At 41.1% G+C, this 60,948-nt stretch overlaps 2 protein-coding genes across 7 annotated transcripts; both read left to right on the plus strand.

Annotated features, from left to right (window-relative positions):
* The first annotated feature begins 9,283 nt into the window (after positions 1–9,283).
* On the plus strand, positions 9,284–36,770 carry LOC309703802 (uncharacterized protein). 6 transcript variants are annotated; one of them, XM_082528714.1, is made up of 12 exons: positions 9,284–9,323; positions 9,797–9,919; positions 28,968–29,155; positions 29,315–29,455; positions 30,337–30,475; positions 30,578–30,758; positions 30,889–31,030; positions 31,574–31,717; positions 32,165–32,253; positions 35,488–35,542; positions 35,705–35,726; positions 36,047–36,770. In XM_082528714.1, exons 2-11 carry the CDS (start codon positions 9,839–9,841, stop codon positions 35,706–35,708), a joined length of 1,164 nt encoding a protein of 387 aa, XP_082384840.1. In that variant the 5' UTR covers positions 9,284–9,323; positions 9,797–9,838; the 3' UTR covers positions 35,709–35,726; positions 36,047–36,770. The 6 variants fall into 6 exon arrangements, with proteins under 6 accessions (XP_082384840.1, XP_082384839.1, XP_082384842.1 ...); XM_082528715.1 differs by lacking the exons at positions 9,284–9,323; positions 9,797–9,919 and adding exons at positions 28,358–28,564; positions 28,748–28,881; XM_082528712.1 differs by lacking the exons at positions 9,284–9,323; positions 9,797–9,919 and adding exons at positions 28,358–28,520; positions 28,748–28,881.
* A 5,495-nt stretch (positions 36,771–42,265) lies between these two features.
* LOC309703793 (uncharacterized protein) lies at positions 42,266–57,701 on the plus strand. The gene is made up of 14 exons (XM_082528698.1): positions 42,266–42,326; positions 42,499–42,651; positions 42,738–42,913; positions 43,118–43,285; positions 46,222–46,354; positions 46,445–46,625; positions 47,562–47,703; positions 47,940–48,083; positions 53,201–53,344; positions 55,342–55,400; positions 55,503–56,447; positions 56,590–56,635; positions 56,724–56,750; positions 56,896–57,701. The coding sequence occupies exons 2-13, from the start codon at positions 42,514–42,516 to the stop codon at positions 56,725–56,727; spliced, it is 2,280 nt and encodes a 759-aa protein (XP_082384824.1). The 5' UTR covers positions 42,266–42,326; positions 42,499–42,513; the 3' UTR covers positions 56,728–56,750; positions 56,896–57,701.
* The last annotated feature ends 3,247 nt before the right edge of the window (positions 57,702–60,948 follow it).

A 60,948-nucleotide genomic window follows, 5' to 3' on the forward strand; every position in this document is an offset into this window, starting at 1 on the left:
CATACAATTGATTGTCCCAAAAATCAGAACAGAATTGGGGAAAAGGGCTTTTAAATACGCTGCCCCTGCTTCCTGGAATAATCTGCAGAAGGAACTGAAATTAGCAGAATTGGTTACCTTGGGAGAGTTTAAGTCTGTCTTAAAGGAACGAGAGAACAGTTCTTTTACTCAGTGTGATTGTTTTTAATGTACTCTTAATTTGATCTGTTATTGTATATTTTACACATGTTTGTATGGGATATTGTATTTGTTTTAAATGTTATATACCTATGTGGTATGTGACTTTTGTTGCTATGATGCCAGGTCTCTCTTGGAAATGAGATTTTTAATCTCAATGAGATTTTTTACCTGGATAAATAAAGGATTAATAAATGGGTCTGAGTGGGACAGCTTCCTTGTGGATTTTAGGAAGTCCGTAAATGCAGGGTATGGCATCCCCTGGGTAAAGGCGGTGATATGTAAGGCGGTCAATAATTTTGTCCTTTTCAAAGTCTTGAAGGCAAGCTATAACTTTCTTTTTGTAGCTGCTTGTGGGGTCTCGCTTTGAGGCTACTCTCCTCAGTGACAACAATACCTACGAGTCCCAATAGGGCTTTGGAGTTGACGTCACGCCGCAATGCATTGTGGGAGCGCAGCTCCATTTTCGGGGTCTACGAATCAAAACAAACACACTGTGTTGGAACGACGACGACAAGAAACATGCTTAAAAGCAGCTCAAAAGAAAACGGACGGTATAGAGACCGATTGCGTCCAGAGGCGAAGCAGCGGTACTTGAAAAAGAATAGAGTGCATCGCAAATCTGGACCCATTTGAAATACGGCAGTGGAGTAAAGACCCAGACGACACCGCCACTGTCCTACCCCGATATCTTCACGTATCTTGTTTGTGGAGTAAGCGCTTACACAGCGAACCAGTTTTGTAATTACAAGTCACTGAAGGTGCACATCCAATTTACAAATGGCTGGGTGCAAGATTTGGCTATTTTCAAGCCGCCAAACTCTGAGTACGTCGTCATTCATACCAAAGCTGGAGTCAGCTGAGTGCATCGAGTGAAATAGCCATTTTCCACCCCCCACCATAATTAATGTTATACATTTATCATTGAACTGCTAAAATATCGTTATCATATTATATGCCCATAATTGTAAAGTAGATGCAAATTAACACATTGATAATCGGGCAAATTATTAACGCCAATTTGTGTCCTTCCTGTCTCATTTCATTTATTGTCTTTACATCAATCAATCAAGTCACTCCATTCGATGTTTGATCGCAAATTCTATAACTTCCGAGACCACCAACGATGATATTATTCAGCTATAAAGTGTGATGTGAACATATTTAGAACTTACCGGAATGAAAATGTCTTGAGCACACCAACTGATATCTGGAGACGTAACAGAACTTGATATCAGCTCGTCTCACGGCTTCTATCCAGGCTAGACGCCTTCGTTTGGTAATATCCGATACATGAGCTCCTTCATGTTGCTTCCAGGTTGGGAAAGCATAAAAGACAATCCAAACTTATTCCCGTGCTGGTCGTAAGGCAAGGCAAGGCAAGGCAAATTTATTTGTATAGCACAATTCAACAACAAGGTGATTCAAAGTGCTTTACAGAGACATTAGAAACAAAAACAAATAAAAAGCATGATTTAAAATTGATTAAAACAAGCAAACAAACTAACTAACTAAACACACACATTTCACACCTGTTCGCGCGATCTGAACCCTTATCGTAAGGGGAGCTACCAGTCCTTCTGTGGACGAGCTACTTTCTATTTTAAATTCCCTGAATTTAAAATACTCTCTAGACCCAGTCTAGACCCAGTTGGGGAGCTACCCAGAGCTCTAATCCCACACCTGTTCGCGTGATCTGAACCCTTATCGTAAGGGGAGCTACCAGTCCTTCTGTGGACGAGCTACTTTCTATTTTAAATTCCCTGAATTTAAAATACTCTCTAGACCCAGTCTAGACCCAGTTGGGGAGCTACCCAGAGCTCTAAACCCACTTAACAAACAAACAAACAAACAAACAAACAAAACAGTATATAAAATCAAAACAGATAAAATCAGAACAGTAGATAAAATCAGTAGTTAATGTAAGTTTTGAAATTTAAGCTTAACAAACAAACAAAACAGTATATAAAATCAAAACAGATAAAATCAGAAATAGATAAGATCAGTAGTTAGTGTAAGTTTTGAAATTTAAGCTTAAAAGTGTGGATTTGGTGCTTTATTCAAATGCAGCTGAGAATAGGTGAGTCTTCAACCTGGATTTAAATAAACTGAGTGTTTCAGCTGATCTGAGGCTTTCTGGGAGTTTGTTCCAGATATAAGGAGCATAAAAGCTGAATGCAGCTTCTCCGTGTCTGGTTCTGACTCTGGGAACTGATAAAAGACCGGATCCAGATGACCTGAGGGATCTGGAAGGTTCATACTGGGTCAGGAGGTCACTGATGTATTTTGGACCTAAACCATTCAGAGCTTTATAGGCCAGCATCAGAACTTTAAAGTCTATCCTCTGACGGACAGGCAGCCAGTGTAAAGACCTCAGAGCTGGACTGATGTGGTCCACTTTTTTGGTCTTAGTGAGGACTCGAGCAGCAGAGTTCTGAATGAGCTGTAGTTGTCTGACTGATTTTTTAGGTAGACCTGTAAAGATGCTGTTACAGTAATCAAGCCTACTAAAAATGAATGCATGGACTAGTTTTTCCAGGTCCTGTTGAGACATCAGATCTTTTATCCTTGAAATATTCTTGAGGTGATAGTAAGCTGACTTTGTTATTGTCTTAATGTGTTTTTCTAAGTTTAGGTCTGCATCCATCACTACACCCAAATTTCTCGCCTGGTTTGTGGTTTTTAGATGTATAGATTGAAGTTCTCTGGTGACCTGTAATCGTTTTTCTTTGGCGCCAAAGACTATTACTTCAGTTTTGTTTTTGTTTAGTTGGAGAAAATTGTGGCACAACCAGTCATTAATTTCCTCAATGCATTTACCAAGAGCCTGTACAGGGCCTCGGTCTCCTGGTGACATTGTGATATATATTTGTGTGTCATCTGCATAGCTGTGGTAGTTTATTTTGTTGTTCTTTATAATCTGTGCCAGTGGGAGCATGTAAATGTTAAACAGAGGGGGTCCCAAGATGGAACCTTGGGGAACTCCACATGTGATACTTGTCTGCTCGGATGTGAAGTTACCTATTGATACAAAGTATTTCCTGTTTTCTAAGTATGTTTTAAACCAGTTTAGTACAGTTCCTGAAAGACCTGCCCAGTTCTCCAGTCGTTTGAGTAATATGTTGTGGTCAACTGTATCAAATGCTGCACTGAGATCCAGTAAAACTAGGACTGACATTTTTCCACTGTCTGTGTTCAGACATATGTCATTAAACACTTTGGTCAGAGCAGTTTCAGTGCTGTGGTTCTGTCTAAAACCTGACTGGAAGGCATCGTAGCAGTTATTCTGTTTTAAGAAGTAATTGAGCTGTTGAGAAACTGCTTTTTCAATGATCTTACTTAAAAATGGGAGATTTGAGATCGGCCTGTAGTTTTTCATTTGTGTCTTGTCAAGATTGTCCTTTTTCAGTATAGGTTTGATTACAGCAGTTTTTAGTGGTTCTGGAAACACACCTGATATTAAAGAAAAGTTGACGATCTGTAACAGGTCTGACTCTAAAGTCTTTGAGACCTTTTTGAAAAAACTTGTTGGCAGGACATCTAAACAGCAAGAGGAGGAGTTCAGTTGACCTAAGATGTCCTCCAGGTCTTTGCTGTTAATAGGGTGAAACTTTTTCATGGTGTTTAAACAGTTTTTCGGTGGACACAGTACATATCCTGGATCTGCTGTTGATGTACCAATTGCTTGTCTAATCTTTTGGATTTTTTCAGTGAAGAATTTGGCAAAGTCATTGCAGGCCATGGTTGAATGAAGTTCAGCTGCCACTGGCACAGGAGGGTTTGTTAGCCTGTCAACTGTAGAAAATAAGACCCGAGCATTATGGCTGTTTTTAGTGATGATGTCAGAGAAGTAGGACCTTCTTGCACTCCTCAGTTGTAAATTATAATTGTGAAGTTTCTCTTTATAGATGTCATAGTGAACCTGGAGGTTTGTTTTTCTCCATCTGCGCTCAGCTTTTCTACACTCTCTTTTTTCATTTTTCACTAGTGTGGAGTTTCTCCATGGAGACTTTTTCCTTCCAGAGATAACCTTCACCTTAATGGGGGCAATAGTATCCATTACATTTAACATTTTTGCATTAAAGCTATTGACAAGCTCATTGACTGAACCATAGGACAGGTCAGGTGATAATGGGAAGACCTGGTTAAAGATCTCACTACTGTCTTCAGTTATACACCGTTTTGTGATCACTGCTGTTGCTATATTTGTGTGGGCTGAGATTTTACTTTCAAAGAAAACACAGTAATGATCAGATAAGCCCACATCAGACACAGTAATGTTTGAAATGCTCAGGCTCTTGGAGATCAGTAGGTCAAGAGTGTGTCCTCTATTATGTGTGGCCTCTGTTACATGCTGAGTCAGCCCAAAGTTGCCCAGAGTGTTACTCAGGTCTTTAGTCCCTTTGTCCTGAGGGTTGTCCACATGGATGTTAAAATCCCCAACAATAATTACACAGTCGAAATCAACACAGATCACAGACAGCAGTTCACTGAGGTCATTAAAAAAGTCTGTGCAGTATTTGGGAGGCCTGTAAACATTAAGAAACACAACTTTGGATGGGGCCTTCACCTGTAAAGCCACATATTCAAAAGACTGAAAACTTCCAGGAGATAGCTGCTTACATTGAAATGATTCATTAAATAAGACAGCAACCCCTCCTCCTCTCCTGCTCACCCTGGCCTCACTGATAAAACTGTAGTTAGGAGGGGTCGTCTCGATGAGAACAGCTCCACTGTTATTTTGGTCCAACCAAGTTTCAGTTAAAAACATAAAATCAAGGCTGTGCTCAGTGATTAAATCATTAATTAAAAATGTTTTCCCAGCTAAAGATCTAACGTTTAATAAAGCCAACTTAAGTGTTTTAGAGGCATTACTTGTCCCCTCGTGTTTGGGAGCAGTCTGTGGCACACAAGGTATGTTTACTATATTTAAAGATATTTTAGAGTGCAGCTCTCTGTGTTTTGACCAGGCCACATGTCTCCTTCTGTCACCTAAAAGTACAGAAATTTTAAAACCTTCTAGTAAACAGGGTCCCAGCTTCTCCTGGGAAAAGTCACCACTGCCATAATCCTCACAGCCCGGACCCTTCACACATCACACATCAGACTGCGGAGACAAAGCATGAAGGTGGTAAGGAGGAACTAAGGGGGGCGAGGCTGGGCAATGTGACTTCGATTGCTCTGTTGAGGGTGGGGCTCGGTGGCGAACCTTTGGCTGCTTTGGTGGGGGGTTTATGGGGGACAAAGAGGGATTGGGCCGGGGGGTAGATCTGAGCCCAGCATTGACCCGCTCCATCATCTCTTCAGTGAATTTCAGGTGTGGGGAGGAGGGAGAAAGGGAGGGGGAGGAGGGTGATGGGGGTGATGGCCTGTCAGGGGTTTGGGGGACTGGGGAAGATCCTGGTCCTGGTCGTTGGTGTTGTTGAGAGAGTTGGAGGCAAATAGGGACCCCTCTTCTTGCCTCTTCTTGCCTCAGATGTCTCTCCTTTCTGAGGCTCTTCCCGGGTGGGGGCAGATGGAGCTCCTCCTCAAGGTTTCTGCTGGGCTTTGTCTGTTCTTGGAGTACTGTTTGTTCCTCTTTATGAGATAACTCCTCGTTTATCTCAGCCTTGGCTCCAAGCACAGATGGATGATGTATGGAATAAAACAAGTTGGAGGTGAACAGTTTCACCCCTGACTTGTTAAAATTAAATCCATTTGCTTTAAACAGATGCCTGCGTTCCCAAAAAATATTAAAGTTGTTGATAAAATGCACTGAGTGGTCAGCACATGCTGATATAAGCCATTTATTCAGTGTAAACAGCCTGCTGAATCTCTCATCTCCTCCTCTGACCGGCGGTACAGGCCCACTGATGAATACAGCTGCATTCAGAGAGTTTACAGTGTTTAATAATCCAATAAAGTCCCGTTTCAGAACCTCCGATTGTTGTTTGGACACATCGTTTGACCCTGTATGCAGGACAATGTTTGTCACAGTTGGATATTCATCTGCAATTTGAAGAATTCTCTCCTTCAGGATGTTGACCATATCGTTAGGAAAGCAGAGGACTTTAGTGTTCTTACCGCACATGCTTTGTACATCCTTTACAGCTGAGTCACCCACAATCAGCGTTTCAGGCCTAGCCTTTAGCTTTCCCCGTGGATTTTCAGGCCTTACTTCGCTACTTTTAGATGGATGGTTATCCGATATAGATCCAGGGTCCTTTGATAGTGGAGCAAATCTGTTTTGCAGTTTCACATTCAGTTGTTTTGGAGGTTTGTTGTTAACCTTCCTATTCACGGTTGTCCAGTCCTGTTTCCTCTCGTATACAGGGGTAGAAGAGCTTCTCTGTCTCGTAGGAAGTGAAGGACAGTCGGTTTCAGAGATTTCAGCTCGCTGTGCCCTGCCTGTGGTACGTCCTCCCCCTTCCAGGAGACATGATTTATGTCTTGGTTTTGCACCAAGACAGTCCAAGGGGGGATTATCGCTTGAGGATTTATAGTAGTGCACAAAGTCTACTTTCTTGGTCATGTTATCTGTGCTCCTTAGCTGTGTGCTAGCTTGCTCATCGCCATTGTTTTGAGTCAAAGGCAAGGTTGTTTCATTTCCACACAGTCCATTTACCTCCACGTTTACTTCTAAGCAATGAATTTTTGTCTCCAGTGCTGCAATCATCTGCAGGAGGCTGTGGTAGTCATCTGTGGAGAGGGAAGGCATCTTGTTGCTAGTTAGCCTAGCGGTTAGCACCTTTCTAGGCTATCGAGGCTGCTCGGTGCCCAGACGCTGTAATCAGGCTTCAGCTGTGTCTAGGCCACAGACACACGGAGCGCTGAGGATAAGGTAACTATAAAAATGTTGCTGTTTCTGTTAAGAACACTTTAGTCCTAATGATCTATAAGTGTCCAGAAGCTATCGCAGGTAAGCTCATATGGAAAAAAAGGGAAAAAATCAGCATAAAAATCGGTAAAAATCAATAAAAGAAGCAAAGCATTTAGAGAGCAAAGAGATCGAACATTGCAGCCGACCACACAGCAAGTACGAACCATAGCTATGCTTTCGCTCCTTACTTAGACCCCCAAAATGGCGGATCGGGCCAAAATCCTTTCCACGCCCACCCCCGTGACATCACGCTCCAAAGCCCTATACCTGGAGCCAAGGTGGGGGGGGGGGGTTCCCACCTTGGCTCCAAGTAGATTTCACCTAACCTTGAAAAGGACTTTAATCAAACGGTCGCTGTTATTCTAAGTGATAGTGTTATACTGTAAGAAATAATGCTAGTTGCAGACGCTGAAGGAGCAGAATTCTGGCCTAAAACAATTAGAGGGAAAGTAAATAAATCACACAAACAAATAATAAATGAAATAGGGAGGTTTGTGTTGTGTTTGGAGAAATATAGAAGGTAGTGGTGATGATCTAAGAACATCTGAACAGGAAGGAACGAGAGATAGAGACCAAATGAATAAGAACATGGTTGGGTTAGAAAGAATATAAGAAGAGAGTTAAAACAGCATCCATATATCGATCTCAGTAAAATGCAGGAGTTGTAGAAGAATCTAATAATGTCTCAGAGTTTGCAGGTTAAATGTATATTGAGGGTTTGTTATCACTCACCAAAGAGGAGTGCAAGAGAAGTAAATAATGAAGTTTTGCCTTTGTTAGAAAGTTCTGCAGAGGGCTCATGAACTCACCCAAAAGCATGCAGAGAGTGCAAGAGGCACCTGAGTGATATGATCTGAAATAAATGATTGTTGGAAATAAATTGTGTGAAGCTTAGAGGAGTTCAGAATAAATAGGCTGACATGTGGGGTGAAGGGGTCATGAGGACAAATATGAACATGAACAAATTAACAATTAGAGACACCTGCTAGATATCTGTTTAAAATGCTGCCGTCACAAATAAGTAGTTGGGAAGAGAAAAGAAGGTAGACAGGTTTTAAATGCAACTAACTGATATATTAAACCTAGAGCACAATAGCTAAAATCACTGGATGGATAATAGTGAGTTGAAATAGAAGAGTTTTGTTAGAGATGGGGGGGGGGGGGGGGTTCAGTTTTTGGACTTAATAATTTAGAATCGAGTTGCTCTGACTGTGGAGTGTGTGGGCTGGGCCCCGACATCCTGCCAAGAGTGTCCTTGACCAGTGCACAGGCTTTCAAATGATCTAAGCCAAATGCAAGTGTGTGAGAAGAAGAGTAAAAGACTGACCTGCATGTCTCAAAGAGGTTATTGTTATGGTGAGCTTGTGCAAAGCTCAGAGGAGTCACCTGAGACAGGAAGCAAAATTCTTTGCTTAAAAAAGAAAAAAAAGAAAAAGATGTAACTTGTTTGTAAAGTTTAGGGCCCACATCAGTGAAGATGCTTAAACAAGTGATCAAATGCTGAGTACTATGAACAAAAAACAACAAAAAATGTAAAAAAGAATAGTGCCCATTAGAGTGAGGAACAGGAAGAAAGAAGCTCTAAATTTGAGAATAAAATATTAGAAGAAACACCAGGGAGGAAAATGATAAGGCCAGTAAACTGGTTCTCAGGTAAAATAAAATAAATATAACAAACTATTAAAATAACTAACTAATAAGTTTAAAGCCCTGGGCTCCACTCCTTGTGTTACTCTCCCAGTAGGAAAAGAACACAAATAATAAGAACTAGTCCACATGAAAGCATTAGATAGGAGATTATTAAAAAATCTATTCATTACTAACACTCTTACATTAGAATATTATTGAAGGTTAGGAAAGTTTAATACATAAAGGGTGCAGACATGACTCTCTTTGACACTAGAACAGATACACACAGGGCATTAGAACCCCAGTAGGGCATGGGACAGATAAGTAAACTTAGAGAAGTTATTAATCCAGGAATGACACCTTATAAGGATTGCATTATTGAAGGGATGAGACCCATACATGGGGATTTACTAAAAGTTGTTGATGAAACTCAGGATCCCTGGTAACACGAAATGAGAAAATTAAACATCTGCTGTTTCTGGCCCTGGTACACTGCTCTTGGGTGTCCTCCTGATATGCATGTAAATGTGTGGGTGCAAATGTGTACATATGTGTGACTCTGAATGCAGATGTGATAAATAATCTGTCTTTTATCTTTTTCAGTGCAGCTACATATAGACCAGTGGCAGCTACCTCTGTTCCTGTATTGAAGCTAATAGTAAGATGCTAGCTCTAAATGTGCAGCACTAAACTATCCACAGTGCTATAATTCAGTGTGTGAGCAATTTGTAGTTCCTTTCAAAAGGAAGAAAAACGAAGAATGAATGTAGTGTGGAGGAGAAAGCAGAGAGGGATTCTGTCATAATCTTAACGGCATTGGCAAAGGGGGGGAGGGGGGGGACATATAGCTTAGCTCTGCCAAAGAATGAACCAAATAAAAAAAAGAATAAAGAAAAACAATTTAGGAGAAAATCTAAATTACCAGATATTTTGGAGGGAAAGAGGCTAAAGCCTGATCCCCTATAAAAAAAAATTTTTTAGCAAACCTCAAATTAGAAAAATGGGGCATACATTATCTTTCCTGTGTGTGGCACGGTCCAGTTGTCTGTGGATTGACATATTTAAATTATTCAAATGCATACTCTAGCAAAAACTGGAGAACTAAATGACTCTATTCTAGTTCTATTCTAGTTACAGTGTGCAGAGGTAGAGTTTGAAGCACTGAGGAGGGACATGCAGTCTAACCGGGCACTTGGCAACCAAAAGGAAAGAGAAGAACATTTCAGTGGTATGGGGCAAACTGGGAAGATTACGGTAAGGCAGTGTTAACGCAGCATGATTAAACCTCTATAGGTGAGCAACTGTTGACCTAGTACAATACAAATTTACAAACTGTTGAAGTAGACCTTTTACCCTGCAGTTGGAACTGTTTGTTTTTCAGGAGGGCTCAGTGTTCATCATGGCCATCCAGGTGTATTGTAAACATAATACCAATTACATGTATTATTTATGGTCCAAAATTTGCTATCATTCAAGTTAAGGAAAATGGGATGTGAAGTAATTATCTGCCTCAGAGTCCACTGCCCGGATATGTAACAGGGTACAATTAGGGAATTTATTATGATTACTGTCTATAAACAATCCGTGCATGAAAATTTGTATGAATAGTCTAATACAGCTGTTTTAGCTTTTCAGTGGTGACTTTTCTGCAAGAACAAAGGCTGTCATGCTGTATAGTATTCAACTCAAGGTTGAACAGGCATGAAATTACGATGCCGGTCATGTAAAGGCACTTTTTTTTTTATCTAAGGATAAACTACAAAGATAAAACATTAAAACACAATTATTTATCGGACCCCCTTTTAACAAGAAATTTGGAGAAGAGGAACTCCCTTTTTAACAGGAATAAATGCCCAGTAAAACTGGGCACAGGGGGGAGTGGAAAGAGACAGGGGTGGAAATATGCTGTGGAGGAGAGCCAGAGATTGATAATAACTAATAACAAATAATAACTCCAAAGAGAAACCTAAAAACTGGAGGCCCAGCTTCTTGGAGTCATCCCAAAAATGACCCCAAGAAACCTCACAGTGTTAATGGAGACCAAGGTAGTGCCATTCAGAGCATTCCTTTAGGTTGACTGACAGTTGTGTGTTGTCTGGCTTCATGGATGGATGAGAGAGAGGGTGTCATTAGCATGGCAGAGGTATGTTGTGCCTTTTGCGGTATTACATGAAGGGGGCATGTGTAATGTACACAGGGACTGGTCCTGATGCCAAACCTTGTGAAGCTCAATCGTTAGTCTTGTGTGTGTGGGAGGATTTTTCGAATAACATTTTACAGTCAACAGTATCGAACATAGAGACCAATCCACTGTCAGAGACCTTAAGAAGTTTATTTTTAACTTTCATCGAAGCTGTTTATGTGCTGTGATGTGCTCTGAAACCTGACTGAAACTCTTTAAATAAGGCATTCCTTAGTGGCTATTTTACAGCTGCTCTTGTGGGGATTTTAGAGATAAAAGGAAAGTTGGAGATTGGCGTATAATTGGCTAGGACAGCTGGGTCAAGTGATGATTTTTGAGTGATGGTTTAACTACTGCCAACATGAAGAACTGTGTGGTCAATGTGGCATTGTCTAACTTAGCTTTGAAAATTCCGATTCGGCAGCTATAGAGGTGTGGGAAGTTTGATCAGACATATAGCCAGCAACGCTAAGTCGGGGGCTAAAAGTAGTGATGGGACGTTCTGTATCGAGGCTTCGGAGCGTGTGTCGAGTAATGGAGGGGGCGTTTCCGCGAAGCGCGTATCGAGGCTTGCTTCATTTATGGGAGGAGCTGAAAATGATGACGTCCGAAGCCTCGCTGCCCGGCTGTACCACGTGACTGGTTCATGAAGCGGTTCGAACTTTGCCGCAAATAATCATTTTCCATACTGCCAGCATAAATATACACAGTATACTGCCATCACTACAATATACATGTTTTACACACTCCTTTTGTTGTTGACATTTACAGGCTGTGTGCAAAATGCCACACTCTTCAAATTCATGCCAGCTATTATTTTTACGTCCAGTAGGTGTCCTGCTAGAGCAAATGAAGCTTCATGAAGCTTCGCGTTGGGGTGAACCAATTGGATGAAAAGCTCCAGTGCTTCATGGGGCTTCATCTGCCCATCACTAGCTAAAAGCGCTAATGATGAATTGTGAATTGGCAGCTGGTAACAGAGTTAATGTTTATCCAAATTCAGCATATAAATGTGACATGTGCTTCAAAATGTGCGACCGCAATTGCACTTAATCTTATTGCACATGTGTGTTTTTGATCAGATGCAAAAGTCTTTTTTGTGGAGTCTGACAGCAGTGGGGAGGAAAGACCTGCAAAATATCGCCGTCCCACATCGTGGGTGCCGCAGCCTGCTACTGAAGGAGCTGCTCAGTGCTGTCAAAGTCTCCTACATGGGGTGGGAGATGTTGTCCAGCCAGGGTGACAGATTAGCCACCATTCTCCTGTCACTCACCACCTCCAGTAGGTCCAGAGGGCAGAACAGAGCTGGCCCTTCTGCTCAGCCTGTTCAGTCTCTTCCTGTCCCCAGCAGAGATGCTGCCGCCCCAGCAGACCACACCATAAAAGATGGCTGAGGCCACCACAGAGTCATAGAAGGTCTTCATGATAAGCATATCGAGATAAATTACTGTTCATCATGTCATCCACAGGCAAGATTGGAAAAAGAAACTATACAGTCTACGCACGCAATCGCTATTATTAAATTCACTATTAAACTCTGGTGGATTATAGCGACAAATTATAGAAGACTGCAAACCGCTGAGTTGGCCTGCATATTCTCAAAAATTCCAAAGTGGCCAACGGGATAGTACATTTTTAAGATGAGTTAATAAAGGAATTACGGCAATGTGCACATTAATAGATGGGAAAATATTCAAATCTTTCGAGAACCTACAGAGACAGTTTGGACTGGATAAATCAGACTTATTTAGGTACTTCCAATTAAGACACTTTTACAATACAGAAATTAGGAAGAAGGCCTTGAGAGAAGGAAGCCAGATAATAGAAATAATATCAGGTGCGTATAAAAATCCTCCATCAAAAATTTTATCAAAATTATATATTGGTCTCCAAAACTTGAAAAGGAATGAAACATTATATATTAAACAAAAGTTGGAATCTGAATTACATCTTGAGTTGTCAGAGGATGATTGGCTCTCACATGTCTCTCACAGCATAATTCCACCAGCTCTAGACAACAGAGAGAATACGGCTGGAAAAATGTGATTAGGTTTTTTATTACTCCTTGCATCAAAAGCAAGCAGCTGAAAACACCTCAACAATGCTGGAGATTATGTGGTGTGAGTACAAGAAAACAATTATTAGAAGATAATGTGTTAAATTTGCTTAGATGAGAGGATCCAGCAGTAGATCAGAGGAATAGGGAAGGATTTGTCTGTGTGTTTCAGTCTGGTTTAGCTGTAGGCTTGAGAGTGTGTGTAATTGTTTAGAGGGAAAGGAATTTATGGACACCGGGGGTCTGCCTGTCATAAAAGGAGACAGGAAGCTACAGTTGGGGGATGATGATGCTTGTACCTATAATAAAAGCTCATAATTGTCACAACTTAGAAGTAGGTTTTCAGGAGACTGTCTAAATGTTTAGCTGTAAAAGTAAGACAACAAGAGGTCAATGGCCCAGTGGATGCACAGTGGGGGTCTGAGTGCTTGTTACGTTCCCCCCGAAGGGGTCTAGGCATGTGAGAGAGGGGACCAGTAACAAATGAGTCTGGAATCAGAATGAAAAAGGAAAACAAACAGAGTTGTTCTGCATCAATAAAACTTTATTACAAAACGGTACAGGTTACCATTAACTTAAAGGGCCGGCAACGCCGTCTTACCAATAACGCCAAAGAAACAAAGAAAACGCTCGCAGCCACGAAAGGCAGGAGGACTACCAAACAAACACAATAAAAAAAGAGGCACTTCCCACACTTCCTACCCTACTCCCCACCACGGGGAGACACTCTCAGGGCCCACAAGCCCGTCTGCTCACTGGTCAGAAAGAGGCTGTCTGTCCAAAATCTAGCACAGAACCGCGTAGAACCACCGAGGAAAAAGCCACCCTGCTCACAGCTCATCCCCAGTTTAAATAGCCTCAGAGGATGATTGCTGACTGGAGTCAGGTGGCAAACGAGGCTAATCAGCAGCAGCTGTGTCCTGGGGAGAGAGGAGAGTGAGAGAGACAGAGAGGGGTAGGAGTGGCAAGAGGGGTGGAGGCGGGGAGAGTGGGCAAACACCCCACCCACACACTCCCACAGCCTCACAGAACGTAACATCCCCCCCCCCTTACATTGAAGCCCTACCAAAATAACAACAACAACAACCTATTGCGAGCTGCGTGAGAGCGCATCAGCCACTATATTGTCAGTACCTTTCTTGTGTATGATCATCAGATTGTAATCCTGGGCCAGGAGTGCCCAGCGCATCAGTCGCTGGTTGTGATTGTACATCCGGTTCAGAAAAACAAGGGGGTTGTGGTCTGTGAACACGGTCACCGGGGAAGCGCTGGAGCCCACATACACTTCAAAGTGCTGCAGAGCTAGAAGCAGAGCTAAGGCTTCCTTCTCTATGGTAGAGTAGTTCAGTTGATGGGGTTTGAACTTTGCAGAGAAATAACAGACCGGATGGCACACACCTTCCTCATCATCCTGCAGCAGGACTGCCCCGGCTCCGGTGGCACTGGCATCGACCTCTAGCTTAAAGGGGCGAGAGAAGTTTGGAGCTGCCAATACAGGGGTGCTGCACAGAAGAGATTTTGCCGACTCAAAGGCATGCTGGCATTCAACTGACCATTCAAAAGGCACCTTTGGGCTACACAGTTTGGTTAGCGGGGTCACGACCACAGAAAAGTTCTTACAGAAACACCGGTAATATCCGGTCATCCCTAGGAACCGCCTTAGTTCCCGTCTGGTGGCTGGACTCGGGTAGTCCAGGATTGCAGCAACCTTCGCCTCCACTGGGCGGACCTGCCCAAACCCCACCTGCTTACCTAGGTAAGTGACGGTTGCCTTACCAAACTCACACTTAGCGAGATTGAGGGTCAACGAGGCCTCGGCTAGCCGCTGAAACACTGTCCTCAGAAGGGACATATGATCTGCCCATGTGTCTGTGTATAGCACCACGTCATCTAGATACACATTGCACTGGGGCACATCTCCCAACACCAACTGCATCAGTCGTTGAAAAGTAGCTGGGGCATTTTTCATGCCAAAGGCCATTACTGTGTATTGCATGAAGTGGTCAGGGGTGACAAATGCGGAAATCTCTGAAGCTCTGGGAGTGAGAGGCACCTGCCAGTAGCCTTTAAGGAGATCGAGTTTGGTGATGAATTTGGCAGGGCCGATGCTGTCAATGCAGTCTTCCATACGAGGAAGCGGAAAAGAGTCAGAGACCGTTACAGCGTTTACCTTCCGATAATCTGTGCAGAAACGGGGTGTGCCATCAGACTTAGGTGTTAGTAGACATGGGGAGCTCCAGGGGCTACAACTAGGTTGTGCCAAGCCGTTTTCTACTAAGTACTCAACTTCTTCTTTCATGACCTCACGTTTGGCGAAGGGGCAACGATATGCATGCTGCTTGATTGGGACTGCGTCTCCAACGTCAATGTCATGCTCACAAACGTGGGTACGCGAGGGTACGTCACTAAAAAGAGACAGGTAGGAGTGCAGCAAGTCAAGTACCTCTTTACACTGGGACGGAGGAAGGTGAGATAGGTTGGCCTCGGCCTTAGCTAAAAAAACGGAATTTGACAACCGCCCACATTGCTGTCCCTCAGAAAGGGTACCCAGATCATCATCACCCTTAACTTCAACACTTAGGAGGGCAACGGGGACTGAACCGGGGACAGCCGTCCCAGCAGTGTCTGATGATTCTGTCATGCTGGTGTCTCTGGTATGGTATGGTTTCAACATGTTGACATGGCATAGGCGAGTCTTCCTTCTGCGTTCTGGGGTGTTGAGAACATAGTTGGTGTCAGACACTTTTTTCACTATCACATAGGGGCCTGAGAAACGAGCCATGAGGGCAGAACTGGGCACGGGCAACAACACAAGAACTTTGTCCCCAGGCTGGAACTGTCTTTCCACTGCTTTTTGATCACATCGTTTTTTCATGTTTGCCTGGGATACACAGAGAGCCTCTTTTGCTAACAAAGTAGCCCGTTGCCACCTGTCCTTGCATGTTTTTACAAACTCCATCACAGTAGTTTTAGGCACACAACCACTGAGAAAACTCTCCTTCAACACCTTTAGCGGACCCCGCACGTCGTGTCCAAACACCAGGGTAGCTGGGCTGAACCCCAAAGACTCCTGCTTCACATCACGTATAGCGAACAATACAAACGGGACCCCGTCATCCCAGCTTTTTCCGGTGTCGTGGCAATACTTACTCAACATCGCCTTGAGAGTTTGATGCCACCGCTCCAGTGCACCTTGTGACTCTGGGTGGTAAGCACTAGACACAGAATGAGAAACTCCAAGGGACCGTAGAGTCCGATTAAAATCCCTGGACATGAAATTGGTACCCTGATCTGTCTGCACGGTTTTCGGGAGGCCAAAGGTGGTAAAGAATTTGACTAGTGCTTTGGTAATGCTTGCTGTCGTGATTTTCCGCAGAGGAATCGCCTCTGGGTATCGAGTGGACACACACATTATGGTTAACAAGAACTGATTCCCTGCCCGCGTCTTTGGTAAGGGGCCAACACAGTCTACCAGGATATGCTCAAAAGGTTCACCGACAGCAGGGATAGGACGTAGGGGGGCGGGGGGCACCGCCTGGTTCGGTTTACCCACAAGCTGGCAAGTGTGACAGGTGTTACAAAACTGCACTACATCTGCTTTCATTGCCGGCCAAAAGAAATGCTGCAGTATACGGTCATATGTTTTAGTGACACCCAAATGACCTGACCATGCGTGATCATGTGCTAACTGCAGCACATGCCACCGCAGACTGGTCGGAACCACCAACTGCCGCACTACGCTCCAGTCTTCTCCAGGCCTTGGGGTCCACTTGCGCATCAATAAACCTTCCCAGACGAAAAATGTCTGCCGTTTGCTCCCCTCACCTCCCTTATCCTGAGCTGCTGCGGTAAAACACTGAACTAATGAAGGGTCTTCTTTCTGAGCCTTCACAAGTGCTTCCCGGGTGAGCAGAAAAGGAGCTCCAGACACAGGAGCTGGCTCAACCACACTGTGAGCTAACTCTAAGGCTCCATTATCTCCCTCATCGGTGCAGGGCATCACATCCTTCTCTAGAATAGAGCCGATCACTGAATCTGACAAATCAACCCCCCCACCTTGTTGCTGGGCACGTGAACGAGTCAGAACGCTCACCGGGAACACATCCGGGTGCTGCAGGCTGAGGGCATCTAACACAGGCTCTATAACAGGATTGTTGGTCACCTCAGGGGTAGGGTAAACTTTCCCACCCGCGATATCATTTCCCATTATAAAATCCACCCCATTAATCGGGAGAGAAGGCCGCACACCCACTGAGAAGAAACCACTCACCAGCTCACTCTGTACCCAGATACGATGGAGGGGAGCAGGCACAAAACTCATCCCAACACCTCTTACAATGATGCTAGAGTCACAGTCAGACTTCTCATTAAATTCAAGCACACTAGCTAGTATGAGGGACTGTGAGCCACCAGTATCACGCAGAATGGTCACTTCACGCTTATCCTCGGTCTTACCAGAAAGCGAAACTATCCCCTTAAAAATGAAAGGCTTAAAACACTCATCCGGGGTCTCAGGGGAAGGGGGCCTACTGACAGGAGGCATGGTTTTAATCAGCCCAACCCCTTTTGGTTTACGTGAAGACGAGACTGATTGTTTCCGTCTGTAAGCTTCACAATCTGCGATCAGGTGGCCAGACTTAAAACAGAAAAAACACTTTCGGTCTGCCTTGGGACGAAACACAAGTACCTCACTCTTTGGGTGCTGTGCAACTGGCACCTCGCTAGCCTTCACTGGGGCATCGCGCCGGTCACACCTACTGACACTGGTTTTATGGACGAGCGCGAACTCATCAGCCAGCGTCGCAGCCTGCTGTAGCGAGGAAACCTTCTGTTCATTAATATATACCGCGATGCGCTCAGCAATGCAGTTCTTAAATTCCTCTATGAGCATTAGTTCCCGGATCGAAGCCAGGTCAGTGGCTTTGCAGGCCGCACACCACCGATCGAAAAGAACACCTTTTTCCCTGGCGAAATCAAGATAGGACTGACCCTGACCTCTTCTCAACCCCCGGAAACGCTGCCTATAGGCTTCTGGGACCAGCTCATAGGCCAGCAGGATAGCCCTTTTCAGCTTGTCATAGTCCAAGCTGTCCTCAGCTGACAACGAGGAACATACTTCTTGAGCCTTACCCGCCAGCTTACATTGGAGCAAAATGGCCCATGAATCCCGTGGCCAGTGCAAGGCTGTGGCTATTCGTTCAAACGACTCAAAGTAGCTGTCGACCTCAGTGTCACGGAACATCGGAACCAGACGACTGTTTTTCCCTACGTCAAACGGGGTGTCCGCCTGGCGAATGGAGGCGGTCGGAGGAAGGGAAACCTGCCGGAGTTCCAGCTGTCGCAACCTCACAGCTGTCTCTGCCTCCACCTCCACCTTCCTCAATTCGACCTCTCTGGCTCTAGCAAGCTCTGCGTCTAAACGCCTAAGCTCCAGCTCTTTCTTTAGCTGGAACTCCCTCTCACGGTCCTCCTTTTCTAACTGGAGACGAGCCAGGCGTACACGGAGCTTAGCATCCTGCTTCGAGCCTTCACTTGATTCAATGGAGAGGGGTTCGAAGCGAGGCAATGTCATGGGTTTGTCCACAGGCAGCCCCTGACCAACAGGTGTCGACACCAATGGACCTACAGCTTGAGCTGACGCCTGCGGAACAGGCTGAGACGCTGCACCATGCTCAAGTGGACTGGCAGATACTGGCAAGGCCACTATCCCTTTCTCCACCAAGCCAGCCACAAGAGCAGCTTTCAGCTCAGCCTTACGCAGAGCTGTGGAAACAGAAATGCTATAACCTGATGCCACCTCATGCAAATCCCTCTTCCTACAGGCGTCCAGTTGGACAAGCGAGGGGTTTTTATTAAACACGGCAATATCAAAGGTAGCCATCAACTCTAAAAACAAAAAAACTACCTGAGGCTAACAATAACAACAAAGAAGCACCACCTCCAATACACAAATGAGAAAACAGGCGGGAAAAGTGTGGCCAGAGGTTAACCAATAAATAAAAGTACCGCCGACCCTCTCCCCAGACCTGCCTACTAAAATCTTAGCCTAGTTAGCTTCTGGAGTGTACCAGGCTCGAGGCAACTTTAAAGGCTAAGCATCAAGTGCACAAAGCACCGACAAGCCTACCCCCGACAGGGAACTAATCCCCACCCGGGATTACTCCGAAAATAATAAAGGAAAAATAAAAAATGAGTGCCTGAAGGAGGAGCTTACGCTCAGCTAGACACTCCCCTTTGCTAACTGGAGAGAGAGCGCAGCAGATACCATACAACTAAACAAGCCACCGGCAAACAACTCACTAAAACTCAATTGTTGTTCCTTCCATTCATATCCCGGACGAGCCCCCACATTGTTACGTTCCCCCCGAAGGGGTCTAGGCATGTGAGAGAGGGGACCAGTAACAAATGAGTCTGGAATCAGAATGAAAAAGGAAAACAAACAGAGTTGTTCTGCATCAATAAAACTTTATTACAAAACGGTACAGGTTACCATTAACTTAAAGGGCCGGCAACGCCGTCTTACCAATAACGCCAAAGAAACAAAGAAAACGCTCGCAGCCACGAAAGGCAGGAGGACTACCAAACAAACACAATAAAAAAAGAGGCACTTCCCACACTTCCTACCCTACTCCCCACCACGGGGAGACACTCTCAGGGCCCACAAGCCCGTCTGCTCACTGGTCAGAAAGAGGCTGTCTGTCCAAAATCTAGCACAGAACCGCGTAGAGCCACCGAGGAAAAAGCCACCCTGCTCACAGCTCATCCCCAGTTTAAATAGCCTCAGAGGATGATTGCTGACTGGAGTCAGGTGGCAAACGAGGCTAATCAGCAGCAGCTGTGTCCTGGGGAGAGAGGAGAGTGAGAGAGACAGAGAGGGGTAGGAGTGGCAAGAGGGGTGGAGGCGGGGAGAGTGGGCAAACACCCCACCCACACACTCCCACAGCCTCACAGAACGTAACAGTGCTTGTAATCTGTTAACTATGTTTTGTAGAGTGTAGCTTGGGTGAGGGGAGATGGCCCTCTTTATGACTGGCTGGAAGTCACATATACAGAGACACACACTCACATCCACACGCACACTCACGTGCACTCACATAAACACACAGGTATGCGCACACACAGGCACTCACGTGCTCGCACACAAACACGGAGTTTGCAACACACCATGTGGGTTTTACGATGGGGTTGCTTCTATAAAACTGGTTGCAACAAACAAAGAAGTAAAGATCTGCAGAGGGACACCGGCCTTGCATGTCTTCCCTCCTAGAAGATGCATGCGTCACTGAAGATGAATAAAGGTTTTGTGAAATGACTACTGATCTCTGGATGCCCGAGGAATTAAAAGAACCAGGGTGAAACTGCTTTATGTAACAGTTTTGGTGGCGAAACCCGGGAGATTCACTCGAGGCCCAGAGAGGATGAATTGGCAGAGCTGAGATCGTGAAAATGAGGCAAACAGAGAGCTAGCTCACATGACTAAAAAGCACGACCCGTTTATTTTCGAACCATGCATATTGGATGAAGTCTAAATTATCTGTTCGCTAAATTGAGCGCATCCCAGTTTAAATTCACTCAGTAGAATAAAGAGTCCCAGTGCGACAAAAGCAAGAGACTTTTGCTAAGAACTTCAGGTTGATGTTTAGCGTGCTCTAAGAAAATCAGGCTCAGTGCGTTAAAGCAGGAAACGTTTGTTACGAATTTGTGTAGTTAGAAAGCGGGGTTTGAGGCCTGGTCACCGGCTGACGGCCGTGTGTGTTCCGGGCTTGGCTGCCCCACTCATTCTCGGACGCGAGGGTGAGACTCGTGGGACGGGAGGACTAGGCTGGTAACCTGGGGACCGGGGACTCCTAAATAACTAAAGCTAGGTGTTAGATCCTAGTCACGGTTGATAGCCTGCATGAGAGTGGGGGCAAGTTGCTTCGCTAGTGAGAGTACGAGCTGCTTTGCTTAGCCCACTAACTACAGCGTGTGTAGACTGTGTAGTGTGTGTGAGAAGCGCCGTTAGAGTCAGCGTCTCGACTGCAGTTCGGGAGTCAATTAAAGTAACAAAGGAATTTGAGTCTAAAAGTGTGTGTTTGTGGTGTGTAGAAACCGCGGCAGGAGATGGTTGAGGTGTAAAAGAGCGGACGGCACCCGCTCTTTGTGCTGATCAGGGCGTTGTCCTGAATCACAGAGGAGGAAGTGTCTCACAGCGAGTTGTGAAGGGGACTGTGAGAAGTATGAGGTGCGTGAGAGCCAGCCTCGAGAGGTGAGTTCATAGGTGGAACGAAGGAGGAGTAAAATGGAGGGTGTGTGTGTGTGTGTGTGTGTGTGTGTGTGTGTGTGTGTGTGTGTGTGTGTGTGTGTGTGTGTGTGTGTGTGAGAGAGAGAGCGAAAGAATGGTGTGGGTGAGTGACCAGGCGGTGTGTGTGTGAGCTCGCTTGAGGAAAAAGGGGAGACAAAGTAGATTAGTTGATTTTCTGTGAAATAATAATAGTCAAGAAATCATAGTGATCAAATAGGAGAAAATGAACTAAAGTAAATAAAGAAAACTAAACAGTGGATTAGTGTTAAGGTAATGATAAATAAATTGATAAAATTAACAGTGACATTTAAAGGTGATCAAGTATTTAAGGATGAATGGAGAATTTGATTGTGGACTGCATGAGAGCTGTTGGGGAGAAAGGAAAATGAGGTTGGAGGAGTGAGTTAACAGGTTAATGTGTGGGTGTAAAACAATGGGTTAAGAAAAAGAAAAAGAAAGAAAGAAAATTAATGAAAACAAAGAAAATAAAAAGTGTGTAAGTGTGAGTGAGAAATTGTCTCCAACTGGGGGAAGCAGTGATACTACAGGTCACCTTCTTCCCCTGTTGGACACAAAAGAAAACATAATTTGGAGTGTGGTGGATGAAAATAATTAATAACAATATGAAGAAGATTTTTTGTGTTTGCGGTTAAGAATAAATAAAAATTTCATTTTCTGGGTTTCAAGTTAGGAGAGTTCAGGTAGGGAACGGACCTGGATCAATTCTCCACGGGCAGCAGTCGGAAGAAAATTATAGGTTAACATCATTAGAAACACCCAGCCTGAGCTTTGGCTGAATTGTTTTGCAGCTTCTCTTCCTCATCCTGAAAAAGCAAGCTCCAAGGAAGCTAATCTCTCCTTGAAGACATGGAGTGCAGTTCCAGAAGCACGAGCATGAACATCAACAGTGGACAACAGTCCAGGAGACAATACCAGAGTCCTGAGCAGAGAGGTCCAGCATGGGAAAGCTATGAGCAAACAGCATCAGAAAGAGAAGATCCATCATCTAGATTGGATGGATGGAGATGCGTTTCCAGCAAGCTGCAACTTCACTGTGTGTGAAGGACTTTTGAGGAGACTGTCTGAGTTTGACATTTGCCATGTTTGGAGCAAGATGGCAATGAAAGAGACAGTGGGACAAAGAGATACACGGGACAAAGCTGAAGAGAACGGACTGTCATTGGACTGCAAAGTGGGAGAGGAGAACGGAGTGAGAGGAGCAGATGAGGACACAGAGGAATGCTGTTGTTTTAGTGTGGGGAATCAAATTGGGTTAAGGAATTCGGGGAGACGAACGACTGCCTTGAAGTGAAGGATTGACAGTGTCCGGACTACCACAAAGGGGGGAGGAAGACAAGAACTGAGGTATGCAAGTGAACTGTTAGAGAAAACTGAAAGGTGACACCACACATGCACATTATATGTACTAGAGATAACACAAAATCATACATAAAGTGGCACACATCCAAAGAGGGTATTTGTAGAAGGGGTTAATAATGCACAGAGTGGTTGCCTATGGTAACCTGCAAGCATTTGGGGTTTAGCTGTGCCTGACTATGACAGAGATTTTCATTTAGATGTTTCTGAAACAAAAGGTGGAGTGAACTGAGTTTTGTTTCAGAAAAAAGGGGGGAGGTACATAAAAGGACAATTGAACAATTGAGTTGAACAATCTTGACATTTAACCACTGGCTAATGTTTTCTTATGACAGGGTTACAGGCTGGGAGTAGAGTTAGTCCAAGGGAGAAGCCCTGGGAATTTTTTGAGAGAATGTGCAACTTTCTTGTGAATCTCTAATTGTGTGGAGTTGACGCATGGCGAGGTCCATGTGCCAAAAGAGGGTTTTCTGGGGAGTTTCATTTTTAAGTTACAGTTGGAGCGATGGAGTTATGGTTCTGTAAGCGGTACAGACACCAGGAGCATGCAGTGCCAGAGGAGAAGTGGGTCTGTTGGAAAGGGCTCAAGAGGAAGTGGTCGGGCCCAAGCTGGACCAGACAATTCGAAGTGATGGAAAGGATCTCACACCCAGTCCAGCTGAAAAGGAAAGTCGAGACCTGGCAACACGGGAGCCAGTGTGCTGTGGCGGAAGAGCCTAGGAGGTCTGGAAGGCTCTAGGCCAAAAAGGGGGACTCAACTAATTACCCATACATGGATCCCAGCCCAGTGGCAGAATAAATCCCCTGATCCATGTAACGAACTGAAGGGTAGTCTACTCCGGAAGTTGATGAAAGAAGAGGAGCAGAGAATCACCCGACTCGGAAGATAGAAGGACAGAGATTAATTCACTCCAGCAACTCTGAAATCAGGGTGGAGCAAACCAAACGCAGACCCCATGATGCCACTTTTGGGAAATGGGGAGAGCCTCTATGAAGTCAGTTTGTTAACAGATTTAGAGTGTTGATCTGCCATGGGGCCAGCTCCAGTAATCAGGATGCTTTGTCCATAATCTATAAATCCAGAGGACCAGTGGGTGTCACCAATGGAAAAGACGTACTCCTCATCAATGTCTCAGGGGTTTCCCTGGCTAATAAAGTAAAATGCTGAGAGCCTAGACATAACACTCAATGATCATGACCATCCTCTAATGGCATGGAAATTCCACAATCCAAAATACTCCAAACAATTTTGGGATGAGGAGTTGCCTGGGGTTACTTCTCATCCCCTACCCATCCCTGTGGCTTGTCATGTCTTCCATAATGTTGTGCTGTGGACATTTATGTGCTTTTGTGCAGAGGAGTTTTTTTGTTTCCTGTTCTCGTGCTGTCCTACCATTGAAGCACAGCATGAGTGGAGGTCTCTTTTTTTCCTCTTGTACTTTCCCGTTGTTGTGTACATTTCAGTGTTTTTCTGTAACGCTACCGATCTCTGACTTGTAACCCCGTGTGATGTCTGTGTTATGAGTGTAAGGTCGGGAGGGGGGGGGTTCCCATCTCGCTGCAGGGGCAACCTGCTAGTGACAAATAAAAGCTGTTTCATTCATTCATGTAGGGGCCCATACTTCTGGCAACAAAAGGGCTAATATACGGACTATGTGACGGAATGCAGAGATACTTAGTAGGACATTAGGAGTTCACATTAAATGACATATCCATGACAACGATAACCCACATTAGGTGGTACTTGATGTACTTGTAATGGTAAACCAGTCAATCTGAATCGATCTCTGTAGGTACTAATGGAAAAGGGGTAATTTCCTCATCAGGAAACAGTGTTTTTGTTTATCAGATGGACTGCAACGTCAGGTTTATGTCGTTAACTTGCAATTAAGAATTAATGATAATTTAATGGAGTAAAAAGAAAAGTAATGTAACGAGCAGTGTGACAAATTACTTTGTCCAATGAGTAATTAAATAACATACTCTATTACTTACCACATTCCAAGTTATTTTTAATACTTTCCTGGTTTTTTTAAATTAAAGACAGCAGCACTGACTGCCACATTATTCCTGACCTGCAATAAAAAAAGTGCTACCACTACTTTCAATCAGAAGACAGTATTTTGTTTGACTTTATTTTAACTTCTTATTTTTTTTTTTAGCTTTGGGAACAAAACAGATGGAAGTGACAGTGCGTTTGGGTTTAAATGCCATTTCACAACATCAAACTCATCCAAATGAGATGTTCAGAGCTTTTCATTAATCATAAACAAAGCACGTGAAAAGTTTAAAGTGAGATTTCTGTCACTGTTGCTGAGAGTTCAAGGTGCCAACAAACACCTTGTGATTATCCCTGACACTCAAAAATCTGACAAAGCAGCATTAGATGGTACTCTAGGAATGATGCCGCTTATTGTGTTATCAGTTCTTGCACACTAGGAGACCTTTGACAGGAATTAATGTCAAAGATGAGAAAAATGTTGCTGTTTAAACAGGTTATGTGAACAATTTTATTTTATTTATACAGTGCCAAATCACAACAACAGTAGCCTCAAGGTGCTTTGTATTGTAAGGTTAAAAAACCTAAAAAGTCTAGGTTTGTGGAGAGAGTAAAAAGAAATAAATTATATAGTGTTCGCAGATGGCTCTGAGGCCATTACCACATGAATAAGAAACATACTTAAACACATATAAACTCAAATAAGTGGCAATATAATAAACAGGGAGCAGGGCATCTACAGGGTGGGCCATTTATATGGATACACCGTAATAACATGGGAATGGTTGGTGATATTAAAGTCCTGTTTGTGGCACATTAGTATGTGTGAGGGGGCAAACTCCTCAAGATGGGTGGTGACCATGGTGGCCATTTAGAAGTCGGCAATCTTGGATAAAACTTTTGTTTTTTCAATATGAAGAGGGCCATGTGACACATCAAACTTATTGGTAATGTCTGGTAATGTGCCGCAAAACGGTTTGCGGCACAATTTGCATAGTACAGTTTTCTAAAAAAAAAAAAAAGAGAGAGAATAATGTATATCGTTTCAGTTTATTTTGAGAAGTCTCAACAGGATCTTTAGCTTTATTGTGAAAGGTTTATATAGAAAATAAACAAGCAGACGGTGGAGCCACACAGTGGTTTCACCGTCGTTGTTGCTAATGAAATTAAGCATAAAAACAGTCGCTCGTCAGTCCATGGTGTGGTTATTTTAAATATTAGTGAAAGAGAGAACTTTAAGAAATTAATATAGCCACTACAGTGACCATCACAACCATGAAAAAATATTGCTGTAAACGGTGTATTTTGCGACACCACGAAACCAACAATAGCGTATAATATGAAACAATAGATGTTTTAATATCTTCAGCCAATAAATAACATCATATCAAACAGCCCGAACAGTGTAATGAAATTTTTTTACATAAAACACAACTCTCTCTGCCCCCCCCCCCCTCCCCCCCATGGGGAGGAGTTGTGTTTTGATTTTAAGTCCACTGTCATTTAACATAAAGTGGACAAAACAAACAAACATAACACATAATTTTCAGCAGAACTGAACAAACTGATGTGCCAAAATCATAACTGTAATCTGTATTCCCCACAGAATTACTTGCACACTTCAAATATGCCTTTACCCTCATAAAATTAAAAATTAGATTTTTTATTTCTTATTTTTCCTTAATCTGAAAGGTCTGTGAGTTGTTTACCCCAGTGATTGACATTATGCTTTACTGTAACAACCATAACAACCGTAGTTAGTTCACCTACTTCCTGCATTGAAAGATTGTATGGTTGTCACATCTGATGAAGATGTGAAGGGTGTCAAACCACAAAAGAATTACCCGTTAAACAACAATCCACGCAAGGCATCCAAAATTATCTGATGTCAGATAACATTCTTTCAGTTTCTGTTGATAAGTTGTCTCGTTGTCTGTCTCAATTGTAGCCTTTTTCTAAAGAACAACGCACATTCTGACACTGTGGTGTCTAGTGATGACGTGTTTGAGGAGAGATCTCAGTCCTTATCAAATTATTCACATTCTCCGACATCTAAGCATGAGCGTGCTTTTGATTTTAAAAAGAAAAAAAGTGACTGATCAGAACAAATAACAGTTCAGACTTTCCAGAACAGTAAGTTAAGATTGTGTGAGCTCACATCTCATCATTTGCTGATGTGGTGATTTGTGTTGCTTTGTCAGCATAAAATAATTTATCTACATGTCACTTAAATCATTATGATAATAATTAGTATTATTAAAGAACATAGAGCCTTGTTCCTGGATTGTTACCATCCCAACTAATTTCCTCTCATCTGAAGGTGACAGTTTGGGTTTTCTTCCAGACACACAGTGTGAATAACTTATACTTAGGTACATTTGTTTGAGCTAATGATCTTGAATGCATTTATTGGGGTTTGAATGTTAGATAGGATGCAGTTAGTTTAAGTAAATGGGCAATAGAGACATGCATAAAAAACTTCAAGTTTTTATGCACAGAAAACACGCTATGAAAACAGTCCGTTTAGAAATGGCTTGTAAATCTACATTTCTCTGTCTAATCGCTTCACTGGCTATGTCCATACTAATGCGTTTTCATTTGAAAACACATCGTTTTCTCTCCGTTTTGGCCTCCCGTCCACACTGACACCGTGTTTTCCCAAGGAAAAACGCATACATTTCAGAGCAGAGCTGTCCCGTCACAGTGTGGACACTCGAAAAAGCAGACTTTCTAAAACGATGACGCATTTTATTCAGGTGATGCAGTCATGTGACCAATTAAACTTGGATAGCAGAGGGCATTACACAGCAGTTGTTTGGATTGCTCTCAATTTTGACAACCCTAAAAAAAGATTAATATCAATTTGTACATGCTCCAGATAGCTTTTCTTCCAATTCTTTAATTCTCACTCACGCGCATGCGCAGGACTGGAATGTAAGTGTTTCGGCGGTTTCAATGTGGACGCACAACTCTGTGAAAACAACTGAAAATGCTAGTGTGGACGCGGAGCATTTTCAGACAAAAACACGAAAACAGTGTGGACGTAGCCTGAGTTCCCTGGACATCTCCATTGCTTTTTGGTCAGTGAAATGAGTGGTTCAAACCAATCATTTTCATGCTGGTAAAAACTATCAGTCATAACCTTCTGCACCACCTACATATGTTTATGAACCTGTTTGGAAAATCCTAAATAAATTCAAACTTCTGTAGTCAATTCTTGCATTCTTGTTATTAAATTTCAATAAATCATTAAAAGTCCCATATTATCATGATATTCCTTCCCATGATTAGTGGATGTAAACTTCTGACTTACTGTGCTCTTAGATGATTTTCTCTATGTGAGTAACGTAAGTCAGTTTAATGATATTGTAATAGAAACTTTAAAGGTGAGACTGGGAAGTCAAGGAAGACATTCTTGTCAACAAATTGTATTGAACAAACTATCATCTAGCTAGTTGGACAGTGGATTTGTTCTGTTGCAATAATAACTGTCTTTTACTATAGAAATTGTACATCAGCAGTTTGCAGCTGGAGGTCATCTGCCTTGGCCAAGGTTGTTGTGTGTTTTGCCCTTTTTCTGGCATGAATAGGGAAAATAGATGCAGAAGTGCTAAAATAACAATGAGATCAAATTCTAAATAGGAGTGCCTTAAAAATAAAATTAATACACACATTAAAATGCTTTATTACATTTGGTTGAAGCAGCAATTAAAACATTTCTATTTTTAGTTTTGAAACAAATCTCATTTACTAACAGTTGGTTGACCCAGGACACGTTGGAGAGATTATATTTCTTGGCTGGCCTGGGAACGCCTTGGTATTCCCCCGGATAAGCTGGAGGAGGTGGCTGGGGAGAGGGAGGTCTGGGCTTCTCTGCTTAGGCTGCTGCCCCCGCGACCCGGCCCCAGATAAAGCGGAAGAAGATAGATGGATGGAAACTAATCTCATTTCCTGACAGTTGGTTGAGACATTTGCTTTCACTGTTCATTATCAGTTATCAGGTACCATCTCAAACTCATGAGCATGAAACATTTCCTCATACCAGAACAGTTTACTACACATTGTATATGATGCGGGAAACAGCAAGTAGATAAAAGGAGGAGAGTCAGAGAGAGAGGCTGTATTTGACGTACAAGTGTCTTTGTGAAGACAGACTAACAGATTGACCATGTCGCTCTCTGCAGTGCTGTTGCTGCTGCTGCATCTGACGGTCTGCAACTCGCAGAATATTGATTTCTTCATTAGCAATTTAAATGGCTTTGTTGGTGCAATCAACTTCTATACAAATGAGAAGTTTGTAGTAAATAATTCTTCTTCGGTATGTACAGGTTTTTTTCTAAAATGTGTTTATATTTTGAAATGTAGGTTTTCTTTACTAAATTCCTATTCACTGTGACTCCACAGCTGACCATTCGCCTAATGGGGAACAATCTCAACTGCACTCCCGAGTTCTCATTTGATTGCCAAAATAGCAAGTGTGGGTATGTGAGCACTTTGGTACGCACGGTCGACCAAGAAGGCAGCGGAGAGTGGTGTCAGAATGAACTTAGGTCTGTTCAGCCATCTCCCATTAATGTGGTTGGTTCACTCAGGTGAGTGTACCTCGAAAATATATAAAACGAACTTATTATTCATATTGTTATCATTCTCACACACACACACACACACACACATATATTAGTCCATGTAGTGTTTTGCTATATACAGTGTAACACGCTGAAAACTGACTCTCACACTATTTTCTATTGAAGGGTCCGTGGTGTTAATTGGGTGAGTGGCATCAAAAACAACATTGGATCATGGACAACTGCAGTAACATACGACCTGAGGAACCGCTCTGACATCAACAAAGAAAACTCCTCACCCCAGTCTACCGTGATCCCATTTGTGAGGTGAGCCAACTCACTGTTTGTGTCTCTGCTAAAAAAGCAACAGCAGTATCAGGACAAGAGTGACTGTGGCATTACTGCAAACTTCAAATCTGATATTGTTTCCATGTAGAAGACAAAACTGCTCACAGTATAAGGGCAAAGTCAAAAAATATAGACAAAAATATAGACTATAACTTGCTGCATGGTCAACTTTAACCGCTATTGCAACCACTGCCTCCGTAATAAAGTGGCAATAAACTAATTAAATGAACAAAAATAGTTTCCACACTAAAACGTTTGCATTTAAAGGTTTTAATTGTAATCCTATAACTCTTTCCTTAAAGAGCTTCTCTTACAGTACCCCCAGGCTCCAAATGAGAGAAAAACAGAAAATGAGGATGAGTATGAAGATGAGTTAACTTCTTTGTCACCAAATGAGAAAAATCTCTTTTAAGTTTAATTTAACAAACAGACTTCCTGTCAGAAACCACCTAAAATGAGAAGTGCAGTTAAAATGGAAACATCCCCTGAGAAACTTCAAAGAGAAAATATGCAGTTATTTTATACCTGTGGCAAGTTTAAATTTAAAAAGATATTTTATTTGTCTGTTGTTGTTCCTTATGGCAGCAAATTATAAAGTAATTTTAATGTTCCTCCATGTTTGCTGTAATATTTAAGTAGTTTAGTGATGCTTTAAATTAAATCTCACTTAATATATAAACTATACAATTTAAAGTTTTATTTTGAGACAGTGAACTGAATATTGCTATGTTTAAAATTACCAGTGATCAGGCTGTGGCTGTATTTTGCAGATTTTAAGAGTGAATGCATGGAGCTGCACATTAACTTCACACTAAAGTGAATCCTGGAAAATGAAGATTGTATTTGTAATTCTTTCTCAGAGTTCCTTCAAACTGTCGGAGAGATTTCAGCCTGTTGATGTTTGACCCTGATGGGGATCAGGTTAAATGCAGATATGGAAACTCCTCACTCTTGGAGTGTGACGGCTGTGAGCCACCATCTGTCCTCAGCCTCTCATCAGTGAGCATGACTGTTAATCTAATGTTTAATGAGACAGAAGGATAGTTGTAATAATAAACATTTGCTCATTTGATCTCTTTTCCTTTTTTATTCCTCATGCAGTCCACTTGTACTCTGTCGTTCGGCCCCACTGCCGACAGTAATGTGGGCAACTATGGAGTACAGCTGCTGATGGAGGACTTTCCCAGGAAGAACATCACCATGACTGGAGTCAATGGCACAAAAACAACACAAACACCTAACGATGCTCTCAGCAAAATACCGATCCAGTTTGTTCTGATAGGTACAAGTCCATATTTTAATAGATGGAGTTGAACCTGTAAAGATCTGATCTAAACTTAGAAATACTGTTCTAACTTCGAACTATGAATTCCACCCCGAAAGAAACTCGTTGGTTTTCTGTCATCTTTCAGTGGATCCCCAGGTCTCATCCTGCACAGAGGGAGACTTTTTGCCCAAATTCTTGCCTCCAACCCCAAACAACAGAGCTCGGCTCTACACGCCTGTTGATAAGACTCTGGAAATCAGCATCAGTGCAGAGGCACAAAACTCCACGTAAGTCAAAGAAAAACACATTTGACATTCTTGACATTGTAAAGTAAGGTTAACTATGTCCCACAGAACTGTTTTCAGGTTAGACAAGAAATACATTCACACATCAGTCGATTCCTGTCATGTTTCTGTTCATTGATCAAATCAAGATTTTATCCGTTGCGTTCTGTTTAATCTGTGCATCAGTCCTGCACTGGCACACAAAACAGGTTTAACAAGACACGTAAGAGCGTAACACAGTCAGATGTATACAAGGCTGTATGAGATATAAAGAGTAGGTTCAACACATATTTAACCCAAAGAGAAGTCAAATCTGTTTTAAGGCTATTTTGCTTTGATGCAACATGAGTAAATAAAAACTCGTGAAATTATGTTTAAGTAAAATTTGGCTTATTAACTCAAACCCTTAAAACCAAACAGAAGTGAGTCAGGTGAAGTCTCCATTCAAAGTGATGCTCATTCACAGACAAACACTTTGCTTTGTATGTCGTTGAAGAAGCTATGAGAATTAAGTTGATTCATTTTTTGTTTCTCTCTTCGATGAAGGATCTCTGAGCTGCTGTTCAGCGGACCATATGATGCAATTCAGAATAAAATTGGACCAGGAAAGTTCACCCTGAGATGGACGCCATCTAAATCACAAGACAATGACACCCTCCCCTTCTGCTTTGTTGTCCAGGCACTTTCCAAGTCAGTACCTTTTTACAAATTCATCCCTTAGAGCATGAGTGTTTGGCAGAAAGCACTTAAGCATAGACAAAAGAGCTTGTTTGAATGGGTGAATGAGGCGTGCTGCATAAAGCAGAAAAGCACTAAAGAAGAATCAGTCCATTTGCAATTTTGCAGCCATAAACTATATTGGTGAATGTTTAAATCTGACTTTATTAGAAAATTATTTAGACCCCAGGCCCAGAAGGAGTCATGGCACGAAAATTAAATCCCCCCAAAAAGCCAAAACCCCTTCCTCTGCTTCCAATGACCAACCAAAAAGTTATTGGTTTGTCATCTAGAACTGTTAATCAAACACACCCATATTACTTGTACATATACTTTGTGTCATTAACAGAAAAGACGATCTTAAAATATAATATAATCTCATGGAATTAATGGAATCACTGTTCTGATTTATTTCCGTAGGGAAACCAAGTATCACTCAGACCTTCGATGTGTCAGCGTGACTGTTGGAAAGAGTCCTGTTAGTAGTGCCCCAGCCAGTGCTTCAGCTTGTAAGTATCAATGCCAGGAAGTAACTGTTAACAAATATATAAAGTTGTGTTACGTCCCTCTGCAGCTTCTAATCGTCTCAGTGTTTTCAGCTGGTGCTAATTGGCCACACCTAGTCAGGTGTGGATAAAAGCATACCTGAGGCAAGCTTCCCAGCAGTGCACTAGTCTTTGCCTTGGTGGCACCAGCCATTTTAGCCAACCTGGTTTTCCATTTTAGGATGAAACCTCTTCTCACCCACACTCTGTTATTCATCTCTGTTTTTATGTTGCGGCTTTTGAGCCGGGTCGTAACATAAGTGGGGGCTCGTCCGGGATCTTTGGACATTTTAGTGGAGACTGAATGTCAGTTTGTTTTGCTTTTAAGTGGGTGAGTGATGGTGTTAACTGTAATTGAGCAAACTCCCTTTAGTAAGTGTGTTTCAGCTGGGTGGCTGTGCTGCCCTTCCATCGAAGCACTTGTTTGTTGTTTTGCTTTATTATTTTAGTTTATTGTGTTTGGTGGCTATCCTGGGTGGGGGTACGCTTCAGAGTTTGGTAGGAGACTATCTCTGGTCTGCTGCCTGCTCTCGAGTTCGCGTTTAAAGTTGCCTCGAGCCTGGTACACCACTGAAGACTAGGGTAGGAAAAGTAAGGGTTTTGTTGTTTTTAGTGTTTTAGGCTGGGAGTTGCACATAGTAAATCAGTGGCACCAAACCTGGTAGGAGGTTTGAGACCATTCATGATTATGGTCTGTAGCTGAGGCAGGTAGGCTGTTTTTAAGTTGGCATTGTGTGTACACCATGTGTGTGCATATGCCAGTGTTGATGGATGCTAATGAGATCCTTGTGAGGTGAGTGTTTTGTGATGTGACCTTTAGTGTTGTGGGGAATATGGCTATTTTGTTGGATCACTTGTGAGTATTGTTGGCCAGGTGATGGCAATAACACTGTGGGGTGCTGAGCCACCCTTGATGTGATCATTGTGTGGCCATAGCTCTCCATTTTGTGGTTGGTCACTAGTATGCTTGATTTACTGAACTTTTTGGATTAAAGTAACTTGTGGTATAGGGCCACTTGTATGTGACTGTTTGTGTGGTGGAGACAACAGATCACTTAGTTGTGATTATTTGTTGCTCCTTTTGGTTTTGTGTTGTAGCAGGTCAGGTAATCATTTTGGGTTTGACTGTTGTGCTCCTTTGTGTTGGTCACATGTTACTTTTTGTGTGTTCAGTGTCGCAACTTCAGATCCTCATGTAGGGGCATCCATGCTTAAAGATGCCAACTTACTTTTGAGGGATCAAGGCTTCAGAGGGACTTTTAATTTGTTTAGGGGTCCTAGAGGAACCCTTTTAAGGGAGGTGTTACGTCCCTCTGCAGCTTCTAATTGTCTCAGTGTTTTCAGCTGGTGCTAATTGGCCACACCTAGTCAGGTGTGGATAAAAGCATACCTGAGGCTAGTGATGGGCAGATGAAGCCCCATGAAGCACTGAAGCTTTTCATCCAATTGGTTCACCCCAACGCGAAGCTTCATGAAGCTTCATTTGCTCTAGCAGGACACCTACTGGACGTAAAATAATAGCTGGCATGAATTTGAAGAGTGTGGCATTTTGCACACAGCCTGTAAATGTCAACAACAAAAGGAGTGTGTAAAACATGTATATTGTAGTGATGGCAGTACACTGTGTATATTTATAGTGGCAGTATGGGAAATAATTATTTGGAAATGCTTGAAATGGAAATGATCCTTTACTGTGAGGTGAGGTGTGGTTGGGGTGTGGACAGTAGTTGTGCTTTTGTAACGTTGAGGTATGGACAGCTACACACTGAGGCTTTGAGCCTCAGTCCTGCCTGTTCACATTTTATTCTGTAAAAACTAAATTTTCACTGCTTTTATAACCTTTAGTGGGGAGAACATAGCTAGGATTTAATGATTTCACAAATCTTTTGAATCCTTTGTCCTCCACAATGCTAAATGGCTGGGAGTCCTCAATCACCATGCTGACCAGGTCTTCATCTATTTGAGATTGTTCTCCTGAGGAAAGACAATAAAACAAAGCACAAATATAAATATCACACACGTAACTTATAACAGTTGTATAATATTGTTATATCATTTAGTAACATTACTGCATGCTATATTATCATTGCATTTGATGGCTCACCTGGTCTTGCTCCACAATCGGTGTTCCCCTTATTCTCATGCAAAGCTCTGCAGTGCCTAAGCATGGATGAGGTGTTGTTATATCCCAGCTCCCTGGCACATAGCAAACACTTCACCTTGTACAAAAGTACAGACAGCTTAACATAGGTTTTATTGCACCATCAGTATCATGACAATACATCTTCTTTAGAAATTTACATACCTTGTTGGGAGGAATAAAATCAAAATGTTGCCATAAAGGGGAGGACATCCTCCTCTTCTTAGCCGGCTCCATTCTCTCCTGACTTTCTCTCCTCACTCTCATAAACCTCCAAACTCTCTCCAACTCTCACTAACCGCAACTCTCCATCAAACACCTACATTTTGATTGAAGTCTGAGGGGTTTATATCGCTGTCATATCTCACGGCAAAGTTCGAACCACTTCATGAACCAGTCACGTGGTACAGCCGGGCAGCGAGGCTTCGGACGTCATCATTTTCAGCTCCTCCCATAAATGAAGCAAGCCTCGATACGCGCTTCGCGGAAACTCCCCCTCCAGTACTCGACACACGCTCCGAAGCCTCGATACAGAACGTCACATCACTACCTGAGGCAAGCTTCCTGGCAGTGCACTAGTCTTTGCCTTGGTGGCACCAGCCATTTTAGCCAACCTGGTTTTCCATTTTAGGATGAAACCTCTTCTCACCCACACTCTGTTATTCATCTCTGTTTTTATGTTGCGGCTTTTGAGCCGGGTCGTAACAGTTGCTAAATGTTTCTAAATCTGCGTATTTGTAAATAATTTTTGACATTGTTGCAAAACTCATTCATGAAAAGCTAAAACGGGATAAATCCCTGTAGATTATTACATTTACATTTATTTTAAGTCAGCTTTATAGCCGTTTACCTGCTCATGAAGCGATTTGTATTGCCGGGGCAGTGTTCCGAGGTTTTTTGTTTGTTTTTTTTAATCTTTAAAAGTCATATATAGATACAGTTTTTAAACTTTGTGACACCATTTGTCAGCCAATCAGGTCAACTAAATCTTTGTGTTTCTAAATGAAAAGTCTATTTGGTTGGTCAGAAGTTCTTTAATCATTTTCTACTTGTTTTAGTTGTCCTGGTCATGGGATCTTTCCTTTCAACTCTTATTCTTGCCTTCCCTTCCATGTAAGTATGTGTCTGCATATTTAGATCTTTTTTTGCTGAAATGTGACATTTTGTGTATTTTTTAAACGTAAAATTATCATTACTATTGTTAACTTTTAAAATGAAACAAAATCAACCCCATTGATCATCATTCTGATGTTGAGTTTTTGTCTCTTGTCTCAGATGAATATGGATAAAATCAGAGGTAAGTCTCTTCTATAATCAGATTTTCTACCATAGCATCAGTACTAATAGTACCACTGGTATTGCTAAAAGTAGTAGTGTTGATGTCCAGTGATTGAACTACAGAAAACTATGAACACACACAATGGCTATGGCAACCTCTGTAGGAGCATACAAATATTTCGCAAAATATGCTAACACCACACAAAGCACAACTTATTCTATGACATATTCCAGAAATGAATCACATCATCAATCACTAAATAACATATCAATCTGAGGATTATCTCAAATGTAAAGAAAAAAAATTCTATGAATTCACTGTTTCTAATTTCCTTCTAGATTGAAGATTGACACTGGATTGATGCAACAGTATTGCCCTCTACTGTTACAACATGAATGTGATCTGACTCTGCACAAATAACTTTTTTCAAGTTTCTTTAAGTTTTATTCCAACCAATGTAATCCAAGCACTAATTGGAGTTTTTACTCACTTGTCCTCACTTGTTCCAGGTGATTTATTGAATTGATGTAAATTTCATTTCTGATAGTTTACCTTGATTTATTTTATCAAATTATTAATCACATCATCTGTAACAACACCTCCTATTAGTCCAAACTACTGCACTTTAACCAACACTTTCTAGTCAACTAAACACTACTTTTATAAACCTTTCAAAAACAACATTCCCAGGCAATACTCCTGTTTATGAGTATGAATTACAGATAGTAACTGTTACCAAACACTAAAGCTTCATAGACATCAAGAGCAAAAACTAAACTTGCATGCTTTAATGACCATTAAAATCTAAACAGCAAATTTTTGTATCAGTTTTACTTGATAGAAATCCTCATCATTCTCTGATGGCAGTGCTGATCTTTGAGAGGAAAAACAGAGAGACACTGACTTGGATTGGATGTGTGTGATGATGTTGTTATTGTCATGTTAGCATTGAATTGTAGGCGTCGCAGGGAAGATTGAATTGAATGAATGGATGTAACATCATTTTAGTCTGATCATGTGATCAGTTCCATGGATGCCAACTTCCACCCCGACCTTGTATAAATGATTTGTTAAAAGGCAAATAAACAACGATTCCTATGATGGCTTTCTTTTTAACTGAGTAAGTCTGACTGAAGCAAGTGCTTTTTTGCACTGATGAACACCAAGAAGATTTTTAAAAGTTGGTAAAATACAGATTTTGTGTTGCAACTTACCCATTTGGGTACTGGGATGTAACAGTGAATTAATCATGCGAAATATTTGTAGTTGTAGGTAGGTGATAACATAAAGTGTAATAATCATCTAAATTTGACAAACTATTATATAGGAGTGACAAAACTATAGAGGCTCTGGTGCCTTGCTAGCAGGTTATATCAGGGCGACTCTCCAAAACATTCAGCGATTCATTATGCAACAGGAATATGCATGGCAAAAGCGAGGGAGTTAGACCTAGTGTTATGGCCCTTCTAGGCGTGGCCCGACCATAACATAAGGGTGATCCATCCCTGTCCAACCCCAAGCAGCACATCACGCAAATAATACTTTTTGGCAGTGATTTATTTACAATGAGTGAATTTAGAAACAAAGAAAGGGAGCGAGTTATAACTTGGGGGTGAGCCCAAGGCCAAAAAAACAAAAGGGATCTCCGGGGTAAACCAAACTTACCTATTCAAAAGAATTAAACCAAACGACAATGACTTACCTCCCTACCTAACAAAAACAGGAGAAAACTGTATTCAAACAAAAAGGCGGTCCACCCTTACATGCTCCTACATTAAACAAATATTGCTAAACAGTGAACACAGTCTGCCGGTTGGGTTGGGCTGAGGATGAATCCCCTGACAGTCCATGGCGGTCTCTTCTTATGTGCTGCCTCCCGGTCATTAGCCAACCGGTATGATCCGTTCACTCTGGATGCACCAATCATGGAGAAGCACCTGCACACTCAGATTTACATATTAAAATTACAACAACAGTCGTAACACCTAGATTCACATTTTTGTAACAAGACAGTGTTAAGGTTCAAAATTATTGGGGATGGAGACAAGAGAAAAAGCCACAATAACAACACTGGTCCGGTCGGGTTGAGTCAAACGATGATTTTAATGATCACACACGTGGGAGATGGACACTGTATGCAGACAGCATCAGATCTCAAAATGGTGGAGCATTGCTCAAACTTTTATAGCCTCTAGTGGCCCCCACCTTATCATAAAAAGCCTAAACGTTCACATGCTTTCTCTCACACAGCGCCTAAGCTACAACCTTGGCTCCCTGTTTATCTGCTCCTGCTGAGATGGGGCAGAAAACTCCAGTACATTCTGTTCTCTTCTAATCAGACAAATAAGGCAATGACTTTTCTGCAAACAGTATTTCTTATAACTCAGCAGTATAATGCATCATAAAACAATATCATTCATTCACAATAGATCAGCAGTCTACTTTAATGCAAATCAGTTTAACTAATGCAATAGTTGTCAGCTTCTTCTAATTCAGGAGAATAATGCAAACTAAAACTACATAATAATTCACAATCTTTAATTAGGGGTATAACATGGCATAAAATAATATTATAATCTAACAACAGTATCTATAGAAACAAGAGCTGAAATTTTCAGTAGACCCACCAATCGTGTGGGAGCCCAGATATTCTCCCAATATGTATGCATCATTAACAGTATAAGAGATGCCCTTTACTTGCCACTCACATAAGCCTGACACAAGCTTACTGAAAACTTTATCCACAACAGAGCCATGCCAACTGTATTTGGTCAACAGCTGATTGGTGGTGTGGACAAACTATGGCTTGAAGTCTGAAATGATCTGACCAAACTCAAACTTCATACGGGATAATATGGGATTAATGCCAAACAGATCAAGCTTAATTTAAGATAAAATATCATGGACTTGACATCAGATTTAAAAAAAATAATTGCAGTTCGCGGCTGTAAAGTTAGTTCAAGTTTGAATCACAGAACTGTCTGCCAGAAGAATGCTGTCTTGGTTTTGTTTTTCATTCCTGGTTGGATTATGTTTGCTAAACACTGGTCGTTAAAAAGTAATGCACATGTGCCTGCATGCTGATATTAAGAGTACCTAATGAGCTGAACATTCTCAATATGAAACCCAGTGAAACCCTATCGTTACACAAAAAATCCCAGAGCGCAAAGATATCTTTACCAACATCTGTCTGTGATGCCACAACTTTTGCAAAACACCAGCGCTTGACTGGTTGGGAACTAACAATAAAATCATGTCTTTATTGTGTTTGGTTTATGAAAAAGCTCAATTTCTAATTAATTTTAAACATGCTCTTGGGCACACAAAGTCTTGATAACTGGAATGTAAAGAATTACACATTACAGGTCCATCTACACATACAAATGCATTGCTTTTCAGTGATTATTTCAATCTTGGCAATGGGACTGGAATGACATTTACACTCAGGGGTCATGAAATTAGCTTGGCATCAAGTAACACTGTGAGGAATCTTGGAGTCATTGTTGACCAGGATATGTCCTTCAGTGTGTACATTATACAAAAGTTGTTTAACTGCTTTCTTGCTTTTGACATGTCCTAAAATCGTCCTGAAAAGTACTTGATCCAGAAAGAGAGAGCAGATTTCTTCCACACTGGCTGTTCTTCATTGGCTCCCTGTTAAATGAAGAATTTAACATTTAAAAAATTTTAAATTTAAAATCCTTCTCCTCAAATACAAGGTATTGAATAATCAGGTGCCGTCTTATCTTAATAACCTTATAGCAGATCATTACATGAAGGAACCTTTTAAATACAAGCGCGCTCATGTTCACAGGTGTACACACGGGTGCTCACACACAGAAACTACACCCTTTTTGGCTCCTACCTCAAAGCACACTGTGCGCTGTCGATCTTACGTGCTGCACAATAATGTTTAATATTTAGTATTTACTGTTACATTCCCATAGATGATCGTAATGTTGTTTATTATGTTGCTCTTTTTTTTCTTCTGCTTGTTTTCTCTTTTTTTCTTGCTCAACAGGTGATCCAGGTGATTGATATATGTACTTTTTGTCTGCTTATTGTCACGATCTGAGGAGGCAGACCGTGCGGTGGTGTGTGTGGTGGACCCAGGTGCGAACACACGAGAGTAGACTGGAGTAAACTTAACTGAAAGCGAGCCTTCATTGTGGCTGGTGACAAGGAGTGCAGACAAAGCAGAAATGCAGTGACAAACTAAACTATGACTAAACTGGGAAAGTAAAACTAGGAAAAACTATGAAGACTCAGGAAACCATAACTATGAATACTAAGACTGGCTGTGACAACATGGAGGGTGGGAACACAGACGACGCGACACAGACTGCATGAAACACAGAGACTAAATACACATGAGGGATGATCAGGGGAAGTGGCCACACATGGGAGCACAGCTGACACACATGAACCTAACGACAGGACAGGAGAGGTGAAACTAAATACACTGACATTGAATACAGACTTACAAAGTAAAACAGGAAACATGGAGATTAGACATGACATGAACTAAACATAACTCATGACAGGTAGACGCACGAACCAGGGAGACGGAGTACAGGGGAAGATGACAGAAGCGACAGCATGAACTTGACAACACAAGACACACAGATATAAACACATGAAGGGCAAGGGAGGCTAAACACAAGGGTAATATAATTACAAATGAGCTGGAATAATTTAATGAACCTAAACAAACAATAAACATCAAAATAGACTAAACACAAAACACTGGGTCACACGACCCAGGACCATGACACTTATTTTGTTGGTTTTTGTTTTTTGCCCCATCCCTCTTCCCCGCTGTTTTTCTTTCCCTCTTTCTTTCTCCCCTTTCTTTTCCCCAGTCAGGTCTGTCCCGCATTCAGCAAGTGAAAATAAAATAAAATAAACAATAAAAGGTGAATCAAATAGACCATTACGGCAAGGCTGGGATGGTCCATTTGGTAAAGTAAATCCGTTGGGCATCTTCCCTTGACTTCCTCCTCCTCACCTTCAACCAGTGACAGCCGGTAGCTGCCGCTCCCTGAGAGTGATTTCTGTTTTTCTTTCTTTTTAAAGCCCAAAGACCTAAAGGTTGAGGAGCTCATTTACCTTCAAATTACTTATAAATTCGAATTCAGCCACTGACAAAACCACAAGCAGAACAAAATGATGAAAAACTTGGGGGGCAGATGTGGGCTCAAGTCAGTTTACCTTTGGAAACGTCTGATCTCATTGCGTAATGAGCAATGAGTGAATCTGATCTGTGAACAAGTTTCAGTATCTTCACTCTAAAAATAAGTAAATAAAACTATACCATCTTCAAATCCTTAAATGTGACACATTTTCCCAGTATTATTATTTGGGACTGATAATAAAGCCACATTAATAATTAATTATAAAACTGTTCGTGTTCATAACTACAAAAAAAATATAGAATTAACATCATTTATGAGGAATCAGTGTCAGATAGGTAGCTCAGATGCAGCAGGAGGGGAGGACTCAGAGAGAGACTCAGAGTATATTGAAGAAAACCTTCAGCGAGCAGCTTAAATTCACAGAGTCAGTAACCATGGTTTGTGGCTCAAGTTAACATCTCTTTCTTTTATATAAAAGCAGGAATTTCTCTAAACTCTGGTTCAAGAAACTGCAATAGGGCGCCTGGAGAGAGCCATGTGTGCCCTCTTTACCAGCTTTGTGTTTTAGTTTCGCTTTTCACACTAAACTCACTGTGTGAGTTTGTTTAGGAAACAGTGAAGCTCTAGGTTAAAAACCTGTATACATAAAGTGTTGATGTATGTCGACAATGTGGCGACCAAGTGCGTTGAAGGGTGCTGATCAAGCATTTCATGGTATCGCTGGTGTCACTTTGTCAAGGACAAAAGACATAAAGACCCCTTTACCGAAGTCTCGCTGTCTTATCTAAAGAAACACACACAAAATACTATTTAACATAACTGAATAAACACCTTATTGCATTGCATTAGGTGTTTTCACATGCTGCATTTACCTCTCAATAAGACCCACCTTATTGATGGGTAACAATATTCTGCTAACAGTTTGGAGTGAAATAATTAAAGTCAATTTGTAAGTAAGCATAGTGCCACATTTATGCAGGATAAATATTGAAACATACACAGCGGCTGCAAATCAGGTAATTATATCAGTGTTTAAAACCTAAATTATTCTCACTGATCACAAGTCTGCACAGAAATTATCACAGAAATTCACATTAATTGACTGAACAGCCACAAAAGACATGCAGGTAATGCAGTTGTTTGAAAAATGACTGAAAAGATTAAAATACAAACATTTGACCAATCAAATCAAATGTTAGGCAAAAGAAAACATTTGACAAACATATTACGTACAAATAAAACTAATTTCTGTCGCCTGTATTAGGCAATCACAGCACATTAGTATTTGTCATTGCTGACCTCAGTCCTACAGGCTTGGAAATTCTCACTGATGTGGAATAAAATCTTGTATACTGTAAACTAAATCACGTGCCATGTTAAAAATACATGAGTCAGTCAGAAAGAGGCTGTCTTCGTAGTTACAAATAACTGACTTCAGTTGCTTATTTTGCTTAGCGAGGTTTTACTCAAGTGGTTTCGCGAGGTGTTGTTTTTCTATTTTCACCTCTTGTAATTTTTGTATTTCATCCCCTCTTTAACCTCTTTGAGCTATTTTGAGCTGTAATATTTTATATATTTCATTGATTTTGATATTTTGGCTGTTGTAACAGTAATTTCTCAGCTTAGGATAAAAGTGCATCTTATCTTGTCCACAGACAAACAGACTCACTATGTCGCACTCTGTGCTGCCGCTGCTCTTCTTCGTGGTTTGCAGCACACAGGCTTTTTTCTTCTTGAGAAACCAGAATCCTGGATTTTATGGCACAGCTACATACTACACAAAAGACGCTGATAATGGATCTGCTATGGTATGTGTGCTTTCTTTTGTAAAATGTTCTTACTTTTTTAAATTTTCTTGTCCTTTAGTAAAAGCATACTGGCTGTTTTTCCACAGCTGACTGTTCGTTATACACTGAATAACCGCTACTGCTACAATGCTTCCTTGTATAACTGCCAAAATAACAGCTGTGAAAATGTGCTAAACAAAATCAGTGAAATCAGTGGAGAGTGGTGCCAGATGGAGGAAATCTATTACGGTGAGGTTCCTGACAATGATGTGCACCTGGTTATGTGAGTACATCTTAGGAATAACCTTCTCTTAAACTTTAATATTTCAACTAAACATGAACTTTATTAAAAGAAAAGTAAGCGATTGACTCTGATGATATAATAACACATTTTATATTAGGTTTGATTGTCCTAGTGTATAATACAAACCTAATATACACCATGCAACATAGTGAAAACTCAATCTCCAACAAATTTCTACTGAAGGCTGCATGGTGATAATTGGATGTATGCCAGTAGCTTGACTTCTGGTGCTAACGAGACGAATGGAGTCATGAGCAACATCACAACTGAAGCACTGATAGACCTGAGGACCCGCTCCGACACTGGCAAAGAAAATTCATCTCCACAGACCGCCATCCTGCCAGTTATGATGTAAGTTTGCTGACTGTTTGAGTCACTGTTTTACAGCTGAAAGCTTTAAACCGTTGTGTGTGTGTGTGTGTGTGTGTGTGTGTGTGTGTGTGTGTGTGTGTGTGTGTGTGTGTGTGTGTTTTAGATTTGGCCCTCTCTGTGCTTTTATATAGTGCAATTTATCCTAAAATTAAATTACAACATTTCACATTTCTCTGGGCTGTACTGACATCTGCATCTGTTTTATTCGCAACACAACTAAAATATCTTGTTTTGGAGGTAGTCCACCTTCTTCTATCTTTGTGCAATATACCAGGAAGCAGAACAATTCCAGAGTATGATGCTACAACCTAGGAGTGTTCTTAAGTTTGAAAGCCTTACCTTTACTCCTCCACACATACCGCTTTTCATTGAAGCCAAATAGCTCAGTCTTTGCATCATCTGACTCTAAAACTCTTCTCCAAAAGGCATTTGGTTTGTCAGTGAGGTTGTCTTGGAACTTGAAGTTGTGGATTTTAGACCAGGGGCTTCATTCATGGTAAACACTTTGTCAATTCATGTCAGGCTTGAACCTAGGTGATTACTGGGTCATTCCTGTACATCCTAACCACTTTCTTCCGATCTGAGGGTGACCATTTGGGTCTTCCTCCAAATCTTTATAAAATGGTGAAATAATAATAATGATGATGGATACTTTATTGATCCCCATGGGGAAATTACTTGTTTTTCTCTGCATTTGACCCATTCACTCAGTGAAGCAGTGGGCAGCCACTAAGCAGGCGCCCGGGGAGCAGTGTGTAGGGACGGTACCTTGCTCAGGGGTACCTCAGGGTAGCCGTTAAGTGGATTCGAACCCCCGACCTTCCGATCATGGGGTGACCACTTTACCTACTGAGCTATCCCTGCCACAAATATCCAAATAACTTGCACATATATGCTGTTGTTTGAATTGATCATATTGTGTTGCCTTTATAGCACTTGTCAAAAATAACACAGCATCCACTTATGCTTTGCGAACTACTGCTCCAAACATTTTATTAACATCATTATTAGTGTCGGTCGCGAACGAAATGGCTCTTAGAGCTGGATCTTTGAAGTGAACGACGCGAGCCGGCTCCTTATCGCGAGCTGTGGGGTTTTTTTTGTTTGTTTGTTTTTCTCTCACCCTCTCTCTCACACTTTTTTCCCGCTTCACTCCACACGCGAGCCCTGTGCTTTGTGCTGGGAAGAGGGGAGAGGGGCAGTAGTTACACTCGCAGTAGCACAGGAACAGAGCGGGAGGGAGAGACAGAGACAGAGAAAGAGAGCCAGGGACAACAACGTCACATTAGAAAGGTATAGTAATCATCCACAACTATTTTCAGTTGCGGATGATAAAGGATTCAGAAAGTTTATTCATGCAGGTCCATATGACAGAGAATATGCGTCTTCTTTTTGTGTTCATATTTTAATTTATATTTAATTGTGTTGTGGTTTGCAGTGTTTTGTGTTGTTTCACTTTAAATTTGTTTAAAAGGAAAAAGCTGAAAATTTAAATAGTTAAAAGGGCAGCACAGTGACACGGTGGTTAGCACTGTTGCCTCACAGCAAGAAGGTCCTGAGTTCAATTCCACCATCAGGCCGGGGTCTTTCTGTGTGGAGTTTGCATGTTCTCCCCATGTTTGCGTGGGTTCTCTCCGGGTACTCCGGCTTCCTCCCACCGTCCAAGGACATGCAGCTTGTGGGGATAGGTTAATTGAATAATCCAACTTGCCACTAGGTGTGAATGTGCGAGTGAATGTAAATGGTTGTCTGTCCTTGTGTGTTAGCCCTGCGACAGACTGGCGACCTGTCCAAGGTGTACCCTGCCTCTCGCCCTATGAGAGCTGGGATAGGCTCCAGCGCCTCCCGCGACCCTGAAAAGGATAAGTGGAAGTGAATGGATGGATGGATAGTTAAAAGTTGAAATGTAAATAGTTGGTTTTTGTATTATATGATTTATTTATTACATTTTATGTGGAGTGAATAAATAAAAGTATATTTACGGTGGACCCTAGAGACAAAGCACATACAAACCGCAAAGCATGTAAAAACTCAAAACACGTACAAAAGACAACAGAAGTGCTCCAGGATGCTGGGCGCAGTGTTGTGCTTTTGTTAAGAAGTGGCTACACAAGCCAGCAAGTACCAATGACTGGATTTGGTGTGTGGTAATAACAGGTAAATGAACTTTTTTTTTTTTTTAATTATTTGAATATATATGAGTGCTTGTGTATAAATACACAAACAATACACATATGCTTTCATATGTAATTTAAGTGATCTAGGCAGCTCTGCTTTTGAAGTTCAGTTAACGCTAGAAATGTTTTTTGGAGTTTGTACGTGCTTTGTCTTTAGGGGCCACCGTAAATATTTATATATAAATAAAACATTAGTAATTCCTTGTGCATAATTTTATATTGTTGTTAATAATAAATTAATTGAAACAACAAAACAACCTGAAGAGCCGGTTCAGAGCTGAAAGAGCCAGTTCTCTAAAAAGAGCCGGAAATCCCATCACTAATCATTATGCAACGTCACAGACCAGTCTTCTTTTATGTGCTCCCCCCGAGGCATTCATGAGCTTTCTTAAATACAGTGTCCCCTGCTGGTAAACCCTATCATTACATCAACATCAACATATCAACACAGATATTGGAATCTGTATTTTTTCGAAATGCTTCCACGTAACCTTCCCAATGTACAATTCTTCTTCTTAGAGCTTCTCTGAGTGCTTTGTACTTTTCCAGTGTTTCTAGCATTGGTCAATCCAATGACTGCTGACTAACAAACCTTTTTGACACCAAAGAGAAACTACTAACTTTATGTTTAGTGTCCATGAATAAGCTCAGTAAAAACTTACTGCTCTTCAATAAAGTTGCTAACCAAAAACTGTTCCAGTTGAGCTGCTTAATTAAGTAGATATTTATAATTCACAGAGTTCCTTCAAACTGTCAGATGAATTTCACCTTGTTGATGTTTGATCCTGATGGGGACAAGGTTAAATGCAGATTTGGAAACACATCAGAGTGTCAGCCGTGCAATTTGCCATCTTTCCTTACCATTTTACCAGTGAGTATGGCTTTCATTTAGAGGATAGTTGGCCCAAAACTAACTTATTAGGCTACTTTGACCACATGTCCTTTTTCTGTCCTCTTGCAGTCATCTTGTACTCTGTCATTCAGCCCCACCAACAGCACTACTGAAGGCTTGTATGTGGTACAGCTGATGATGGAGGACTTCCCCATAAAGAACATCACACTGACTCAAACTAATGGGACAGAGACAAAAATAACAACCAATGATGCTATCAGCAAAGTGCCAGTCCAATTTATTTTGAGAGGTATATGTCTACATTATAAAGTTTTCATATTTTATAAATATTTAAATATTTGGCAACATCAGTGATATGCACTGAATTTAAAATATTGTATATATTTGGGCTGATCTTCACAGGGAGTGAAAACATTGTCTGTCCAAGGTTGCATCACTAGCTTAAACTGTGTCACAGACAGACACTGACAAAAAGAATTCAATCCTCTACAGTTTCATTAAAAACACAAAGCTAGGAGTTGACTGTAAGGGGATGGTTTACATCATACATATTAAATTATGATAATAACAACTCTTGCTGTAATGAATTGCTTGCACCTTTAATTTGTGTAACTCAATGAGCGATTACAAGCATAAATCATCTGTTTGTATTATGAAATTTGCAGAAAATATGTGGATGCCACTGGGTTTAATTAGCTAAGGTCACCATGCTGCACAAGCCTCCTCAAATGACTGACTTCCTGTCTAGTGATGACATCATTTCCTATTACAGACTACACTGATTTAAAGGGGCCAAGTAAAGTCATTTTAAAATGACTTTAGGGGAGAAGTCCAGACTCACCCCAGTCAAATACCCATACCCGGACCATCACAAGATGCTGCTTTCAATAGGAAGATTAAAGGCTGTACTCCCCTAAAGTAGAGCCCAGCCCCCTTTGAAGAAAACTAATTTCTAACTGCTTATATCTACAATCTAGCTGAGGGTAGTAAAATAGAATCACTGGTAAACTGACAGCTTCACATTCATGCTCAGCTCTCTTCACCACAACACATTGGTGTACCCAAAACCTGTCAGTCTATATTCTCCACTAGGTCCTCACTCATGAGCAAGACCTCTTATACTCCACCACCTGGGTAGTAATGCATCCCTGACCTGAAGTGGGCAGTTTATTTCAGTATAAAAATGTCAGTATGACTTACAAATTTGTTTTATGTATTGTTTCAGTGACTACTGCTGTGACATCCTGTGCAGAAGGAGAGTTTTTGCCCAAGTTCCTGTCTCCAACACCAGCCAACGGTGCTCAGCTCTACAACAGGGCCAATCAGACTCTGGAAATTAACATCACTGCAGAGACAACAAACTCTACGTAAGTGAAAGGGAAAGGTTAATAAGATCTTCAGGGCTGAACTTGTTAGAGATATATCTCTACAAATCATCTGTGGAAGTTGGTAATGATTTTCCAGGTGATTAGTTGAGCAATCTGATTTCTCAAGGTAGCGGAGAATGTGACAAAGGAATGATATTATTTGTCTCTATTACAGCTAATATTGAATTCATAATACATCTTTGTAAATAGGTGTTTTGCTTTTCTCTTTGCTGAAGGATGTCTGAGCTGCTGTTCACTGGTCCATCTAATGTAACTGTGATTAAAACGGGACCAGCGGAGTTCAGTCTGAGATTGATGCCGTCTGTAAGAGAATATGGTGGAAGCTATCCATTCTGCTTTGTTATACAGGCAGACTCCAAGTAAGTAACTTGATTTATACAGTACTGTGCAAAAGTCCTGACTAGCTCTTATTTCATATTTTGCTTATAAGGCGGTTTCGAGTAGAAGGGCTTTCTTATTTTCTAAGTAAGTGTTCTCCAGGTTTTCTGGAGGCCTTTTAAAGTCTTAACACATTGGCTGGTTTTTCACAAATTTTCAGTTTAGCCCTTGTACCTGACCATTTCCAGAGTAATGATCTATGAATTATCAAAGCATTATGGCTACATCCCAACTCTAGGAAGTAGTAGCTGTACTCCCCTATAGCAAGTTTTCAATTGTATCTTTAGGCTCTTTGCTATACTAGCATCCTGTTTCAAAAACACATAATTTTTTTCTATTTCTTCAATTGATTCCATACAAAATGCCAACGATAACATAGTTTGACAGAAATAAAATAGTATTTTTGCACCAACAAGACAATTCTCAGATAGCTATGAGACTCAAACTTTGAATGTCTAAGCTTGATGTGTGGTGCACCCTTAATTATTTTACAGGCTTAAAAATCTATCGAAAGTACATGAATATTATTTGAAAATCATGGTTTGCATCTAGCCATTCAGTTGAGCTTTCTACTCAAAACACAGACAAAAAGGGCTGATGTATACCAAACTGCAAAAGAACTGCACTAAAAAGCAGTTATTAATCCAAATTTGATGGAGGTGATCAGGAGAGAGGCACAACAGTGGTACCTATGGCTATTTGCAAAAATACTGACATCTCTATTATGGTTTGGCACCACATGTGTGGTCCAAAGTGAAGGAGTTAAGAATACAGAAAAGTATCAGCAGATTTTGCTCAACAACACAAAGCCATTTGAAAAGTTTCTGGTTAACAACAAATTCATTTTTGAGTACAACAATAATCCCAAACACATTGCAGTAAAAAACGCACCAAGGAAAACTGTCAGTCATCAATTTGCGCCCCAGAGCCCAGGCCTCGATATTACAGAAGCAGTGTGGGATCACCTTGACAGAGAATGGATCAGAAGGTAGCCGACATTCAAAAAAGAGCTTTGACTGTCCTTCAAGAAGCCCGGAGAACCATTCCTTGAGACTGCTTAAAGAAAGTATAAGAAAGCTTGGCTGTGTTGAAGTACTGCATGACTTTTTAATTTTTTGAGAAAATGATATTTCACCCTATTTGGGGGAGCTTTAGGGTCCCTAATAATATATCAATCATAAAATTTGACACCCTGCCCCCCCCCCCCCAAAACAAATATTGGTTTGTTGCTTCAAGGCAACACTGTGCAACAAGAGTAGTAAAATGCCAAGTTATTCCATAATAAGTTGTATTAGTACAACAAGGATAAACAAATAAATAAACAAGAAATAAACAATGTAAACATTTCACAGAACAATAAAACACCAAAATACATCCAACATTTGACCCTAACCCCATGCATGCGTGCGCGCGCACACACATTGTGTTTCCATCACTTTTTGGGACATTGCATTAACTTACAGTGGGGCAAAAAAGTATTTAGTCAGCCACCGATTGTGCAAGTTCCCCCACTTAAAATGATGACAGAGGTCAGTAATTTGCACCAGAGGTACACTTCAACTGTGAGAGACAGAATGTGAAAAAAAAAATCCATGAATTCACATGGTAAGATTTGTAAAGAATTTATTCGTAAATTAGGGTGGAAAATAAGTATTTGGTCACCTCAAACATGGAAAATCTCTGGCTCTCACAGACCTGTAACGTCTTCTGTAAGACGCTTTTCTGTCCCCCACTCGTTACCTGTATGAATGGCACCTGTTTGAACTCATCATCTGTATAAAAGACACCTGTCCACAGCCTCAAACAGTCAGACTCCAAACTCCGCCATGGCCAAGACCAAAGAGCTTTCGAAGGACACCAGGAAAAGTATTGTAGACCTGCACCAGACTGGGAAGAGTGAATCTACAATAGGCAAGCAGCTTGGTGTGAAAAAATCAACTGTGGGAGCAATCATCAGAAAATGGAAGACATACAAGACCACTGATAATCTCCCACGATCTGGGGCTCCACGCAAGATCTCATCCCGTGGGGTGAAAATGAACATGAGAGCGGTGAGCAAAGATCCCAGAACCACACGGGGGGACCTGGTGAATGACCTGCAGAGAGCTGGGACCAAAGTAACAAAGGTCACCATCAGTAACACACTACAACGGCAGGGAATCAAATCCCGCAGTGCCAGACGTGTCCCGCTGCTGAAGCCAGTGCATGTCCAGGCCCGTCTGAAGTTTGCCAGAGAGCACATGGATGATACAGCAGAGGATTGGGAGAATGTCATGTGGTCAGATGAAACCAAAGTAGAACTTTTTGGTATAAACTCAACTCGTCATGTTTGGAGGACGAAGAATGCTGAGTTGCATCCCAAGAACACCATACCTACTGTGAAGCATGGGGGTGGAAACATCATGCTATGGGGCTGTTTTTCTGCCAAGGGGACAGGACGACTGATCCGTGTTAAGGACAGAATGAATGGGGCCATGTATCGTGAGATTTTGAGCCAAAACCTCCTTCCATCAGTGAGAACTTTGAAGATGGAACGAGGCTGGGTCTTCCAACATGACAATGATCCAAAACACACCGCCCAGGCAACAAAGGAGTGGCTCCCTAAGAAGCATTTGAAAGTCCTGGAGTGGCCTAGCCAGTCTCCAGACCTCAACCCCATAGAAAATCTGTGGCGGGAGTTGAAAGTCCGTGTTGCTCGGCGACAGCCCCAAAACATCACTGCTCTCGAGAAGATCTGCATGGAGGAATGGGCCAAAATACCAGCTACTGTGTGTGCAAACCTGGTAAAGACCTATAGTAAACGTTTGACCTCTGTTATTGCCAAAAAAGGTTATGTTACAAAGTATTGAGTTGTATTTTTGTTATTGACCAAATACTTATTTTCCACCCTGATTTACGAATAAATTCTTTACAAATCCTACCATGTGAATTCATGGATTTTTTTTTTTTTCACATTCTGTCTCTCACAGTTGAACTGTACCTCTGGTGCAAATTACTGACCTCTGTCATCATTTTAAGTGTACATTCATTTCCTGGAGACTTATCCAGACTCTACCCATCACAAGTCCCTGCCTGATTCTTACCCTAACCCTGACTCAACTTTTACCCTAAAATTAAACAATTTACCTTGCAATTTGTCCCCATAAAGTAGGCGAGACCTCACAATGGGAGTGTGTAAACAAATTTGTGTCCCCACAATAATAAGTAATACGTACACGTCCACACACGCACATACACAGCAAAATTGGTATGGCACGGATCTGGTCCACACAATGTGCTTACACATGGCCCACATACCGCAAAGAATGACGGCCCTTTGGTGGCCCAGACCTGGTTTGCCAGTGGTGGCCCACACATGGGCCAGCACAAGGCCAGTTTCAGACAACCTGGTTGTCCTGTGCTGGCCCACGTGTGGATTATCTCTGGCAAACCTGATCTGGGCCACCAAAGGGCCATCATTCATTGCGGTATGTGGGCTATCTGTAGGTGGTGTGCAGCCACGGGCCAGTTGTAGACACACTGCTGGCCCAGAACGGTTTCAGCTCTGGCCCCAGATGTCAGCCTAATGTCTACCTTAATCAAGCCATGCAATAACAACATGTGCCAGAACATGCAAAACAGTGCAAAAGTAACATGCCGAAACTCTGTTCAGACAGTGAATGGACTGATTTTTATATAGCGCTTTTCTACTCTCCTAGATTGCTCAAACTGCTCTATACAACATGCCACATTCACCCACTTTTGCTTAACGGAATGCTTCCTAACTACATTCATACACATTCACACTCTTGACATGCAGACTGGAGGAGCCAGGGATCAAACCGCTAAGCTTCCGATCAGTTTGTAACCTGCTCTACCACCTGAGATATGGCATGCCATCACATAAACAGTGGCATCATTGCCAGACCTGGCACACATCTGGTTGACATACACTCTGCCAAAACACCAGTCAGTCAGAAGTGCCAGCTTGATGCCAGATCTGGACCAGACCTGTTTTCTCTAGGCCTGGGCCACATAAACCAAGCCACAATCAAGCCAGATATGGCATGCCATCACATAGACAGTGCCATCTATGCCAGGCCTGGCCCATATCTGGATGACATATGTCTTATCATACCAGAAGTTGGCCAGCAGTGCCGACTTGATACCAGATCCTGGCCAGACCTGCTTGCTATGTGGGCACTAGCACACACACACAGACACAGTTACTTTACCAACTGACTCCTGAGCTCCTAAGTGTCCCGCAAACCTCATTCAGGGATTCACTCCTCTACTTCAATTTCACTCCCTGAAAGCTCACTGTCCTCACTTTCTGAGGACAGAAAGTGCACATTCCCTTGGTTTCCTTAGATAAAAGGTATTTACATCCATGTCCTGTAATTATGAGTAGATTGTAAAGTAAAAAACATTGACTATGATCATATAAATGCACACAAACACATCTCTACAAACATATGCAAATGCATTATATTGCCTGAAAAAAATTGGGCTAACTGCGCAGTGTTGCCTTGAGGCAACGAATGAAAATTAACAGTTTTACTGTATAAATAAATTTTAAAAAGTAGAACAAACAATCAAATATGCTTCTTAACATATTCAAGCACATACAAGTATTTTTTAATATACATTTATTTCACTATAAACATGTAAAATATTGATCTTTATCTTGCCTCCTAATGGAGATGTCCCTCATGTAGTGCAGCTTGCAGAAAGGGGTCCTCCCCCACCAAAATGAAAGTCACACCACCTTCAATTCATCATGTTATTGGAAAAAGATGTGTCTGGTAGCATTATTTGAAAAAAAAAAAGTTTTTTTTTTTTTTTTTGAAGGGCCGGTATAAGGCATGAAAATGTGGATTGTTGTAAGTGAAAGGAAAAGGTTAATAAGATCTTCAGGGCTGAACTTGTTAGAGATATATCTCTACAAATCATCTGTGGAAGTTGGTAATGATTTTCCAGGTAATTAGTTGAGCAATCTGATTTCACAAGGTAGCGAAGAATGTGACAAAGGAATGATATTATTTGTCTCTATTACAGCTAATATTGAATTCATAATACATCTTTGTAAATAGGTGTTTTGCTTTTCTCTTTGCTGAAGGATCTCTGAGCTGCTGTTCACCGGTCCATCTAATGTAACTGTGATTAAAACGGGACCAGCGGAGTTCAGTCTGAGATGGATGCCGTCTGTAAGAGAATATGGTGGAAGCTATCCATTCTGCTTTGTTATACAGGCAGACTCCAAGTAAGTAACTTGATTTATACAGTACTGTGCAAAAGTCCTGACTAGCTCTTATTTCATATTTTGCTTATAAGGAGGTTTCGAGTAGAAGGGCTTTCTTATTTTCTAAGTAAGTGTTCTCCAGGTTTTCTGGAGGTCTTTTAAAGTTTTCTTAACACATTGGCTGGTTTTTCACAAATTTTCAGTTTAGCCCTTGTACCTGACCATTTCCAGAGTAATGATCTATGAATTATCAAAGCATTATGGCTACATCCCAACTCAAGGAAGTAGTAAGTATCTAGCTGTACTCCCCAATAGCGAGTTTTCAATTGTATCTTTAGGCTCTTTGCTATACTAGCATCCTGTTTCAAAAACACATAATTTTTTTCTATTTCTTCAATTGATTCCATAAAAAATGCCAAAGATAACATAGTTTGACAGAAATAAAATAGTATTTTTGCACCAACAAGACAATTCTCAGATAGCTATGAGACTCAAACTTTGAATGTCTAAGCTTGATGTGTGGTGCACCCTTAATTATTTTACAGGCTTAAAAATCTATCGAAAGTACATGAATATTATTTGAAAATCATGGTTTGCATCTAGCCATTCAGTTGAGCTTTCTACTCAAAACACAGACAAAAAGGGCTGATGTATACCAAACTGCAAAAGAACTGCACTAAAAAGCAGTTATTAATCCAAATTTGATGGAGGTGATCAGGAGTATTTGCAAAAATACTGACATCTCTATTATGGTTTGGCACCACATGTGTGGTCCAAAGTGAAGGAGTTAAGAATACAGAAAAGTATCAGCAGATTTTGCTCAACAACACAAAGCCATTTGAAAAGTTTCTGGTTAACAACAAATTCATTTTTGAGTACAACAATAATCCCAAACACATTGCAGTAAAAAACGCACCAAGGAAAACTGTCAGTCATCAATTTGCGCCCCAGAGCCCAGGCCTCGATATTACAGAAGCAGTGTGGGATCACCTTGACAGAGAATGGATCAGAAGGTAGCTGACATTCAAAAAAGAGCTTTGACTGTCCTTCAAGAAGCCCGGAGAACCATTCCTTGAGACTGCTTAAAGAAAGTATAAGAAAGCTTGGCTGTGTTGAAGTTTAAACTTTTTTAAGAGTGAACTTCTTGCAGATTTTATAAAATGACCTGTTTTGATGTTTGTCTTTATATGAAATCTACACTGTCTAGAAGTGTTTGCTTGTTTACTTGATTATTTTTAACATGTATTTTCACATTTGAAATTTTGCACAAATCTGACTTTTTTTTCCAGTAAACTTTTTCATCTTTTGAGGTTACAGTTGGAGCCAGAAGATGACATGAAGTCCTGGAAATGTCTACAATACTTAAAAAATTTATTAGACCAGCTATCATAAAAACAAACAAAAAAAAAAACATAAATATTTTAGAAACCTGCCAAAAACATCTATAAACAATTATTAATTAGTATTTATTAGGCAAATAAAGTGCATGTTTTTGGCCACACTTAAATTCAGACAACCCCCTATGTTGAGCAAAAAGCCAAAGGTCCAGGTGCACCCTGCCTAGGACAGGATTACCAGGGTCCTACCCTGGAGCCAGGTTTGGGGAAGAGACTCCAGGGTGAGTATCTGGTGGCTAGGCCTTAGCCCATGAGACCTAGGTGAGCTCAGTCTGAAAAAGCTACAGGCAAAAGATGGATGGACAGACTTCTCTCATTCTGCTGTTGGCCAATGCAAGCAAATGACTATAACTTGGCATCTTAATAAGAAAGAAATAGAAAATTATAAGACAGCTGTGCCATAAAGATTACATTAGGTGGTGATTTAATAAATCCATTAAGCACTGTGTGACTAAAATTCTTTGAGCTCTGCTAAACTGTACAGCACCATATTTTTAAATCTGATAAACCATTAATTATTTACAAGCTTAAGAATGCATGTAAATACTTTGGGAACCAAAATAATTGAAAAAAAATTACAATTTGTAACACAAATAATGATGTATCTCCATTAATTTATAGCCACAGTGGAACCAAGTACTACTCAGAGCTTCGATGCGTCATTGTGAGCGTTGGAAACAGTGAGCAAAGCCGTTACCCTTTTCTCCCAAGTCTTACATTTTGCTACTGATGTACCCAATTCATGTATTTTATTTAACATCTCTACTTAACTTGATTCACAGAGTCAGAAATAATTATAGCAACGACCACTGCAGCAACTCTTACCAGTGAAGCAACTACTACAACTGCAGCAACTCTTACCAGTGGAGAAACTACTACAACTGGAGCAATTCAAACAAGTGGAGAAGCTTCTACAACTGGAGCAATTCAAACAAGTGAAGAAACTACTACAACTGGAGCAATTCAAACAAGTGGAGAAACTACTACAACTGGAGCCATTCAAACAAGTGGAGAAGCTTCTACAACTGGAGCAATTCAAACAAGTGGAGAAGCTTCTACAACTGGAGCAATTCAAACAAGTGAAGAAACTACTACAACTGGAGCCATTCAAACAAGTGGAGAAGCTTCTACAACTGGAGCAATTCAAACAAGTGAAGAAACTACTACAACTGGAGCAATTCAAACAAGTGGAGAAGCTTCTACAACTGGAGCAATTCAAACAAGTGAAGAAACTACTACAACTGGAGCAACTCTCACCAGTGAAGCAACTTATACAACTGGAGCAATTCAAACAAGTGGAGAAACTACTACAACTGCAGCAACTCTCACCAGTGAAGCAACTTATACAACTGGAGCAATTCAAACAAGTGAAGAAACTACTACAACTGGAGCAACTCTCACCAGTGAAGCAACTTATACAACTGGAGCAATTCAAACAAGTGGAGAAACTACTACAACTGGAGCAACTCACACCAGTAAAGCAACTACTACAACTGCAGCAACTCACACCAGTAAAGCAACTACTACAACTGCAGCAACTCACACCAGTAAAGCAACTACTACAACTGGAGCAATTCAAACAAGTGGAGAAACTACTACAACTGCAGCAACTCACACCAGTAAAGCAACTACTACAACTGCAGCAACTCACACCAGTAAAGCAACTACTACAACTGCAGCAACTCACACCAGCAAAGCAACTACTACAACTGCAGCAACTCACACCAGTAAAGCAACTACAACTCTTTCATTTACCCCTCCAGCTAGTACACCAGTTTTGAAGTGTCACGCAAGCCATTGTTGATAAACATTTTTAATCAAGATTAGCACTTTTAACTTTCAGTGTTTTTTGTTTTCTATTTCTTTCAGTTATTCTGATCATGGGACCTTTACTTTCAACTCTTATCCTTAATAAGTAAGTATCTATGCGTCTATGTGTATATACATTAACAGTCAACTCTTCTTGCTATCAATATAATGGTGAGTCTTTGTTTCTGTCTCAGGTGAATGTGGACGCATTGCTACCTGAGGTTGGTCTATTCTTATAAAGCCACAGAACCTCTCACAGTATCACATAATTTCTTTTTACAACTCAGGGAAAGTTTGCATTAGTAGTCATGATTAATGACAGTAACAACTGAAGCTCACTGTTCCTTTTTATCCATGTGCTGACAGGACCAGAAGATACCGCACCAGACCTCAAAAGCAGCCAGTACAGATGAGTGTGCCACCACCTAATTTTAAAACACGAACATCTACCTGCAGGAAACTCTTGAATTCTCTCTGTTTATTAAGTTTATTTACTCATTCATTTTTGTTCTTCTTTAATATTGAATGAAATCGAATGAAGTTTATTATTGTTAATCATTTATTTCACATTTTAATTTTTTATGTAATGGTTGTTAAATGACTGTCCTCTTTCTTTCATGTTATACCTTCTCTAATCAGTTGTTGCTATTAGAAATACAGTGGCTAAAATAAGTAATGAATAACAACACTACAGATGACAACAGAGCTGCTATTGACATGAAATTCTCACCAGATATTGGTAACACTCCGTCCAATCCACACATGCAAAGAAATGAAACCACAGTTGTCCATGAGAAATAACACAGGGAAAAAATATTGAACACGTGAAAAATGGGCCGTGCAAAAGGGTATGGAAAGTCATAAAAACAGCTAAAATATATCATTGTCTTTCATTTATATAGCACTTTAAAAATACACCTGGTAGACCAAAGTGCTGTTCAATACAAACATAAATATAGTAATAAAATAGCAAAAACCAGACATAGCAATAAAATTAATAAAAATGTTAGTTTTTATTAAACACCTATAAATAAACAGAGGGGCAGAGATACTCTGACAGTCTATGGCCTATTTTGACAAGAATGTGGCAAATAGTTGATAGAAACTGGACAGTTTGATGATTTGTGTTGTCTTGCTATTCTGTGTAGTGTGACATTCTTTTTTGCTTTCTATATGATTCTGTTCAATAAACTCTGTTTTTCCAGTGAATCTCTCTGAGTTGTTTAATTTTATTTTGATCTAAAAACCTGAATCTACAAGTTATTGGCTGGATAAAGTTCATCACTCAAAGGTCAAAATTGTTACCTGACAAAAGATACTCCAATGTTTGTTCTCATTGTGTTTACTCTTGTTGTGATTACACAACTTATTTTGTGTAATCATGATTTCTATTTGAGAGCTGATACTCTAGGTCAAGTCTCAAGCTTTTACACTCAAAACAGGTTTAACAAGACAGGTACAATGGCTGTATGACTTTATTTTCATGCAACAAAAAGTACATGAGTAACTTAAAACCAGACACAAACTCCCTTAAGTGGAAAAAATGTAATTAAGAAAGGAATGAGATGCCAAATGGAAAATAAAAACAATCTGGGTTCATAGTTGCTGAAACATTACAAATATCAGAATCAGAATCAGAATCAGAATACTTTATTGATCCCTGGGGGAAATTATTTTTTGTTACAGTGCTCCATTTTAAACCAACATTAAGACAAGACAGACAATACGCTAACTAAGAATAGTACAATATATACATATATATACATACATACATACATAAGTCATTTATAAATAAATATTTGGAAAAGAAACATGTGTAGTTGTAGCAGCAAACAGTGTGTTAAGTGGATATATGTGGAAATATGTCATTACAAAAACATGTTCCTTTGTTTGTAGGTGAAGAGGCATTGAAGTTCTCTAGTATATCGAGACTATCTCTCCACACCGTTACATATTCCATATGTACGGGGTATGACCCCCCTTGGTCGTGGCACATGGATACTTCTTCATTAAGACACTCCGGCTTGCCCGGCCACACCCCAGAGTTCAAGTAAAGGTCCCTGCCTGTTTCGGCAGCCTCCCTGGACGCTAGCCTCTCCCCAGTCATTTCCCTGAGCTTGGGTCCCCTTAGTTTTCTCTCGGCCCCAGTCTCCCCTAGTTGGTCTCCTTTGCCGATTGAGCTTACATTTGTGTGTGTGGTGATCGGCCTGTGTTCTCTCAGCGTCTTGCCCGCTTCGCAAGCTTCCCGCCGCTTGGACCTTGCTGTGCTTTGGTCCGGCGAGTGAGCATTCTCCGGTCTGTTAGCCTGTCTGTGTTTACCCATCACCCATCCATATAGATACAGTGGATTGCAAAAGTATTCGGCCTCCTTGTACTTTTCCACATTTTTTCACATTACAGCCACAAACATGAATCAATTTTAGTGGAATTCCACGTGAAAGACCAACGCAAAGTGGTGCACACGTGAGAAGTGGAACGAAAATCATACATGATTCCAAACATTTTGTACAAACAAATAACTGAAAAGTGGGGTACAAGATACAAGTGCTAACAATAATAATATCTTCTTTAAAGAGTCTGCAGTGTACTATTAAACATTCCCAGTTAAGATATTGTTAACTGCTGCATATCTGGAAAGGCTGAAGGTCACTTTCTACTTGTATTTCAATCATGAACTCAAATGTGAAAAACAAAACAAAACATCAGATTTCCATAAACTATTCTAAACTTTGAAAGATATTGTCTGTATTCAAGGTTCTTTCTTTGCTTATCTTCAAAAATGTAAAGAATAAGCTCATTTATTTCCACAGTGGAACCAAGTATCACTCTGAGCTTCGATGCATAGTGAGTGTTGATGTCAGTGAGTACAACTTTTCTTTGTTTTAATGTCAACAGTTATTTACTGTATTAATATTGTTCACTAATAAGCTTTTATTTTGACTTTATCTAGAGTGTTACTACACCAACACCTACAACAGCCAACTCACCAGTTTGTGAGTAACTAATGACAGAGTTAGCCTACCTTGATAGACTTTGGGCAACTTGGAGAATCCCAAAAAAATGGGAGCCCAGGCCTTTGAGTTCCAGTTTTCCACTTAGGCTGTGCTCACTCTTAGTCAGTGTTAGGAAGGTTACTTTTAAAATGTATTCCACTACAGATTACAGAATACATGCCCCAAAATGTATTTTGTAACGTATTCCGTTACATTACTCAATAAGAGTAACATATTCTGAATACTTAGGAGTACTTAATATATTGACGCACTTTTTACAACTACATGAATGTACTATTGCTGTGTGATTTATTACTATTAGTTAAGGTTTAAGGACATTAGGTAAGGCTGCACTTTTTGCAGCGATTTCGTATAGAAAACTATTCTGTGCGTATATAAAACAGGTCTGCAGCTCCGAACCGTAGTAAAGGGACCTCTGGCTAATACGTCGGGTTCCATATCAGAAAATGTTAGACAGCAGGGATAAACACTCTAAAACGCTCTAAACACTATAGATAATCATACAGTTTAACTCGTTCCCCTTCACACTGTGCCTACTAGTGGCACTTCCTCAAAGAAAAACATTTCATCACTCCAATCTTCTTCAGTCTCAGCTGAATGCAGCTTTCCTCGACCTTATAAACAGTACATTTGCATATGGACCGAAACTTGCATCACTGATGAACAATGGACTGTGAGGTCAGTTTCTTGATCATTAATATTCAAATTGTCATAAGCATTGATCAGTCACGGTGATTGGGGAAACCTGAATTCAGGTGAGATTGAAGAAGATTGGAGTGATGAAACGTTTCTCCCAGTGAAAACACTAAGTCCGGATGAACAGAATCAACTTTTTAGGATTTCTTTAACCAGAATGCATCAAGTCATAAACTCATTCATTAAATTTGCTTTCCATGAACACAGCTTCTAAGATCATGTTCTGTCACTGTCTCTGGGACTAACTCAGAGTCACTTAGTCCAGAAATTAAAGCAGCACTGGTGAAAAGGGACTCCCACCTGATGTCCTTCTACAGTTGCGACACAGTGACATGCAGATTGGTGCAACTGCAGTGCCCTGTTATGATGCATAAAAATATGCATTTCATTTTAGTGACTTGATTAAATACTTCTGATGTAAAAAAAAAAAAAAAAAAAAAATTGCATTTTGGATTTGAAAAAGTCATTGATGATGCCAGATATTTGATATTGTACTGAAAAGGTGTTTCTTTACTTGTTTAGATTATTTAGCATTATTGTATTAGCAAATGGTGTTCTGGGCACATTTTCACTTTAGGTAGGACTTTAGGAACACATTTCCATTAAGATAAAAGCAACAGTATTGTCCATAAAAGAAATTAACTATGATGTGGCTAAGAAAAGTGTGGGTAATACATTTGTGGAGTACCAGTCACTCTCCTTTGTCCTC

This window comes from Aulonocara stuartgranti, assembly GCF_965226115.1.
Source record: "Aulonocara stuartgranti genome assembly, chromosome: 3".
Taxonomy (NCBI): Eukaryota; Metazoa; Chordata; class Actinopteri; order Cichliformes; family Cichlidae; genus Aulonocara; species Aulonocara stuartgranti.

Bases quoted from the DNA above. Each gene is read 5' to 3' on its own strand.
- LOC309703802 (XM_082528711.1), top strand. From the start codon at position 28,732: ATGTCGCTCTCTGCAGTGCTGTTGCTGCTGCTGCATCTGACGGTCTGC. The intron at 29,156-29,314 runs GTGAGTGTACCT...TTTCTATTGAAG, and splicing joins AATGTGGTTGGTTCACTCAG to GGTCCGTGGTGTTAATTGGG. The intron at 30,476-30,577 runs GTGAGCATGACT...TTCCTCATGCAG, and splicing joins CTGTCCTCAGCCTCTCATCA to TCCACTTGTACTCTGTCGTT.
- LOC309703793 (XM_082528698.1), top strand. From the start codon at position 42,514: ATGTCGCACTCTGTGCTGCCGCTGCTCTTCTTCGTGGTTTGCAGCACA. The intron at 53,345-55,341 runs GTAAGTAACTTG...ATTAATTTATAG, and splicing joins GTTATACAGGCAGACTCCAA to CCACAGTGGAACCAAGTACT. The intron at 56,448-56,589 runs GTAAAGCAACTA...TATTTCTTTCAG, and splicing joins AACTGCAGCAACTCACACCA to TTATTCTGATCATGGGACCT.